At 34.1% G+C, this 56,892-nt stretch overlaps 3 protein-coding genes and 1 pseudogene across 4 annotated transcripts; 1 reads left to right on the top strand and 3 right to left on the bottom strand.

Moving 5' to 3' along the window:
* Positions 1 to 2,239: 2,239 nt before the first annotated feature.
* LOC143589894 (uncharacterized) lies at positions 2,240 to 5,439 on the bottom strand. Its single transcript, XM_077070523.1, has 4 exons — positions 4,353 to 5,439; positions 3,990 to 4,078; positions 3,755 to 3,833; positions 2,240 to 2,985 (listed from the first exon to the last, which is right to left on the bottom strand). Exons 1-4 carry the CDS (start codon positions 5,437 to 5,439, stop codon positions 2,240 to 2,242), a joined length of 2,001 nt encoding a protein of 666 aa, XP_076926638.1.
* Positions 5,440 to 6,994: 1,555 nt separating this feature from the next.
* On the bottom strand, positions 6,995 to 12,735 carry LOC143589890 (coniferyl alcohol acyltransferase-like). The gene is made up of 3 exons (XM_077070521.1): positions 12,273 to 12,735; positions 8,670 to 9,236; positions 6,995 to 7,502 (listed from the first exon to the last, which is right to left on the bottom strand). The coding sequence occupies exons 1-3, from the start codon at positions 12,687 to 12,689 to the stop codon at positions 7,089 to 7,091; spliced, it is 1,398 nt and encodes a 465-aa protein (XP_076926636.1). The 5' UTR covers positions 12,690 to 12,735; the 3' UTR covers positions 6,995 to 7,088.
* A 10,719-nt stretch (positions 12,736 to 23,454) lies between these two features.
* On the bottom strand, positions 23,455 to 30,318 carry LOC143589887 (RNA-dependent RNA polymerase 1-like; annotated as a pseudogene). Its single transcript, XR_013145369.1, has 4 exons — positions 30,212 to 30,318; positions 28,213 to 28,747; positions 25,570 to 27,607; positions 23,455 to 24,515 (listed from the first exon to the last, which is right to left on the bottom strand). The product of XR_013145369.1 is annotated as an RNA-dependent RNA polymerase 1-like (transcript).
* An 11,018-nt stretch (positions 30,319 to 41,336) lies between these two features.
* Positions 41,337 to 46,986, top strand: LOC143589886 (putative RNA-dependent RNA polymerase 1). Its single transcript, XM_077070518.1, has 4 exons — positions 41,337 to 42,065; positions 42,876 to 44,719; positions 44,807 to 44,957; positions 45,873 to 46,986. The coding sequence occupies exons 1-4, from the start codon at positions 41,550 to 41,552 to the stop codon at positions 46,683 to 46,685; spliced, it is 3,324 nt and encodes a 1,107-aa protein (XP_076926633.1). The 5' UTR covers positions 41,337 to 41,549; the 3' UTR covers positions 46,686 to 46,986.
* The last annotated feature ends 9,906 nt before the right edge of the window (positions 46,987 to 56,892 follow it).

Raw genomic sequence — 56,892 nt, 5'->3', positions numbered from 1 at the left:
TCCAAAAATTCTTCCGCGACCTCGTCCATGGCTTTTGAATGAGCCTCGACCTCTTCCTCGAGCAAACGGGCTTGTTGTTAGCCATGATAACCAAAAGAATGGATGAGAAATTGAAGTATTTTGTATTTCATTGTATCTTTGAACATGCCTTCATACAAGAATATAAATAGCCTAAACATAATACCAAATAAGGAAAATACAATAATTGCATTGAATATAATGGCTGGCAGTTTGCTAAGACCAGAAAAATAGCCTTAAATCATGGGATCTTGATCTTTAAGGTCAATGATCTATATTGGGAAATGATTGAGACTGATCCCCATTATTTTCAATCAAATATTTCAACATTCCCCCTCAAGTTGAGTAGTGGGCTTTTCAATACTCAACTTGCCAAGACATCAATCAATCAATCAATCATACCCAGTTAAGTCCCACCAACAGTAAAACTATAAGTAGGGTCCGGGGAGGGTGGAATGTAGGCACACCGTACCTCTATCCAACGGGATAGAGAGGTGGCTTTCAAAGAGACCCTCAGCTCTGTAATACATATGTATGAGGCAATATATAGTAAATGAGATAATAATAATAATAATCATAATAATAATACTAAATAATAATAGTAATAATAAAAAAAATACTAGTAATAATACTATATGGTATGTGACCAAAATAAGGTAAATAGAAGCCTTAAGGTGCTCCTTTCTCCCTAAAAATCTTTAACTTTAATCCTACTTCTCCAAGAATTCCTATCTCCAACCATGTCCTCGGAGAGGTTTAGATCTATCAAGTCACGCCTAATCCTCTCATCCCAAGTCAATTTAGGTCGTCCTCTACCCCTCCTCCCCTCTATAGTCATGTGTTCTACGGATCTAACAAGATTCGTCGAATGTCGGTCTACCTCAATATGTTAGTATATCTGCTAGTTGATCTTTTGAGCGGACAAACGAAAGTTCAATTATCCTTGTTTCCAGTTTTTCTTTAGTGAAGTGTCGGTCTACCTCAATATGTTTTGTGCGATCATGCTGGACTGGATTTTCTGAAATTTGAATAGCTGCTTTGTTGTCGCATAAAATTTTACTGTGTTGGGTTGGAGGATACCCGATTTCTGTCAAGAGTTTCTGTACCCATAAAATCTCTGCTAGACCTCGTGCTATTCCTCGAAATTCTGCTTCGGCACTTGAAAGAGCCACCACCTTTTGTTTCTTGTTTCTCCAAGTGACAAGATTCCCACCAACGAGGGTAAAGTAACCAGATGTTGATCTTCGATTTCCTTTATCTCCCGCCCAATCTGCATCGGTATACACTTGTGTTTCAAGGTATCCATTTGTCTTGAACAGAACTCCATGACCAGGTGTCCCTTTGAGGTATCTGATAATTCTCCATACGGCTTCCATATGGGCAACTTGAGGTTGATGCATGAATTGGCTCACAACTCCCACTGCGTAAGCAATGTCAAGTCGGGTGTGTGAGAGATAGATTAGTTTCCCTACTATTCGTTGATATTATCCCTTGTCGGCAAGCTTAGAATTTTTCTCCATATAGAGCTTCTGGTTTACCATCATAGGAGTATCCACAGGTTTGCAATCAATCATCCCCGTTTCTGCCGGCAAATCAAGGACATATTTCTTTTGACAGATGAAAATCCCATGTCTCGACCTCAAGACTTCAATTCCGAGGAAATATTTAAGCCTTCCCAGATCCTTCATTTCGAATTCTTTGAAAAGGTTTATTTTTAACTTTTTCATCTCTTCTACATCATTACCCGTGATTATCATATCATCAACATAAATAATTAGGCATGTTACGAGTCCATTCCTCCGTTTAAGGAACAAAGTATGATCTGAGTTACAGTGTTTGAAGCCATGTTTTTTCATGACTAAATAAAACTTGCCAAACCAAGCACGAGGAGACTGTTTTAATTCGTATAAGGATTTCTTCAACCGACACACTCCTCTAGGACTAGAATCTTCAGTAAATCCAGGAGGGGCTTCCATATAGATTTCTTCTTTGAGTTCTCCATTTAGGACGGCATTTTTTACGTCAAATTGAAGGAGAGGCCAATCTTTATTCGCAGCTATAGAGAATAGAACCCTGATTGTGTCAATTTTGGTCACGGGAGAAAACGTCTCGGAATAGTCAATTCCGTATGTTTGTGTGTACCCTTTTGCTACAAGTCGGGCTTTGTATCTTTCAATAGTTCCATCTGACTTGTACTTTATAGTGAAGACCCAACAACATCCTACTGGTTTTTTCCAGAAGGAAGGGTACATTTCTCCCATGTTTCATTTTTATTCAGTGCAGCCATTTCAATTTCCATTGCCTCCCTCCAGTTCTTAGACTCAAGGGCTTGTTCAACTGTAGTTGGAATTTCTTCAGAGCATAGAGATGTGGCAAAAGCTTGGGCTTTTTGAGATAAGTTTCCAACTGCCACGTGTGCCATTGGATATCTAGAACTTCGAGCTTCTTTCTCGGGAGAGTACCTTTTTGGAGGAACTCCTCTGTTGGATCTTTCGAGTAGAACATATCTGACTTGTTCATCCTGTGATAACTCTCGTTCTGCCTCATCATTAGGTAAGTCAAGAGTTTCAGCATGCTCATGATTTTCACAGTTAGTGGATGAATCAGAGATATTGGAAGAATTAACATACCCTTGAGGTTGAGAATTACTTACCTCTGACGCCAGGTTGGGAGGATCATTGTTAGTGATACTCTCTTCAGGACTAGTGGACTGTGACGAGGTTTGGACTCCGTGATTAATTTCTTCTGAGGATGGCATCCATTTTATCCAACTCAATGTGTCATCGTTCGCCTTTTCCCCCTGACCAGTGTGTTGGGTATTATAGAAGTATTCGGTTTCGAGAAAGTCACAGTTCATCGTGGCGTACATGTGACAAGTTTTCGGATTGTAACATCGATAACCGTGTTGATTGACTCCATAGCCGACAAACACACATTTCTCAGCACATGCATCAAGTTTGGAACGGTCTGTTTTTGGTAGGTGAACAAAAACAGAACAACCAAAGACACGAGGTTCAAGGGTAAGGGTAGGTGGGGGTTTGTGGAATTTAGAGAGGACTTGAAGAGGGGTTATTAAGTCAAGAACTCTTGTTGGGGGACGGTTCACAAGATAGATTGTTGTGACAAGAGCTTCAGGCCAAAAAGATTTCGGAACTTGGGATTCAATCATGAGTGAACGAGTTATCTCTAAAAGGAAGCGGTTTTTTCTTTCAGATACCCCGGTTTGTTCAGGGGTATGGGCGCAAGAGGTTTGATGAATTATTCCTTTTTCCTGACAAAACTGTTTCATGGAAGTATTTACAAATTCCCCTCCATTATCGGACCTAAGAATTTGGATTTAACTCTTGAATTGGGTTTTACCCATGGCACAAAAAATCGTGAATTTTGAGAAAACTTCGGATTTATTTTTCAAGAGATAAATCCAAGTCACGCAGGTGCAGTCGTCAATGAATATTACGAAATAACGGAAATTTTGCCCCCCCCCACTCCATGACTTTTGCTGCCCCCACACATCCGAATGAATTAATAAAAAAAGGACTGTCAACTTTAGTATCATTTGATATGAAAGTGTATCTATGACTCTTAGCCAAAAAACATGTTTCACAATTCAAGACTTTATTTTTTGGAAATAATTCAGGAAATAAACGATGCAAATAACCACTAGATGAGTGTCCCAATCTTCGATGCCATAACCAATCTTCCCTATCTGTAGATCCATGAGCTAGCATTACAGTACCTTGTAGAGTCACCTCATCCACATAGTATAGTCCTTGCCGCTCAGTACCACGCCCAATGATCTTTCCCGTCCTGATGTCCTGTAAGATGCAGAAGGTAGGATGCATTAGCACAACACAATTTAGTTCTTTTGTAACATGACTTATTGATAACAATTTATGAGATAAGAAGGGAACATAGAGACAATTTGAAAGTTTCATGTTTGGTGAAACTTGAATAGTTCCTCCTCCTTTTACTTGAAGAATTTCTCCATTTGCAGTATGAATTTTGGATCTTTGTGGTGTTGACATTGAGCACATGTCAGATATTTCATAGGTCATTGTATCTGTAGCACCACAATCAAATATCCATGAGTCTTTAATTTTTTTCATTTTTTGTTGCCATGTTAACTTTCCCAATATTGAAAGAAGTTTCTGACTCCAAGTTAAAATCGTGAGAGGTGTTGTTTGTAATTTTTGAAACTTGAAATTCATTTAATAAATCAAGAACTTTGGGGCTAAAGAATTGAGGGTTCAATACTGTCATATTGGAACTAATGGGTTTAAAATAAAAATGTTGTGAGAGTGAAGGGTTTGAGGTGTAATTCTCAAACCCTATACCTGTGCTACCCCTTGGTTCTTCCTCTTTGACTGCCGCAAAACAACAACTGCCTCCAAGGTTTCCCTTTTCCGATTTTTCTTGACTTCCGGCGGGTTTTGGATGGTCACCACTGCTACCGCCGCTGCTAGTGGTTCCTTGACTGCCCACGGCGGCAGCGGCCTTCCCTTTTTTGTGTCCGCCAGCCCACCATTCCGGGTACCCTACTAGTTTGAAACACTGTTCTTTCGTATGCTTGGCCATGCCACAATGATCGCATCTCAACTTGCTTTTATCAAGCCGGGATGATGACGGATTTGATTTATGGTCTGACCGGCGACCTCTAGAGATGAGCCCTAACCCATCGGAATCACCTGTTGAATTAAGATTGGATGCCACCCCTTGTTGTACGTTCCCGAAGATGCTTTGATGTGCGGTTTCCTTTCGGACAGCCGCATAAGCGGCTTCGGCAGACGGCAAGGGGTCCCACCGGAGGATTTCCCTTTTAAGGGTATCATACTTTCGGTCAAGGGCATTGAGAAATTGAAACAGTTTGTTTTCTGACCTGACTTTGTTGTAAGTGGCGATGTCGGTAGAACACGTCATTGGGTTTGGATCTTGTTGTTCAATTTCTCCCCATATACCCTGCATTACTATCCAGAATTCTTCCAACGGTACGCCATTTTCCTTGAACTCGTTTGCTTTGACGTGGAGATCGAAAGTTTGAAGTTTTTCTTTGCCGCTACTATACGTAACTGTAAGAGCGTCCCATAGCGTTTTCGCTGTTGGGAACTCTGTAAGGTTACTAGCAAGGCCAGGTTCGATATCTTGGATCAAACATGAAAAGACGATCAAATCATCATGTTCCCACTGTTCGTCAATGGGTTCCGGTGGGTCTTGGGTGAGATGGTTTAAGAGAACTTTCGATTTCCCCCCTATGGCGACTCGTATCATCCGAGCACATAGAGGGTAGTTTTGGCTTGTGAGATTGAGGCTAATTTTTAGGCTATCGGATGGACTTGTTTTTGGGTTCTGGGTTTGAGTTTGAACTCCATTTTTGAGGAGATTGGCTATTTGGATGGCTAAGTTATTGTTATCTTCTTCCGACATTGCTACTGGTACTGGTAGATGATGAGAAAAAAAAATAGATTATGGATCAAAAACACTGCTCTGATACCATGTTAGCCATGATAACCAGAGGAATGGATGAGAAATTGAAGTATTTTGTATTCCATTGTATCTTTGAACATGCCTTCGTATAATATTATAAATAGCCTAAACATAATACCAAATAAGGAAAATACAATAATTGCATTGAATATAATGGCTGGCAGTTTATGGTCTATATTGGGAAATGATGGAGACTGATCCCCAATATTTTCAATCAAATATTTCAACACTTGTTACATCTTCTCTTACTTGAAAGACTTGTTCTTCAACATGGGTTGAAACCCCTTTATTGACTCTTACTTCATGTACCAGTAAAGATCCCATCGGTTGATCATATGACAATTTGCTCAAATCTTTGGATTCTTCTATAGCAGCCACTACATGTTCCCATCTTGTCGGTAAACTTCAAGGTACTTTCTCAACAATAATCTGATTTGTCACTACCTCACCATATGTACGCTTCTGATTGACAATCTTCATCACTTTAGACAAAAAAAAATCAGCCACTGGTTCCCCTTTCTTCCTCTCTCTTCAAACAGCCACGGGTAAACTTCAAATCAGCCACTGGATTGTTTCAAGCTCTCTTCTGAGCCCCTCAACTTTACCCTTTGTACTTTTGAATCTCCCTGGTTTTGCATGAGTGTCCATGCTTGTTTAGACGTTGTTGCTCCTGCAGTTTGAGAGAATATCTCATCGTGCACAATTTATTGAATTAGTGAGAACGCCCTAGCATCTTTCTTCTTATTCTCATGCAGCCTAACTGTATCACCATTGGCCTCATTGAATACGGTACCCACATAGTCCCACAGATCTTGAGATATCATAATTGTCTTCATTCGAATCTATCATAATTCATAGCCTCTCCTCTTAAAGATTGGAAGGGGAGTCGAGGGAATACCACCAGAATTGTTGTTTTCCATGAGCATCAAAAAGGTTTTGTGAATAAGAGTTAGGATTTTTGATGATTTAGGAATTGTAGTTGTGATCGAATACAGAACCTGGATACGCTCTGATACCAATCTGTTGAAGCAGATTGATATAGATAAGAATATGGAAAACAAAGATGGATACTTTTCCATTAATCATAAACGCCTTAAATAGGCAGAGCTTACAACGGTAAAGAAAGACTTAATCAAATAAAAAACAAACTAAGAGAAATGCTTGGTAAACAAAACGTGCATAATAAAAACACCTAGACTCGCCACCAAACTAGGAGGCTTATTGACTCAGCTTGATCTTCTAACGGTCATTTCTTCAACATGTAACCTGAGTTTGAATTAGCTCCAACATCCTCTAGATAGAATTCAGTTGCAATTTTTGGAAATATATTTGTTATTGATAGATGATAATGGTTATAGTCAAACTTTATTTACCGTCGTGGACTGAATAACATAGGCAAAATAGTAAATTTTGGAACCTTAAAAGATAATAATGCCTTAATTACAGAGAAAGAGCATATAATATGTTTTTAATAACAAGAAAGAGAACAATTAAATAGAAATAAAGTACACACAAACTATTAACCATAACTTTTAAACAATATACCGTTAGATTCAAAAGCCTTAACTTTATACCAATATTAGTCAATCTTAAAGTTTAAGGTAAGCAGTAGTCAAGGGTTTAAACAGGTGACTCGCATGTGTCTCCACGTAGTTCAAATGCTTCCTAGGCAAATGCATGTAGACAACCCAATCATCGTCTTTGACAGGACTCGCCATCGTCATCACATAACAATCCCTTCGTGTCATCGGAACATAGCATGATCCGAACACTAGCTTCCCCCACCCAAAATCCATCTTGTCCATGATAGAAAACTGTTGACCAGATGACACCATGATTGAGACCGCCTTCTCGGTTCCAGCAAATGGCCGAGACATCAACGGTTTTGGCCTTTGATCCTCAACCCAATCTATTAAGTCCAAGAAGTGTTCCTTGTTAGCTGCACTTTTTAAGAACTTGTGAACCTTGTTTGCCACCGAACTCAATGGCATGTCCTTCAAATCCTGTGTATTATGTTTCAGAATCATAGATACAAAAAAAATATCATTATTTTCTACTAAATTAGCTTTGTTGGTATTTTTGAAAAATCAAAAATGGGCCATGATAACAGAAGTTAACAAAATAACCTTGACTTTTAAAATTATCAATGAACCAAGTTTTATATGTGTGCTTAGCATAGCAAATTTATATCCTAGCTTACACATTAGATTGTCATCCCGACGCACCAGATCTATATATCCATGACGCAACACATTTCCATCATGGCACAATAGATCTATACACTAAGCTTATAACGTGAATATATTTATTTTTTATAAAAATATCTTTATATTATATTGATATATAATTTAAATCTTAAAAAATTAATAAATCTTTTGAAAAAATGTTAAGTTCTCAAAAAGTATAATTTTAAAAAGAACATTATTTTATCCTTTTACAAACTTTTTGTGTAATTTTAAATATCATATTATTGGGGGTGTTTGGTATTTCTTATTTTCATTAACTTATAACTTATAAACTTTTTGAAAAGTTAATAAGGTGTATAAGGTGTTTGGTAACCATAAGGCCATATGGATTTAACTTAATGAGAAGGCAAAATAAAGGAATTTTGAAAAGTTAGGAATTTGTAACTTATTAACTTAATGAGTTTGATTTACCTATTACACACCTTCAACCCTCAAAACCCGTTACACTCATTTTAAAAAATAATGTCCTTTTTAGTCATTTTAGTTTTTTCCAACACATAAGCTAATCCAAACATGTTTTTAAAAACGTCTTTTAAAAAAATCATAAGTTAATAAGGTCTTTTAACAAAAAGTCATTTTTCACTTAAATAAACAATCCCAAACGCACCCTATATATATATAATTAAATTATATAAAAAATGGCAGTAAAACGAAACAAACAATATAAATTAAGTTGATTTGTAATTAAATAGAAAAATATTACAATCTGCCTAATTTTTTCCTAGCTATAAAGTGATGGTAATAATTTGGTAAATGAAAAATTCATCAACCACCTTGTCATGTCTAGTATCATGATTTTCCACTTTACTTCTTGGTTAGTTTTATTTATTTATTTATATTTTTTTGTATAACTTTTAGCAACTTCTAATGTTGGTATATATATTTAAGCTATGGCACAAGTGTGCATGAAATCGAAGTCTATACCTTTGATTGGATCCTTCCAAACGGGATAGACAAAACATTACCAAAGTGTGCATCCATAATATTTTCTTTCTCGACTCCTTCTCCCTCCGATAACCTTCTCCTTCCATCAACCGCAACAGCGATGTTACAAATATGATCAACATGGCCCGAGTCCTCCATGAACTTAGCCGTAATCCTCCACAAAAAGGAAGTAAACGACTCTAACTTCGAGCTTTGACATCCGTTTTCACTGGCTAACAACTGAAGTCTCTTAAGTTGGTCACCTTCCATATAGTACATTCGACTTATATTAAAGTCTTGATCTAGATCATTTGATTCACATTTTTTATCAGTTTGAAGCGATGGGAGATTAGAAAGCGAAAGAAACATGTTGGCTGTTGAAGGCGCATAGATGGTTGGGTGCCTAGCGTTGAGAACTGAACGACGAAAAGAAGGCAAGAATGATGGTGGTTGCGACCGAGTCATATTGGCCCATGAGGAGACAAACATGTTGGCTGAGTAGCCGTCAGTTACTCGATGATCAAACATGCATGCTATCACCATTCCACCGCATTTCAACGTTGTGACCTGCGATGATAAGTTGTCGTCAAGATCAAATTATGTCATAATTAATAAAATGGAACCGTTGAGAATTTTAATTTGAAAACCCACGGTTGTTAACTTTTGTCTAGTACTACATATTCCCTTAAAACATGTATAAATGTTGTTATTATCTTTTTAAAAAATTATACTATAAAATCGAACACATTTAACTACAATTTGCGCATGCGTACTTAATGCACGGGCGTACCCACATGTAATGGTGTGTGTATGTGTCATATAATTTTCAATTTGTAAAGGATGGACTACAACATTATTACACCATAATAACAAAAACCAATAATTTACTGACTAGACGTCACGTGTCACAATTCGTCTCAGTTTGTAGCCCCTCCACTACATGTAACCTTATATTGGTTTAGACCTTACTAGCCAATAACCATAAGCTTAGGTCCTTTAACTTTAGGTCTTAGCTCGTGATTTTAAAATTTTAAACCTTCCTAAAAAACAAAATTAACCAGTAATTGCAAAGAGAAAAACAGCTAATAGTGACAAACAACACCTATACCCAGGCAATCATGCTTCGTCACCACTAAATCCATTTGCTTGCCACATTCTTATTAGACTTCCTACTTTGGGTAAGTGATTAAGTGAATCACTCATTCGATAGTCAGTTTTATTGTTTTAATTTATTTAATTAAGGAGTAGGGACTATGGTTTGAAAAGTTATACAAGTTAGGACTTAGGAGTTTTAGATTAAAAACATTATTTATATAATTAGACAAGTTTAGATATGTTAGATTTTATATTTTTCATTATTCATTTGTAATCACAAATGCATTGCAATTTTGTTAATTATATAAATTTAGTTTAATTATCTATTTTATTTTGACCGTACCTGATCAGACTTAAACTAGACTAAAAAAATTATTATATAGTAATAGATAAACACCGTTATAAATTTTCATCAAAAATTTGATAGATCCACCAGTGATACAATGATAAGTTAAAATTGTGTAACTATCTAGAACAAATTCTACTTTTCCAATATAATAGTGAGTTATATGCTCACTCCTTTTTTTCTTGAAATCTTTTTAGAATTTCAATGCGTTATGCGTTCGACCATCAACCCTAATTAACGAATCCTTGTGGCATCTCATACTTTCAAATTATTAATGTTATGTTTAACGGTCTCATAAAAAATGTAAGAAGTGTTAACACGTCATTACAATAGGATAGGATTGCCTGAGCTTATTACACATATCCTAATCCTAACTAGACACTCACCTACTCCACTTTGAAGTACACGTACTTGAAAGTTGAAACTTGACCACTTATTTAATTTAGAGTTTAAACATAAAGGTTATGTATTATATGACCATAAGACAAAACATAGATCATAATATTTTTGTCATTTCTGGCCGCAATTAGATTAGATAAACATAGTATATATTTTTGTCATTTTGGCAGCATTTATATATAAACACAATCGTATTAGTTGATGCATACTTTTATAAATTTCAAAAGTTAAAAAAGGTTAGTGTACCATTTTAAAAAGTCTTAAAGTAACACTTCTAAAAAGATCTGTTGTGGATTAATGAAGTTTACATATAACTATTTTATTTTTTTAAACATTCAATATAACTTTCTTTTTTAATTCGAATTTATAATATGTGAACTTGGTGCTGTAATTAACTTTTTTTCAATATACAAAACAATAAGATTAAATTGAAATTATTGTATAATTAAAAAGATACTTTGGTCTAGTGATATCTAAGAGTTATGTGTATCAGTGACCCTTTCGAAAAGGTTGGGGAGATTGAGTTCCGGCTTGAACATAGGTGTTAGATTTCTGTTAAATAAATAGTTAAAATCACCATAGTAAAATTACATGTATTTAGTAAACTAAGTTTTTGTTTACCAATTGTTTTGGACAAACCACATGATCTTAGGGGTGACGTTCTTTGGGTTTGTTATTTGGATTTTGAGTTTTTTTAGTCGATTTCTTCATGTTTAAAGTTTTTAATCTAGACCCAAACCCGATCCAAATTTCTCACATATTTTATGGTTTGAATTGAGCTGATCGGGCTTCGAGTATCCTAGAAAACAAAGAGAATAGAAATAGAAATTTAAAAAATTACAATGCTAAAATTAAAGCAACATATTCTTAAGTCCGACCAATGGGCCACCGAAATCAAACAAAGGCTTTAGGCCCACATTTAATTATGACCTCCGAAAAAGAACATTAAATATAGATATATTATAATGGATAAAGTAAAATGAAATTTATTTGTTGGTTTGGTGGTATATTTGTGTGCTACTTAGTTGTAGGGCTTGAGTTTGAGACCGGTTTCAAGCGATCTTTTTTTATTTTTATTCACAATTGTCAAGAAAGGGTCACAAGAACTAATTTCAATTTAATCCTCCAAAATCGTTGAGCCGGCCCTGCATATTCTTCACTTGTAACATAACTAACCAAAAAATAAATCAACATAACCCGATAAAACAATCAAAAGGAGTAAAATTAAATAAAGTCCAACCATATATAATAAGAAACCAACATAATTGTCTTCAATCTGTCTTGTTTAAGGTGCTCGATTACGGTTGCTATCAGTCATAAATCGAAAGCAAAAATAAACCATAAACAGTCAATCCATAGCATGTGGAATGGAAACAGTCGATCTACGAGATATACAAATAAACTTAGCGGCTAAAGCTTAGCTTATTGTCAATTATCTATTAGTCTAGTGGTATAATGACCAATTTTACAAATGTGAGGTTGTGGGTTTAAATTCTTGTTGGTAGAATTTTGTTGTTAAAAAAACAGGCTTAGACTACTATACTTGATAATATATTTTGTTTTAAAACAAAAGGTATATTCGAGTTTTTTGGGTTGACGTGAAGCCCAGAAATCAGACACAATAGTCAACCCAAGTTACTTCAGTTCCGGTTTTTCGGGTCAATTAGTTCGGGTACATGATGAACTAAAACCTTAATTGCTTAGAAAATGATTTCGATATTATTGTATCATATTTAATGAATGAATTTAAATAGTTAATTAACCTGGATGGCTAGCACCCCATGAGACCTCTTGGGGACCATCTTTCCTTCAAAGCTTACATCAGGATTATGAAAGTTGAGTTCATGGAGCTTCACTTCAGCAGCAGCTACAATAAAATCGACACCTTTATTGTTGCAGTGAATCTCGGGCTCACCAGCACAGTTGCGAACAATCTCTCCGGCTAGCGGGTAGAACAAGGTGAGTGCCTGAGATAAAGAAGCCTTGAGGGCATCAACCATTGTGGTAACATCAGTTGACTCATGGGATTTTTTGTAACAAAAGACAGAACCAACATCAAAGGGTGGCACCAACAAGTCCAGGTTTGTAAATGGAAGCCAGTGATCATGCCATGGTTGGTTAGGTGCAACTGTTTCGGTCCTTATCACCTTCACTGAGAAATCTTCAGCTTCAACACCCATTTGGTTATTTTGTATGTATGTTTATCGAGAGAGAGAGAGAGAGAGAGAGAGAGAGAGAGAGATGAAGATACGAACGTACTAATGAGCAGTTTGATAGAAATCCATGAAACATGTTTGTATATATATACACACACTATATATAAACGAAATATTTAAAAGCTTTTCGGTTGCTCTTACTTTTTCTCAAGCCACGAGATTGGTTTATTTGTAAATGAAGGTTTTGTCATGCATTTGACCCGAATTCACGGGTATGGGTCTCACGGTCTCACCAAACCCAGATAGCCTTATGGGTTATTTCATCTCTTTTAATTAAAAATTAATCTCGCCAAATATTTGATATAAAAATTCCTATAAAATAGGGATATACTAAAAAATAATATCCTATTTTTTTAAAAAAAATATTTATAATTAAAAAACAATTTTATAGTTAAAAAAATAAGCGGGCCATGTGTTTCACCAAACGCAAATATATTAATATTGTCGTATGCTTGTTTTGTATATATATTAATATTATATTGTTTGTGAGTGTGATATATATATACATATATATATATATGACTACAACACCATTACACACCAAAAACAAAACCTACTCTTTGTTGACTGTGCGCCACATGATGCAAATCGTCACATTTTGTAACCCCTTCACTACAGATAGCCTAACAGGGTTGGCACATGTGATTTGACAGGAACAAATTTTCAAAATAGGAAATTTTTAAAGTGTGAAATGGTGAGAGAAAAGTTGTTGATGGTAATTACGAGATCCGCCATTTGAAATGGCGGAAGTTAAGCAACATGTAGACTATGTCAGATTTTTGTCTTGTGAATTTGACGATTACAAGATGTTCCGCCATTTCAGATGACGGATCGGATATATTTTATTCGTGTTCTGTCATTTCACATGTCAATTTATGTGATCCACCAGTTTGATTCAATTTGATTGGCTGTTCAAAATTCCAAATAAGCTACCCTATATGTCAAAATGTATTTTGATAGACATTCGTCATTTGAAATGGAAGATGTCAACAAGACATCCGCCATTTCAAATGGCAGATGTGAATACTGTACTTGACTAACAGATTTGGCAACATCGCTACCTTTACTTTTTTATTATATTTCTAAATAACATTATTTAAACAAAATAAAAAGTTTAATATTATTAAGAAAGATTTTTGTTATTAAAAACACTAATATATGTAATTTTAAAAATACATTTTTTCTTTTTATTATTTATTATTTTTCGAAATAACATTATATAAAAAAATAAAAAATTTAATACTAAAAAGATTTTTTTATAAAACACTAATATATGTAATTTTAAAAATACATTTTTTCTCGCATCCCTTTTTTTGAAATGGTAGATGTCTTCTTGACATCCGTCATTTCAAATGGCAGATGTGAATAGTAAATATAGTATTTGATTGACTGAATTGAAAACACCACTATCTTTCCTTTTTATTATTTATTATTTTCCTAAACAGCATTATTTTAAAAAAATACAAAATTTAATATTAACAAAGATTTTTAATATTAGAAAATACATATGCTTAATGGCTAACTATTTGTACATTGGCCTACTTGCAAATTAACGAAAGGTACCTGTCACTCGACCGTTCTATGAGTTTGGTCGTATTACTTATTGGCTAACTATTTGTCCAATAAGTAGTGATACAAATAATAATTGTATACAAAATCTTACAATATCGGTAGTACTCATCCCGTAAGTCAACAAAGACTTAATCATTGTAATGTAATCTGTCATGAGTTATACAAGTTAAAAATCTCAATGAAAGTGTTGAAATACTGGGTGTCTCACAAAAATGTGAGTTTTATAAAAACTTGAATGTCCCACCTTGCAAGTTTACAATTAATGAGTTCCTGGTATTAAGCACCTAGTTTAATACAAAGTAGTATGTATTAGTATAAACTGAAAAGCTTTCAACGATAAACACGAGATTGAAAACTTTTGGCACAAAGTCTCACCTTATTTAGGCAGAGATCTGGATTCGTGTATCAAAGGCTCGATCAATAGAACAGGGTATCGTTGCAACTACTAGTGTATTATACCAACACTCAAATATATAAGAAAACGAGAGAGAGAAGCGAGAGAACTGAACAACAGATAGTAGCCTTGATCAACACCCTTTTATAGCTGACTTTTAGGTCGCGTATCGAGACGACCTTAACATAATGCCATTGCGTAGCGCGACGACCTTATAGGCATGTCGAGCCAGCCCTAGCTATGTCATGTGGCTTGACACGTGGCATACAACGTGTCATGAATACTTAGACAGCACGTCGCGTAGTGCGACTGCCGCCAAAAATTTCAGATATTTACAAGGCTTAGCTTATCGGGACGGGTTTGGTAATACCTGACGCTTAGCGCGAAGGAATAAAAAATTTTATTTTCTTATATCGGATTTCATGGTACGCGTTCAGGGTTAGATTGGGAATATTTTCAAGAATTGTTACAAACGTATTTTTGGTTAACACCCATTTCTTCTTTCAATAACTCGAATTCATGGGTTTTTTTATAGTAGATAGATCAATTTGGGGCATAATTGGTGACGTCAAAGCTATGAGTTTCCTTTGTATTAAGGGGGGGGGGGGATATTGGATAAGTTTGGTTTGGGTTGCACCGGTTGGTTAGTTCTTATTTTGGTTTAGCGGTGTGTAGTGGTAATCCTCTTTATGGTGTATGTTTTTTGATGGTTTAATTTGGTGGTGTACATGGTGTTTTACTTTTGGGCTTAGACCATGTGTAATTTAACTTCTTATGGGGGTATTATACATCATGTGATATTCATGTCATCAAGGAGTTATGCCACTACTCTCATTCAATCATTACGTATTAATTAATTAATCTTGTAATTTAAATTAAATATAAATAACATAAACACTTGATTTATTAAAGTTTGTGGTGGAAAAACATGATTGGTTGGAGCGTGTTTAGTGGCGGATGTATAGTATAGTTATGGGTAGCCTCCGCTACTCCTTAACTTTTCGCCGAGAGTGTAAATTACATTCATTTTAGGTCGGTGTTTCTTATTTCGTTATCCCTGAAAAAATATTATGTTACCCCTATTTGTTTAAAGTTCCACCAATATAAAAGTTCAAATCAAATAAAGCCCAAACAAAGTTGATAGCCCAAAGCAAATAAAATCATTAATTTTTTTTTCGTTTGTTTGAACGAGAAACATTAAACATAAACATGCTCAAACAAAAATAGGCTCAATAGGGTTAACGCTTTTTAAAAGTTCAAATCAAATAAAGCTTAAACAAAGTTTATAGCCCGAAGCAAATAAAAACCATTAACCTTTTTTTCTTTTGTTTGAACGAGAAACATCAAATGAAAACAAGCTCAACAAAATCATCATTTTGATGTTGAAGTTTTTAATACGGTTTTGAATATGCAAATTCAAGAACTTGGAAATAGATTCAATAAGGTCTCAACTAATTTGTTGCCCGGTTTAAATCTATGATAAACGTTTTCCAAGTTTGACATATCTAAGATAGTGACATTCTCGAAAGTGTATCCGAATGATTTTAGTAATGAAGAAAGATGATGTATTTTAGGTGGTCAAACGACCTTTTATCACATTCTAAAGGAATATGATAAATTTGGAAGATTGGGTGGAATGTGTGACATTGATCGTGTAATGGTGGAAACCGGAAAGCACACCAATTTTCCTTTGGTTTATCGAATATTGAAGCGAGCGTTGGTTTTACCGATTGCAACCACAACTATTGAAATATGTTTTTTATTTTCTAAAATGAAGCTTACTAATCCGGGTTTGTGCAAGCAAATTAATGGGTAATGAGTATTTAAACAATGCTTTAGTTTGTGTGTTCGAAGGAGAAACGTTTGATAAAATAAAAGAAGAGTGTGTAATGGCTCAATTTCAAACATTCAAAAACCAAGGAGAAATTTGCACCCATGTATGTATATTTATAATCGTGTTTTTACTCTTGTTCATTTATATTGTATAAAATACGGTAAAAAAAATTAAACGTTACCTCTGATATTTATGTCTAGATCCGCCACAGAGCGTGTGGGTGAGGGAAGAGGCGCTATGTACATCACGCCCCGGCGGCCCAGCCCCATTACCCCCTTATAAAACCAACAAGGCAGTGTTGGGGGCGTTATACACACTTTATAACGTCACACTAAACATGATCTTAGCTTCTTACTTTTAATAAAAATTATTTAGTTGGCCGTTTAAAAATATTAATAAAGAAATAAACTCATTTCCATGCTAATATGTTTCCTACATCTTCTCTTGATAAAACTCCCTAATTTAAGTCGATGCCCATCATGCATGACCACCCATTTGTTACCACTTACCACATTAATAATAACAATAACAAAGGGGTCACATGCACGGGCCAAGTGGTAAATCCTCAGTAGCTCCATTGTTGACTCCAATGCTCTTCGGGGTCCAAAATTATCTGTTTTATCCCAATCCCACTAATATTATTTGCCACTATTGCTTGTCTCTGAACTTCAATATTATCTATATGATATTGGACCGGCAGTTTTCAAAATCTCATATCATTTAGAACACATGGCATTTAATATTGATTCAGTGCCGGCTCATTGGGGTGTTGGGGGTCGACGGTCACGGACCCGATACCCCGTTAGGCCTTAGTTTTTTTTAAATTATATTTATTTTTATTAAAAATAATATGTATATTTAATGTTTAAACTTAATTATATGACAACTAGCTTGGTATAGTGGCAAAAGGGTATTGCAAGGGCTGTAAACGAACCGATCGAACATGAACAAGGCCTTGTTCATGTTCGTTCGTTAAGAAAATATTGTGTTCACGAACGGTTCATGAACACTTACCGAACGAGATTTTATGTTCGTGTTCGTTCATTAAGGAAATTAATGTGTTCGCGAACGGTTCACGAACACAAGCAAACACAAATAAAATCGGTAGAGACTAGAGAATAAGATCGATGTATTCATCAATGTGAATATTGAAAGCCCGTAAACGAATCGAATGAACACGAACAAGGGCATACACGTGTTCATTCATTTAACTTTATAATTAATCGAACAAATATTTATGTTCATTTGCGTTTATTTAAAAATGGACATTTGTGTTCGTTTGTTTAAAATCTAAACAAACATAACTAAACAAAGATAAACGAACATAAATAAACATATATGAACCAATGTGAATGAACACAACAAACATAAATAAACTTAAATGAAAACACATAAACGAACACAAATTAACATATATAAAACATTTAAGTAGATGATATATACAGATAATATTTAATTATTTTCTATTAATACATAAACGAACGTTAATGAACATAAATGAATGAACGGAACATGTGTTCATGTTCGTTCGTTTATTAAATAAACGAACATAAAAGAACTTCCCGCCGAACGGTTCACGAACAGTTCACTGAACGTTCGGTTCGTTTACAGGCCTAGGTATTGCTCTCAACCAAAAGGTTATAGGTTTGAGTCTCATTTTAGACATGTTTAATCATTTTTTATACAAAAAATTTTTACACAACCCAAATTATAACTAAGTAAACCTATATAAATATTTAATACGGAGTAATTGTTTAAACCAACAAAATACTCCTTTTTAACTAAGGTTCAAAAAAAATTTTGTCTCTAACCAAAAAATTTTTTATTTTCTCAAAGTCGGGCCTGCATTGATTTATGACAGAAGACAGTGCGAGTTTCCATTCTCCACTGACTATACGACTTTTTATCTTTATTAAAGTACCTTAAAATTTTTCAAGCTTTTTATCACTTAACGTGGTTTGCTTCAAACACAATAATTTATATACATGTGCACCACCGCCACTATAAAACTCAACATATCAAACCTTAAAGTGTGTTAAGATGGAAGTAGTATTAGAAGGGTGACCTCATAGAAAGTGTCTATTAAGGTAACCAAAAACAAGGCCGTGAGTTTCTGGATAGGCCATCCAAAGGAGGCAAAGGAAAATTATTAGGGGTACGTAGGATCGGATATTACAAGTGGTATCAGAGCCACTCATGTGTCATTCGAGATGGTGGGCAAACCTCATCAAGAATGGAGAGTCTTCGGGGGTGTCGAGAGGTACGCCTTAATTTCACATCCTGGATTGGATGGTGGGCAAACCTCATCGAGGAGAATGAGTCCAAAGGGGGGTGTTTTTAACATCTCATACAAATCTCACATCGGCCGTGGACAAGAAAGATTATTGTTTTATGAGTAAATGCCCTGCTCTTAAATCATAAACGCGTTTTGGGCTTAATGCTAGTGGACGAGAGGAGAGCTACACAATTAAACGTGCTAAGGTGAAGTAGTACTAGGATGGGTGACCTCATAGGAAGTACCATGGAAACCAAAAACAAAGTGGCGAGTTCCTGGATGGGTCATCTATCGGGGGGAAAACGGACAATATTGGTGATACGGGAAGCCGAGATGTTACACATAACCCAATAAGCTCATTTTAAAGTTTACTTGTTTAAATCTAATAAAAAAAACTTTACTTAAGGCGCAAATTTTTCTCATCAGCCCAAAACTTTTTAACAACCCTTGAGGACGGCATTACGAACAACAATAGCCATATGTGAGAAGCCTACGAATCTTTGAGTCATTAAATCTGTTATTTTAGTCAATACTTTAATACAAAAGAGGTTGGGAAACCCGCGTGTTGCAACGTCTAGAATTTAATTCGCGATTGAACCCTAACAACTACGCTTGTTACTTCACCGGAAACCCGGAAGAATCCAAACCTTCTCTCTTTAACTGCGTTAAACAAGCGTGTTGCGGCGCGGACACAGTGGTAGCTCGGTCGTTACCTGTTTAGTTTGTCACGATATGTCCAAAAATATATTTTTTGGCTAAAAAGTGGAAAAGCGTTGAAGTTAAAACTGAAAACGTTTCATTTTTTTATTTACTAATTTGTAAAAATCTAAAAATTTTGTGATTAAAGTCGAAAGACTAAAAGTTTTATACAATTTATAAAGTGTGATAGTTTTATGACCAAAATTAAAGTGTCAAAAGTTAGGTGTTAAAAGTGTAAAGGTGTGACTTAAATGACAAAAGTTTGAAAACAAATCTATAATGGAAAAATATTAAATAATGAAAGTTTTTACGCTGTTTTTTTAATATAAACACAGTTAGAATGTTAGTCTATGACTTTTCCTTAAAATAATAAAATTGGATACTAAGATTTAAAAGTTGCAAGTGTGGGTACTAAGATTTTAATTTTATAGCAATATTAGGTACTAACTTTAACTTCCGTTAAAAGATTGCGGGATTTGCGTCAACTCGCCGTCGAAACGTGTGGATTTACCTATGTCGAGGCTTCAACGCTAGGATTTTAACAATGCCCGATTTTTACTAACCTAATAAACATTGTTTTAATATTTTAATTTGTTAAATGTTAATCTTTTTATATGTTAATTCAACAAATTTATATTTCAGGTTTTATTAAGGTACCATTACTAACGTAACCAATACCCACCGAATACGCATCAACTCGCTTCTGCAATTACCCGGGTATACCAGTCAACTAAATATTGTTTTATATATGGTAATTTTAAAAATAAATAGTTGTACCGGTACTAATCCTAAAAAATAAATTCATCATATTAACATACTTAAAAAATAGCGACGCTCGTATAATGTGTTATTTTTTAAATTACCATATTTAAAACAATATTTATTCGGCTGATAAAACCAGGCATTGTGATACAGCAGCGAGTTGACGCATATTCGATGGGTATTGGTTACGTTAGTAAAGGTATCTTTATAAAACCCGAAATATTATATTGTTGAATTAACATATCAAAAGATTAACATACAAAAAATATATACAATATTTACAACGATATTTATTCGGTTTGTGAAATTGAGGGTTGGTAAAGTCCAAGCGTTGAAGTCAGGGCATTGGTAAACCCGAGTGACATTACGGCGAGTTGACGCTAATTCCGTTAAAATCGTTAACTTTAACGGAAGTTAAAGTTAATACCTAAGATTGTTACAAAATTAAAACTTTGGTACTCATACTTGCAACCGTTAAACCTTAGTACCCAATTTTATTATTTTAAGAAAATGTCATTGACTAACTTCGTAATTGTGTCATTAACATATATATATATAATTTTATTAAAAAAAATTCAAAACGAGTTTTTAATGCAAATATAAACTTAGAAAGAGAAACTTACAAAGGAGAAAAAAGTAAGTATAGACCATCCTGAGGCATGCCCCCAGCTATACTCTACCTCTCAACGACAGCCTACAAGATGTGTACTAAACAATCGAGGGTAAACCCCCACCCCATCTAGCATCTAAACGTCTATATTTCCTATTAGGCTTGTTCTAATTCCAACTGTGAGAAGTGATGGACCTAGAATATAAATTTCTACCTGAGTAGGTTTTTCAATCTTGAATGTATCGGGTCGTGTCACAAAAATTGTCAATACAACCGGTAATACTAAGAGATGCAATAAGGATTTTGAGATAATCATGATTACGAAAAGTCGATGCTTCGTTTATTACTGTACCTAAAGAAATGATAGAAGTACGTAATCGAATCCGATACTCATTCTTTTGGCATTTCATTTTTTTTTTCCCAAATGTAAGCATGTAACACACATAGATTTTTTTCGAAGTAAGCATACAAACTACGAGGGTCGACATTCAAAAATCTCAGGATAGGTCGAAATCGCATAACATACCATAGGTCAGTAAATACAAACCAAGCTCCTTATACCATACTCCCAATACAACACATACATTCATTCAAGAAAGATAGCAGTCAAAATGACTTGTCCAAGTTTGAGCATTATCCCACCATCGATTTAACTAAAACTTTGGTCATTAATGATTTTGAGGCCCAATTTTCTTGATGTCCAATAGACAGCAAACCAAAGTTCCCTACAAGGCAACAAGTACAACCGTAAGACTTAGCCCAATATTTGACACATTGGCCAATCTTCCCTTTTCTTTTTTCACTCCATTTGGGTTTCTTTATGGCCCAAAGTCGACAATATCTAGTACCGGGATTTTATAGTAAAAGGAGTTTAGATTGTGCTTACGGCAAATTACCGGTTTTCAGTCTAGGTCCGAGATTTTGAAACAAGGGATATACTAGTATAGTAGTATACCCTTTGTTTTCGACAATGCATGTAACTTCCATTTTCTATCTTCTCTTCATTTGTCTTTATTTATGGCCCAAAGTCGACAATATCTATGCATAACACATTATACCCTAAGTCGCGTGCCTTTTTCTATGTCAATATCTTATTTATCCGACTCTGACCATTCTTCCATCTTTGACAACTTATGTTGACCTTTTGGTCAATGTTGACCAAAAAGTCAACTTAGACATATTGACCCTGCTCTTATAAATCATTATTTCCATCTGTCTTATTAAAGCCTTGTCGTATTTCATAATTATACCCTTTAGTAATTATAACTCTCTAGTTACCGAGCATGACTATTTGGGTAATCGGTATCTTTGCTTGTTAAGAGATACTTCACCAGTACTTGGTTCAATTCTTTATGTGCATAGATGGGCATCACGATTAGTTAATTACGGTATTTTATATATGTGGAATGATATCCATCGATCGTTTAAAAAAAAATTAATCGCGCTACATAATTATAATATTCATTTTCCTTTAAATTGACACATAAAATCATTCCTTTTCGTTTTGTAATTTGAAAAATATAGGAAGAATATCAAGAGGAATTCAAAATATATATAAATACAGCAAATATATCAAGAATGAACCCAAACATAGTCCATTCAACCCATTTACCAAAAAAAAGATTTAAAAAAGTATCTGTATATAATTAAGATTTAGTCTAGTAATTTGAATTTATTTACTTTTTTGAACAATTTTGAAAATCTTGAATATGAATTGGAAATTGCAAGTGTATCTTCAGGAAAACGGAAAGTAGGAAAACTAAAATCAAATTATAATTATAAAACTTTCTTTAAAAACTTAAACGAGTTCACGGGCCAACCTGTTTTCATACGGGTCAACCCAAATCTGACACGCTAAACAAGTCGTGTTAGTACCACAAAGCATTTTTGCTTCATGTGCATTTAATATAAAAAACATAATAATAATAACTAACTTTCATGTGCATTTACACAGATTTATTAAGTATATAACATTTGTATTTCTTCCATACTAATATAAATATAGTTTGGTTGGCTGGTTAGTGGATTATTCAACAATATTTTTAATCTCGGTCAAGCACCAGGGTTCGATTTTCTACGTCCACACTATTTTTATTAATTAAAATTTCAATATATATATTTTTTAAATTTTGAGAGTGAGACCGCCGGTAATTGCCTTTGGCATAGGTTATTCCCCACACCGCGTAGTTTATTTGAACACCATAATTAGTCTATTTAAGTTCAGAATATATCCAAAAAAATAACAAAATATGTGATATCAGTTGTATACTATAGATACACCTTAACATATCATAGTCTAAGGTTAAGGTAATCTATGTGTGTGTATATATATATCGTAGATGAATCGATCAAGGAGCCAGTGACGGATCTTGAACATCTAGTATGGACAGACCGAAATTCAAAATCTTTATAATTCTAATTTACACAAGCGCCCAATACTACGCACACTCACAACCCGCTTATAAGTATTAAAGTAAATTTACAATATTATTCTCAATACTAGTCATGTTTAAGTCCATGGATGCAGAAATTGCTAGACGCTAGTCGAGTAGTGGGGTACCGTGGTACCGACTTAAGTCTATGGATCCTTGTTTGTGAGCTAAACTTTTAGTTTACCAAATTATATATTTCAAACAGTGGCAATATATACACAATCAAACCTATGAACATAGAAAGTTACATAAGATTCAAATACTAAACACCAAAAATATTTACAATAATAATAAAGCAACCAAACCAGCTAATATTATCACACAAACAAAAACCAAGTTTAAACGTATCTCGTGGTAACTCAAAACAGTAGCATACTCACCAGATTAAACCGCAAACGCTGACCCGAACTGCCGTGTTAGCGAATCATAATCAACATGTCTTCTTACGCTCGCCTTATGTTTCTTGATCTCAATAAGTTTGTCATGAACGCACCATGCGAAACTCAGAAAATGCTGACGTGACGAATTATAACGACCGAAGTAATCCGGATGATACGTGACATGATACCACGCAGACGCTTTTGCATAAACATTATCATCTTCGGTATCCCAATCGCCTCCGCCTTTCTTAAACCAATTTCTAGTTTCCTTCCTTAACGACTTCACAGCTAAACCGACCGCTTCAGCGTCATTCCGTCGGTCGAAAGATCTCGACATTTTCATAATGCTACCCGTTAAAAGCTCGGCTTCGGTTTTGATCCCGTAATAATCCATCAAGTTACCCAATTTGTTATCGTAATCGGTTTTGAAATCATACGCTTCATCAATGTAATCATCAAAGCCCGGGACTTCCATGTCAGCATCATAAGTTTGTCTCGCCACGTCTTTTGAGAAGGGGGTGACCGGGCTGTCTTGCGGGGCGATGTGTTTGACTTCCCGGAACAGTTTCCCGATCACGTTTTGTGACTCGTATGTTGTTTTGTCGGGTTTTTCCATGAAGTCTGGGTACTCTTTGGGTCGGAGGTGCCCGGGTATTTCTGCTGGTACACCGGTTTTTGGAAAGTCGACAGCGATTGAGAAGAGCTTTGCAAGTTCTACACATGGGCGCACCATTGCTTTTAAGAATTCTCGATCTGCGAAGACCGTGTGGGCGTTTGCGATTATTCCTAGACTGTCGTTGACTATGTAGTTTGTGAAATACTCTTCCAGTTCCTGAAGTAGTTAAAACACAAACATTTTTAGTAAGGAAACTTGTAAACATTTTATTAACTCTTGCCTAATAATATGCAAAAGTTTTAACTTTATTCTATTATATACACAGATTTTTTTCTTTCAAAATTTATTGTTTCAGTAAAGACCCTTAGATTCAAGCTTCTTAACTGTGTACCGTATAGGATCATAGTTGATCCATATAGTTCTAGTACTGTAGTACAAATGATGATAACGGATGCTAAAACGTTTTAGAATATCAATGAACAAACAAAACCCGACTCATTTTAATCCAACTCCATTTTGACCCATACCAAATTAGTACTTTTTGGCTCGAGTAAACTGTGTTTTTCGTCCTTGTGGTTTGTCCAAATCTGCAGTTTTAGTCCAATAGTTTCAAATTTGTGATTTTCGTCTCTGTGGCTTCATTTCACTTGCAATTAAACCCGACCCCACTAACCCCGTTAAGTCTGGTCGTTAAACCCATCAGTGCGCCCCTCACGTGAGGGGCAGTTTTGTCCATTTTTTCCCCAAACAAACCTCAGTCCTAATTCGCAAGCCCCTTCACGTGAGGAGTTGGGGTGTATTTGGGGGGGGGAAGGACAAAACTGCCCCTCACGTGAATGGCACGCTGATGGAATTAACGACCATACTTAACGGGGTTAGAATTGCAAGTAAAATGAAACCACATGGACAAAAATCGCAAAATTGAAACTATTGGACTAAAACCGCAGATTTGGACAAACCACAGGGAAGAAAACCGCAGTTTACTCTTTTGGCTTTTTATAAAACGGCTCGTTTAGACCTGAACTCAATTTGTTCAAAACACATATTCACCCGAGCCCATTCTGACCCATCAAATGAACCTGCCCGCCCGCCAGCCCGCCCGAACATTATGAAAACTTTTTGGTTGACGTTAGTCAAGTTTGACGTGTGTTCTTTAATATTTTTTTTCCTTTTTACTCGTTCAACTCGTTAAGAACAATAAGGAATCCCAAATAGAGCTGTTCATGTGTGTGTGTGTGTGACATTTGTTAATGCTTCTATACGACTATACCTCAATAGTAACATCGTGATCTAGTTGCATAGTAGGCGCTGGGGTATAATCCATCGGCTCAAACTGCTGAGGTGGAATTAGATTAGGGTCCCAACAAACAAAGTAAATATCTACATCCAAATCGCTTCCTGAACATTCGTTCGGATGAGGCCTACAGAGTAACAAATATATATATGTGTTAGCACAAACAAATCTAGAATAATAATAAAAAAAAAAAATCTGCAATACATTTTACCTTCCTCCTTTTTGTGGAAAAACAACACAATCCACCATATGGTGTAATGCAGGAACATTAACAGCCTTCAAGACCCGTACATCACCAGGATGCAAACACGGGTTTTTAGCAACCACTACAGCCCCCCCTAACAATTTTGGACTTATACGAGCCGATTCCTGCACTTGAATATTGAACAAAAACTTCGCCATATTCAAGTGTTCGGGTTTCATCCAAGCATCCCATCATTGATCTTCCATTAGGAACAAAAATCCTCGTTTTCGTCCTCAATTCCAACAACTTTGATGCACGAAAAACTTGCAGCATCATTGACAGAAACGGTTCGGCATTCGGCTTATATCCACACGAAAGCATTCCCTTCATAACGTTCGTGTTTTCTCCCGGTGACATTAAATCCAACGCCTCTTGTGCCTACATTGGCTCCACTAAAATGGCATCTAGTAAGCGTACTGCTTCTCTTTGCTTCTTTTCAAAAACGTGATCATAAACCCCGAGGGTTGATAGAAGAGTGATGAGCTGGCGGTTCAAATGGCACGGTTGATATTTGCTAACCGCAAGAATATCTAACTTTGTGTTATCAGATTCAAATTTGCACATACTTTTCCTCAACGATAACTTCATGTATGAGGTGGGGTCCACAGCTACGACGCCTTTGTACCACCGTATCGAATTTGAAAAGCGGACGGAATGATATCGTAGCCACATTTTTTCAAAACTCTTTTAGCAAGTTCAGCAGATATTTTCCCGATTCCATCAGAGAAAACATATTTAGTACCCGACCTTACAGTTTCTATATCGGGAATTTCTTCAACATCATAATATGCAACGCTTAAACTTTCTTTTGATGAACCAAAAGATTTACCGAGTCTAGCAGCATATTTTGCAACGTTTTTAATGCTACTAAAATCACCCATCCATTTTCTTATTTCAGCTGCATTTAATCTTCCAGTTGATGCAAACATCCACACGACGGAATTATCACGCAACTGGCTCGATGAAAAAGCAAGAAACTCAAATTTCTTATCACCAATAACTATCCTGTCCTTAAGAACTGATAAAACTCTTCTATAAAATCGCGGTTCGGCCTACTTTTGTGGATAAATCGGTAGAATACAGTTTCTGCAATTCTTCATCAACAAACGAAACACGAAGAAAATTATCAATATAATCTGAATAGTGGCGTAAAACGCGATTGGACACGTTGACCTCGGGCCCACAAAAGTACACCTTTGTTGGTGTAACTTGAACTCGCCTCACGTATACAAGACCACTATCCAATGAGATAGCAGGCAACTTTAACCTTTTGTTTTGTTTATATTCTTCGGTTATCAACCTGACCGGATCATAACAGCATTCTTTTAAAAAATAGAGTTTCTCTAAAACATATTCAATTGATTCAGTGTGATGTCTTTGAGGATCCAATAACGCAAAGAACCTAGCATCAAGAACCGGTCCCGGGATGCAGCCATGTTGAAACAAGGAAGATATCTTAAAAACTATATTAAACGGAAGATAATAACCTCGGGTGGGACCCACGATCGGGACTAGATTCAAACTTTCAGAAAAACTATGACCAGTCACCAACTAAAGTGGGTGGTTACTTTCTTCATAATATTGAAAATAGTTTTCAAAATCCGGTAGTTCAACATAATGTGGAAGCTCTATGCATAAATGAGATGACTGTCCAATGGCAAAAGACGGAGTAAAGTCGGTTGCTCTAACCCACTGATCATCAGGAAGTTCTCTATAGAAGCTAAACGGACTGTCTTCGACTTTCTGAGATATTCGCGGAGCACCCCATAGCTGCAAATTAGAAACATAATGTTTTCAGTTACGCTGTGTTCCCGAGTTTATTATTCTACTGATAATGTTATTATTCTACTCGAGCTCGGATCGATAAAAAGCTCGAAACGATGGAACTTTTTCTAGCTAGAGCCCGATCTCGAGCCCTGTATGGGAAGCTCGTTTAGGACTTTAGGCTCGTCGAGCCTTAACGAGCCTAATGTATTTTTTACCTCTTTCAGACTTTAATGTATTAATTTCACACTGCATAATCGAGCTCAAACCGAGCTTTGGCTCCTTTAAGGTACTACACAAGCTCAAGCCGAGCTTAGGCTCATTTACGATTTTTCTCAAAATATTTAAAAATAATTAAAAATATGTATAAATCATAAATTAATTAAAATAATAACGAGCCGAGACCAAATTAATTATAAATTATAAATTAATTAATTATAAAATAATAAACATGTATAATTTATAATTTATAATTATAAATTAATTATAAATTAGAAACATAATTAAAAACATGTTTAATATAATAAACAAGCTCGAGTTCAAGCTCTCATAATTCAAAATGAGCTGAGTCGACAATGTAGCTGAATATGCCAAGAACCCTGAATAACAACCTGAATAACGAGAAACCTTGAAGCAACGCCACGTGGACAATGCAGCCGAATTTGTCAAATATTTTCATACGCGAGTTGCAGCTTCTAACTCTCAGACAACCACGAAACGCCAAAGTATAACTTTCTTAATCCAAATCCAAACTTCACCGACGCGTCTTCCAATTCACAGAGCACCGACAAACTCATTTGTGACACTTGGCACCCGAAATGAAGAGTTGCACCATCTATTTCAAATGCAAACTGCCTAGGCTTCTGAACAAGATCAATATCCTTTTTATAAGCCTTCAAATAAGACGTGCCGTTCCATAATTTCCTTTGGTTAGCCAAATCTACTATGTTCTCTACATGTCTTTTTGCTGTAAATTGGACTCGAGCATACGCTCTTGCCACTGCGTTTTTTTGTTTGACCTCTAAAGCCTCAATAGTTCCTGCACCGGTGTATTTCTCCAAAGCCGCCTTAATAACATCTGCAGATACTAAAGTGGGAAATCCAGAAACATCAACTGTCTTACCCATTCAACCGAGCTGCTTTCAACTGCAGTTTCACATTATACAGCATATGATCAGCAACATTGAAATCACATATTACATAAAAATGATAAAATGCTAAGCAATTTAAGTGAAAATTTCAATATTCAGTGAAGTCGCATATCTTATGCAAATAGGGGTTAATGGTCATGTAATAGCATACCGGAAAATGGAATTTTGATATTCCAAACTATGATCTATTGGTCGATAATAATGCATATTTACATTTTGACCGACAGTAATCCTAACCTTCACTTTCCTAGAGTATTATTTCATATTACCATATTTTGACTAGGGGTGTTAAACGAGCGGTTTTGACTTACGAAAGCTTGAACTTGAGCTCGAGCTCGGCTCGTTTATTATTTATTTATCAATTAATGTATTTTTACGTGTTTTTGAGAAATATCTCAAAAGAACCTAAGCTCGGCTAGAGCTCGTGTAATATCTTAAACGAGCCAAGAAGAGCCGAGCCCGAGCTCGACTAGGCTCGAGCTTGGCTCGTTTAACTTACATAGAGCTCGAGCTCGGCTCGTTTCGAGTTCTATTTCCAAAGCTCGAGCTCGGCTCGTGAATGGATTTTGAAGCTCGAGCTCGACTCGTTTACTATTTATCAATTAATTTTTATATAATTATAATAATTTTATATATTTTTTTCTGTTATAATTTCATGTATAAGATAATATATATTATTTAGTTATTTTTTTATAACATTATATATATTAATAAATAACTATTAAATATAAATATTTTAAAAATACTATATAACGGGCAGGCTCGTTTAGGCTCGCGAGCTGGCTCAAGCTCGATAAGTGAAGCTTAGACTCAGGCTCGTTTATTAACGAGCTTACTTTTAGGCTCGAGCTCAGGCTCAATTAAGCTCGGCTCTATCGAGCTTTTCAACGAGCCGATCTCAAGTAGCTCGCAAGCAGCTCGGCTCATTTGCACCCTTAGGAAGAGATAAAACTTAAAAATACAAAAGGCCCGTTAAGGCTCAACGAGCCTAAACAAGCTTCTCATACCGTGCTCAGGCTCGATAACTAAACGAGTTTTAGCTGAGTCTCGGACTCGACTCAAGCTCGAAAAAGCTCGGCTAGTTCCGAGTTTTTTAAACACTAAATTTGATTACTAAAGTATTTAATATGTGAAGATAACTAAAAGTCTAATATCATATCAAAACCAAAAATAGATAAAAAGCAGCTTTGTTTCCCTAGGTACCTAACATTATACCAAACCTGTTACCTTCCTCATTTATCTACTTTCCCAATTTTGCATATAAATCCATGCATATTTTTTACTAAAAAAAATTTAGAAATTAGCTGCTATTACAAACTATAACAAGGAGGTAATATGTATTATATTGATCAAAAATTAGAATAAAAAAAAACTTTTAAAAAATATGAATGGTAGCATGAAGGCTTGTGCAACAGGAAGTAGGTTAATTGATTTGATATGAAATGTGTGAGAGATTTACCAGACAATGAAGATGATTTAGTTAGATGATGATCAGTGAAGTGATGATGGTGAACTCAACAGCTTGTACTATGTTTATGGGGAGACTATATCTATAGTCAACAGCAACTCAATAATGCGTGGCCCGAGTCCGTTCGTTCAACTTTTAATATTTAGATCACCATCGGGCCATTGACTAACCTGATCATCTCAACCGGGGATCATTAGCAGTTGAGTTGGGCTTGTAAGTAGAGGTGCATAAATTGGGTATTTTAAATACCCGGTCTGGATATGGAACCGGTTTCGGATATAACCGGGAATTAGAAAATCGGGTATGGCAATACGCGGGGTCTGGTCTGACAACTGTCTCTAAAAACCATACCCTATGCATCGGCTTCGGGTCTGGTATAGAACCAGGTATTCTAAACGGGGTATTTGAATACCCTATTTTCGGGTATTGAAAAAAAGCCTATTTTTGGGTTTCTTCTTGCTTTTTTTTCGGGTATTTTTCGGGTCTATATTGAATTTTTTAAGGGGTTGCACTTTTTATGAATATTTTTATGTATTTTTCAGGTATAGATCAGGTATTTGAAAAACCCGGTTTCGGTGATTAGAGAAACCCAGTTCCGGGTATAGAGCCGGTTCCGGTTTTCGGGTATTACCGGGTATAAATCGGGTTCGGTTCCTGATACGGTGTTTGGTGCTAAAATGCATACCTTATCAGTACCCTACGGGTACGGTTGGGTACGGGTTCGGGTATTAAAAACCTTGGCATAAGAAAACGGGTTCCAGGTATTTTTTCGGGTCAGGTTCTGGATTTTTTGTTCACCTCTACTTGTAAGTAGTTTTTTAAGGCTAAATTGTTATATATTAAGGATTTGAATACATTTAAAAAGTTTTATATAAAATTGTAATTATAATTTTTATGCATAACCCCTGATATTTATTTAGTTGCTTTATTATAGTTTTACAAATAATAATTAACTATATATAAAAAAACAAGTTTGTTTAGGCTTGCAAGCCTAATAAAAAAGTTTGGGTTCGAACTCATTTAACTACGACTCAATTCAAGGTTTAATGAACTTATTATAAGTAACCTACGAGCAATGCTATGACAACCATGACAATTAGTTTAATATCAATCGATATAAAACACTTGAGATTTGAGTTAATATCTTGTTATTAAAAGTTTAATATAAGAAACACCTAATTGTAAATAAATTTTTTAAATTATATTATTTGTTTTTAATATTTTTACTTTTTAGTACGCTTCGATTCTTCTTGAAAGCACATCCAAAACTTAGTGGAGACGACTCAACACTATGTTTTGTAGGTTTTTTTAAGGTCGGGTATATTAACTTCTTGATCGAGCGTTTCTGTTGTTGAAAATCAAGTCATTCCTCATATTCCAAATCGACCGATATGTCACCCGTGTAATAACTTGAATCCTTTCACATCTCACCTTGTTTATCTTTTGCTTGAGCGCATATTCCAATATGTCTTGGATTGATAGCCAGGCCACTCGCCACTCATATTGTTTTTTACTGTTGAAATAACTAAATAATTGGGAACGGCTGAACTTCAGTCAACATGTAGACTCAGAAAAAACGTTGTTGAAAAAGCATATCAACTATCATTATCTATAACTAAAAAGAGCTAATTATGGACTTTTAATACGATGAGCTTAGTTATAGGCCTAGGGAAGGTTACTAGTATAAATATCTCTTAAACCCTTGAAAAATGTAAATCATCTTTAAAGGAATACACTATCTCTCCCTCTTAAAATGGCCTAAGCAATATCGGCAAATTCACATTGGATTCAAAGATTGGTATTACCATCATGTAGATCTCAGCATTTCAAAATATAACATCAAATATTCGAGCCTTAGCAAAAGCAAGATCATCCGGATCTTGTTCGTATTCTTCAAAGTTACGTGTTATCATGTTTGAAAATGGATGAAAACTTATAGGGGTATAGATCAGACCTTGTATAAGTGTAAAATAGCAAACTTGGTCTTAAGAAAACTAGGTTCGCAAAGTGTCTAGAATTGCAAAGTTAGTTCGCAAGTTGAGTTCACAAGGAGGTTCAGAAACCTGTTGGTGTTCGCAGATAGTAGCTCACAATCGAGTGAAAATCAAATATTAATCTATGAAAATTAAGATGTCTGGATTGTTCTTGGCAACAAAATTGAAAGTTAGAATTATCATTGGTCAAATAGTAAGTATGGATTGTTATTCGCTAATATGTGATAGTATGGACTAATAAAATCCATTTCCTAGAATTTTATTTTATATTAACATGATTTGAATGGGGTAAATGAGCTGAGCATAAGCTCGACTAGGCTTGAGCTCGGCTTGTTTCAAATACCCGGGTTCGGCTCATTTATTATTATTAATTAATTTATATATGTTTTTAATTAGTTTTATATATTTTGAGAAAGATCTTAAACAAATCTAAGTTGGGCTTCAGCTCGTGTAGTACCTTAAACACGTTCGACTCAAGCTTGATTGTGTAGTGCAAACTTAATACACATAAGTCCCACAAAGGTAAAACTTAAAAATTATACAAGACTTGTTAAGAATCATTGAGCCTAAACCAACTTCTCGTATAAGGCTCAAGCTCAGACTCGATAACTAACGAACTTTATTTAAGGATTGGACCCGGGTCGAGATCGAAAATGCTCAGTTTGTTTCGAGCTTTTTAAACCCCTAAATTTGACTAGTAAAATGTTTAGTATGTGAAGATAAGTAGATAACTAAAATCACATCAAAACCAAAAATAGATAAAGGTTGCTTATTTCCCTAGGTACCTAACATTATACCTTCCTCATTTATCTAATTTCCCAATTTTGCATATAAATCCATGCACATATTTTGTTTAAAAAAACTATCAAATTAACAGCTATTACAAACTGTAACAACAAGGTAATATGTATTACATTGAATATTGATCATGTTAAAAAAAAAACAAAAAATCTTCTAAAATGATGAAGACAGATTTACCAGCTACTGAAAGATGATTGAGATGAAGAGAGACTATCGTCAACAGCAACTCCATTCGTCACTAGATTCCATGTGCTTTGTTGTAAATCAAGTACCTCAATAATGAGTGTGACCTAGTGGTGTAAATTAATTCGAGTTTTGTTAAAAAACTTGAGTTGGGCTTGTAAAGTAGTTTTTTTTTACTTAAAACAATTTAAATACATTAATAAATAGGGTAAAGTTAAAATTCAAAAGAAGACAAAAATTATAATAGTAATTGTGACTACACAAACACCTCTTAAAAATAAATTTTAAAAAATAATAATAAAAAAGTCATAACTCAAAATATAAATAAAAATTGAAAAATTTTAAAAACAAAAACATTTCCCACATCATTCTCGTTCAAAAAAAATTGAAGAGAATACACAATGTCGAGATCAAAGACACAATTATAATAAAAATATACACAATATATAGCAAAATATAAAACAATAAATGTCGAATAATATATAGCACAATGTTGAGTAATATAATATAATATAATATAAAGAAAAAAACACAATCAATAACGACAATACACATAAAACATAATAACAAACAAAAGACACAATGATCTTTTTCACTTATTATTATGTCTTTTTTTTAGAACGAGAAAAACGGTGAAAACATTATTGTGTTTTTACTCTTTTCGTTTTTTTATTAAATTTTGAGTTGTGATTTTTTTTATTTTTTTTTATAGATTTTTTTGTTTAGGCTCGCAAGCCCAATAAAAAAGCTTGGGTACGAACTCGTTTAACCAACACTTGATTTAAGGTTTAACAAGCTGATCATATACTTATTTGGGTGTTTTTCTCTCTCTTATTTAATTTTTACCTAAATTACATTTTTCTTTCATTTTATTACAATACAAATCCAAACTATAATTATAGGGCACATGATTAAACAAAAGTATTGTTTAATTTATTTTTTTCAGAATCAAAAGTTAACCAAAAACTTAAAAAAAAAACAATATGCAATAGTTAAAAAAAATAATAATAAATCAAAAGGTTCTGCAAGAAAAAATAAAGCTATAAATCTACAAAAATTAAAACTAAAATTATGCAAAAATCGACAAAAGCTCAAAAAATATATGCAAAAATTCAATAACAATCCACAATGGAAAATAGAAACTTACCAATACAAAAAAAAAAAAAAAAACTAAATGAAATTCAAAGTGCATAGTGCACATGTCGTACACAAAACGAATCCCGTCGTTCGAATTGACGTCTGAAATCGCCGTTATCTAAAACCGTCGTCTTAAAACATTGTCTGAAACCACCGTTCGTATCACGTTCTTGCCGGAGAAGAAAGGAAGTCACCGGAATTCGTCACCGGTGAAGAAAGGAAGCCACCGGAGAAGAAAGAGATCATTGGCGGATCCAGCATACAAACGGGTGGTTCCCCGGAACCACCCGAGTTTCGAAATAATAGTGTACGGATATATAGAAGACGCGTAGAAACCACCTTATAAATTAAGAGGGAACCACCTAAAAAAAATTCCTGGATCCGCCATACCACGGTTTCACCCTAACAACCGCCGTCATAAAATTCGAATTGCATGAAATCAAGTCATCTGATATTTGAAAGAAGGAAAATCAAGGAGCAAAATTGAATGAAACCGTAGTGGGAAAAATAATTGAATATGATGTTTTTTTTATTAAAACTAAAAGAGTATTGAAACTATCCGAAAAGATAAATATTTTTCAAAGTACATCAAATAGGTAAACACTTTTTGTAACTACAGTTGTTTAGTAATAAATTCTAGTATAACTTAAAAGCAGCTAATTATAAATAAGTTCTTTAAACAAGACTATTTGTTTTTAAATATTTGCAGTACACTTTAATTATTCTTGAAAGCACATGCAAAACTTAGTGGAGAAGACTCAACACTGAGATTGGTAGTTTTTTTTTTATTGGAAAGGCCTGCAATATTAAAAACAAAAATGAAGCAACCTAGTAAGAAACTATGCAACCAAAGTCAATTACATAAGGGTAAATCACAACACAAAAGATAAAGATATGTCGTTTCTTTGTACATCAAATGCCGGTACTACGTGAAAACTGAATTACATAAAATATCACAATTTATACTATAACTGTGTGTCTCTCACTCTCTAAAACTTTAATTTATTATATTTGAAAGAATATTATCTAGTAATAAAAAATAAGCGTCTAGTCATGCATGACGATGCTCATAGTCGTTTACTATGACTCATGTACTTTTTATATTCATATATGATGATGATTCTCGGTCATGTCACTATTTTACTTTTGTTAAGGCAATGGTTATTCACACACTCTTTTTGGATATTCACACATCCTCTTAACACACATATTATCTCTATATACACCCTGTAAAGGGTGTATGAATAACACATCCCTCTGTTAAAGCTATGCCAATTATTTATCTTGGTAAAATTTAAAGGTGGCAAAACAAATCTAAATGGGCTGCTAGTGACTTTTGTAAGAAAGTCAATATGGGTGGGAAAAACGTTAGTAATTTTTTGTTATGGGTTAGAATGGATTTGCTTATGGGTTAGAATTGACTAAATTAAACAAACTTCATCCAAATTTATTTCGAACCATGAAACCGAATCGAAAGCGAATAGATACCAAAAACGAGCGAAACGAAAAAAAAGTCAAACCGAACCTAAACCAAGACAAAACCGAGGTTTTTTTATGAACGGGGACGATGGGGGAAACAATTTGTTATTTTACTTTTTGAGTTTTTGATTTATATTTTGAGTTATTAATTTTTTTTTATTGATTTTTTGGATTTTTAAGAGGTTTTTAAAACCCTTAATTTGTAGTTTAACCTTTACTTGGGTTAAGATGGGTCAACTTTACCCATCTTGACCCATACCCATCCTAAACCGAATAAAACCAAGAAATCGAAGCCGAAAACACTGAATTAACCGAAACGAAAAAAAAGCAAAACAGAATCGAAAAAAAACGAAAATCACGAACCTAAACTGAGACGAAACCGTTTTAATTTTTTATGAACGAGGACAACGGGGGATACATTTTAGTTATTTTACTTTTTGCGTTTTTGATTTATATTTTGAGTTATTATGTTTTTATTAGTTTTTTGAATATTGTTTTGAGATGTTTTTGAAACCCTTTGTATTTTAGCCTCTACTTTGATCAAAATGGGTAAACTTTACTCATCTTTATCCATACTCATCCTAACTCTCTATTTTAAATACCTATCCTGACTCATACCCATCTAACCCATATTGCCACCTCTACTAAAATCCATCTACAAAATCGTTTAACATTCAGTACCGTACTAAAAACTGAATGCAAAATTCGGAAAATACCTATTTGAAGGCAAGATTCGGGAATACTGATATCGTACTGAAAACTTGATACCGATTTCGGTGTACCAGTACAAAATCAGCACCAGTACCCGTTTTACTCGTCCTTAAAGAAAACCCATAATTGAGAAAAACCATCGGCTCAACTCAAAACAAAATGCTCATGACAAGACTTGAAAATACCACCACCCATAAGGTAAGACACTGCTTACATATTAAGAATGATTAATTATATATGCTTTAATTAGAACTAAGTAAACTTCAAAATAAAATTAATAATAAGAGTACTATTAAAGACAATTTATTCTAGATTAACTCACAAGACAAAGGTGCAAGCCTCTTAATTCAGAATACTAAAGACAAGAAACTAGTGATTAAAAAAAGTAAAGAAATATTTGGAAAACACAAAAGGGTTTCGCCGTTTTGGTAACTGGTTTCGTGGAATCTCAAGGGATCGACCTTAAATTCTTAATAACTGATTTCATTTACTTGTCATAGAAAAATTCTATAAATACATTGTAATGTGGCATTCATAATTCATACCAATTTCCTATCAAATAAGTTTACAAGTATTCATAAAAATTAGCAAACTAAGCATGGGTGGCGGCAAAAGTGGTGGTGGCGGAGGTGGAGGCAAAGGTAGTGGAGGTGGTGGCTCCGGGGGCAAATGTGGTGGTGGAATGGGTGGAAAAAGCGTTGGTGGGGCACTCGGGTCAACTAAAGGAGGTTGCCGTGGTGGTAAAGGTGGCGGAGGGTCAGCCTACATGAAGGCTCCGGGTGGTACAGTAATTAGTTAGCAAAGTAATGATATGGCAATAGTTATAGTTAAATATATGTATTAGTTAATCTCACACTTAGATTAAAAAAAGACAAAATATACTCTTTTGTTAAATTTGAAAAATGATAAGTGCTCACAAAAGTTAAAGAACAGTTTTTAATATAAATTTGTTTGTATCTAACGAAGTTAGAACTTAGAAGTGAGGAAAGAGTTGAAAACATGATGCTTTGATATATATTTTTCAAACCATCCATCTGCAATTTTTCTATTAACAGTCTTTTGAAAAAAAAAAATAGCTTGCTACTTTAATATCACCACATAATGTGTAATTTGTATTAGATAAACTAGATAAATGTATATGAGAAGAATTATGACAACCAAGTAATGGAGTAACTCTTCAACATAAAGATAAAATGATGAAGATTTTTTTAGTTAATGAATTTTCTAAATTATGTATTAGGCTGTATGTTTTTCTATATTTTTGGATCTAAGAAACACAAGAACACATAACGATCCATACATAATTTAGAAAATTAATCATTAACCAAATGTTTGTACTTTTCGATTGGTACTTTTTGATTGGCATGTACTTTGGTGTGTTTGTTCTTGTCTAGAATTTTGCTAGTCAAGTTTATTGTTAGTTTCTAATAAAATCAGCCGTTAAACAAAAACAAAAATATTTATTCTCGTGTTTATTATAAAAATTAGAAAGTATTATTAATTTGCCATGTTAAACAATGGGTACGAAAAGATCTATGCCAAACGTCATGTGTATAATAATCCATGGATAATGACATAAAGATCTATGCCAATCGTCATGTGTATACAAAAGAGTGACATCACCCATAATTTTATATGGATAATATTCATATTCGTGTAGACAAAGTATCGCAAACTGAGCCCACCAATCAAACTGTTGTCTATTGAATCTTCTCCGTTAAGCTTTGGGTGTGCTTTAAAAAAGAATATTAAAACGTACTATAAATTATTAAAAGAAAAGACAAATTAACTTATATAAAAAGTTAAGTTATAATTATCTAATTTTATATTCAACTGATTGTCCTTGTTACACATTATTGTAGGGATGAGATTCTTTCCTCAAATATCCGTATCATATCCTTTTTAAACCAATATACGCGATACAATATTCAGTACAAGTAGTTTTACTGTATTTCGTTATTTGGTATCGATTGAAAAATGTAAGTTTTTCTTGGATAACGGTAGGTAACTAGGTATCACTAATGGGTACATTTCATTGGTTCGTTTTTTGGGACATTTTATATGCTTTAGCCTTGGTATTATTGTTTCTTGATTACGAACGAGTTTGATACGATTTTTGGTTTCTTTATTACTTTTATTACCCTTGGGCACAAATATACTTGATACAATCGATTAAGATTAGGGGAAAAACAAAAGCAAGGCATCATAACGAAATATTTGTTTCATACAATTACTGAACCAATACATGCTCTAAGCTACCTCGGTACCCATTTTATTTAAATTCGCTATTGATATTAGGGATGTTATTTAGGTTTTCCTTTCCTGCTTTCTCGGGTCGGGTTTTTCGGGTTACAAAGTTTTAACTTTAGACCCGGAACCTAACCCAAATCTCGCACACTTTTTTCGGGTTAGGTTAATCGAATTTCGAGTATCTAAGAAAACAAAAAGAAAATAAAAAAGTAAAGAAAAGCCACAACGCAAAACTAAAGCAACATATTCTTTATTTACTCGTTACGTAAATAATCAAATTATAAATAAACGTAAACCGGTAAAGCAACAGTTTCTTTTATTACAATTGTTATTAAAAATATATATAAACAATAAATAGTCGATCAACCACAATAGGTAAAATTAGAACGTGTAGAGTAGTCTTATACGATGTACATACCTAATAATAATATCATATTTTTAAAGCAATAGTTTATTCGGGTTTTTTGGGTCGACCTGAAACCTAGAAATCTACCCAAGAACCAACCAGAATTACTTCGGTTCAGGTTTGGGTTGGCCTTTTCTCGGTTTCAAGTTTTTCAGATCCACTTAGTTTGGGTTTGGGTTTTCTCAGTTTCGGGTAAAATTGATTTGAATACCGTACAAATGTGGTCCCCAGGTTTATATGATTTGGCTAAAGCAAAAGCATTTTGGAGTGTTGTGACGGCTTGACTCGCCATTGACGATAAAAGTCACCGTAAATATTATTATTAATATTAATACCACACACACACTCTCCCGCTCTTCACCGATCATCATCATCTCCGGTATCTGGTAAATCTCTCTTACATTTCGCATTATTAATATTATTATTACTGAAATTAGGGTAAGTTTTGTTGTTATATGTGTATTTAATGTGGACGTTTGAACAATATTTCGTTGTGTATAAATATAATACGCGATCGACGTATTATTACTGTCGAAAATGTCGAAACATGAAATTTCATGAATCTGACCTGATCCATGACGATGTTCCTCGGTGTTCGAGATAAACGAACCACGACTTCAATCTTCTTCTCCGGTTGGCTTGAGATCTGCAATGGCTTTTGGGGGTGTGGAGGTGACTGCTAAGAAATCTCGAGGATCTCTTGTTTACAGACACAAAAATATGGTGGTGGCTCTTATCGAGAACAACAACCCCCTTAATAAGGAGGTGGAGACCTCCTTATACAGGGAGCCTCATGGCCACCATCATGGTACCCTAATGGGCCTAGCCCAGTTAGGGTTACCTCCACAAAACCCCCAATAATATTGTATTAGTCCATATAATAAAATAAGTCAGAATTAAGGTCGTAAGCCGGGTTTAGTACCATACCCCTACGCAGATATTTCATGCGCTTGCGCTGTGTGCATATGCGCGCTGTGTGCATATGCGGTATGCGCCACGCGCTGTGTGCACATGGGCTTTGCTGAGTTGTCCACCCTTCATTGACAGTTGTCGACATCAGCACATTCTTTATTAAGGCGGGTACATACCCCTACAATTACAACTATAATTAGTAAAATCTATGATTTAGTTTAACACATTATATATATATTTGTTAGAATACATGATCAATGTATGTATGTATCTAACACATTATACCATTTTACCTCCTTGTGATATTTTAATAGTTTGTAAGAACTAGGTAATTGCTAATTTACGGGTGTAAATGAGCCTAGTCCGAGTTCGTCTAGGCTCAACTTTGGCTCGTGAGTAGTTTTTTCAAGCTCAAACTTAGCTTGTTTCGAGTTCTATTCATAAAGCTGGCTCGTGAATAGTTTTTTCAAGCTTGGGCTCCGCCAATTTATCATTTATTAATTAATCATTTTACTTGTATTTATGCTTGTTTTTTTATATATATATTTTATTTGTAATTTTTACATATAACATATTACATATTAATTTCATTTAAAATATTATATGGATATATTAAATAAAAATAATAGGCTTGTTTACGCATTTAAGCTGGCTCGAGCTCGACAAGTGACGCTTGGCAGGGCCGGCCCTAAGGTAGTGCGAGCCGGAAACTGGCCAAGGCCCGTAATTTTTGGGGGCCAATTTTTTTTATAAATATGTATGTGTCCAAAACTTGTTTTTTATTATCCATAATCCATTTTAGCTATTGGGCCCAAACTAAATATAAAAACTAAAAAAAAGTAAGAAAAATTAAATAACTCGTTAAGGCCAGGCTTTTTATTGCACTCCTAATTTGATATTAAAGTTTTTATCAAAATATACACATGGAATTATACAAATTGGGAAATATCTAAATGAGTGAGGTTGTTTATTTATGTTTATGTGATATACAATGTTAGATATCTAGAAACACAAACCACTTCTATTTTTGTTTGTGATAAGTGCTTAAAGTTTTTACCAAATGTTACCATTGATTTATATGCAAAATTGTGAATACAGATTAATGAAGGATTTAGCGCGTTTTATATATCGTTAGGTTCATAGCAAAATAAGCTATTTTTATCTGTAGTTTGCTTGCACTTTGCAGTGATTATAGTAGTGAAATAATATTAATGTTAACAACATTCTATTACATTACCATTAAATCAATATTTGCCTATTACAGTGAAGTACATTTGCAGTAACTTGTTACATTAATGAAATATTTTATTTCACTGGAAATTGATAGAATGATAGATATGTAGACATTTTTGCTTGACTTAATTAGCATTTATCTTTTCTCATGTAATATGTGATTTTTTTGTTGCTGATTATAAGCTGTATAATGTAAAATTGCAGCTGAAAACAGTTTAGTTGGATGGGTAGGACAGTTAATGTTTCCGGATTCCCGACTTTAGAATCCGCAGATGTGGTTAAGACAACTTTGGAAAGATATACCGGTGTAGGGACTATTGAAGCAGTAGAGGTTAAACAACAAAAAAAGAGTGATAAAGCGTATGCCAGAGTCCAATTTACAGTCAAAAGTAAAGCAGAACACATAATAAATCTGGCTAAGAGTAAGCGGTTGTGGTACGGTAGATCTTATTTGAGCGCTTATGAACAGGATGCTGATCTTGTACAAAAGCCGAGGCAATTTGCACTCGAAATGAATGGTGTAACTATTCATTTTGGTTGTCAGGTTTCAGAAGAGAGTTTGCCAGTGCTCTGTGAAATGAAACGGGTGTCAGCGAAATTTGGTTTTGGTTTAAGGAAGTTTTACTTCGGTGTTCCGTGGTTCAGAACGAGTTACAAGCTGCAACTTGCATATGAAAATATATGGCAAGTTCAGTTGCATAGTCCACGTGGCGGTGTTGCAAGGTTTCTTGTTATTCAGGTTAGTGTTATTTTGCTAATAAAATAATAATGTGTTCCAATATAGGTGACTTCTGTATGTTATCTTAATTATCTTGATTGAAATGTGTTTCTGTTATTTTTGTTCTTTACTAAAATATGAGGGTGGTAAACGGGTCGAGTTCACAGGCTGGCGGGTCCAACCTGATACGAACCCGAACACGAAAGTCATGTCAGACTTATGCACCCGACATGAGATGAATATTCACGGTTTGATACGAACACGACTCGTTTAACCCAAATATGTTTTTAAAAGTATATATTTTAGAATTACAATTTACAACAAAAGATACAAATGTATATAAGAGAGTTACATTTAGTTATAAATCGTATGTCAAATTCTTTATTAAGTTTTGAATATTGGCATAAAATACCAAATCTGTTTAAATTATATTATAAAACACAAGTAAAAGAATACAATATAAAATAAATGGGTTAGACGGGTCAATCCGCGAACCCGCCAGATTGACACGAACACGACCTGTTTAACTAAACGGGTTCAAGTATTCGACCGAAACTAGCCCGAACCCGTTTGTACTAAAACCCTGCAAATTTTGTGTTCGGTTTGTGTCATGTCAGAATTTTACACCCCTACCGAAACTAACCCGAACCCGTTTGTACTAAAACCCCGCAAATTTTGTGTTCGGTTTGTGTCATGTCAGAATTTTACACCCCTACCAAGAAAGCCTGCTATAAAGTTTTCTTGAAGGTTATATCAAACAAGTTTCATGATCAATGCAATAAATGCACAAAGTTTATTTTGAACTAAATCGGAACATATTTTGTTTTGCAGCTATATGGTGCTCCGCGAATTTTTCAGAAAGTTGAAGACAACCCTTATAACTTTTATAAGGAACTACCTGATGACCAGTGGGTTAGAACAACCGACTTTACTCCATCTTTAGCCGTTGGCCAATCGTCTCATTTATGTATAGAACTTTCAGATGATATTGAATCCTCGGAAATTTGTCGCTATTTTCCCGATTGTGAAGAAAGCACGCTTCCATTCATGTTGGTCCCCGGTCGTAGCTTTTCTCAAAGTCTGCGTCTAGTCCCGGTTGTGGGTCCCACCCGACCGTATTCTCTGCCATTCAAAATAGTTTTTAAGATTTGCGCCTTGGTCCAACATGGCTGCATCCCGGGACCTGTCCTTGATGCTAGGTTCTTTGCATTGTTGGATCCTCAACAACATGACATGGAGTCAATCGAATATGTTTTGGACAAACTTTATTTTTCCAAAGAATGCTGTTATGATCCGGTTAGGTTGATAACCGAAGAATATAGAAATAACAGAAGGTTAAGGTCACCTGTTATTTCATTGGATAGTGGTCTTGTATATGTGAGGCGAGTTCAGATTACACCATCAAAGGTGTACTTCTGTGGGCCCGAGGTCAATGTGTCCAACCGGGTACTACGCCATTATTCAGATTATATCGATAATTTTATTCGTGTGTCGTTTCTTGATGAGGAGTTGGAGAAACTTTATTCAACAGATTTAGCCCCCAAAGTAGGTCGAAATGGGGAAACCAGAACCGAGATTTATAGGAGAGTTTTATCCATTCTTAGAAATGGGATAGTTATTGGTGATAAGAAATTTGAATTTCTTGCGTTTTCGTCGAGCCAGTTACGAGAGAGTTCTGCATGGATGTTTGCATCAACTGGAAGATTAAATGCTGCTGATATAAGAAACTGGATGGGCGATTTTAGTAGCATTAAAAACGTTGCAAAATATGCTGCTAGACTCGGCCAATCTTTTGGTTCATCAAAAGAAAGCTTAAGCGTTGCACGATATGAAGTTGAAGAAATACCTGATATAGAAATTGTAAGATCGGGTACTAAATATGTTTTCTCTGACGGAATCGGAAAAATATCTTCTGACCTTGCTAAAAGAGTTTCTAAAAAATGCGGCTTTGATTTCGTCCCATCCGCTTTTCAAATTCGGTACGGCGGGTACAAAGGTGTCGTAGCGGTGGACCCCACATCTTACATGAATTTATCAGTGAGGAAAAGTATGTGCAAGTTTGAGTCTGACAACACGAAGTTGGATATTCTCGCAGTTAGTAAATATCAAGCGTGCTATTTGAACCGCCAGCTCATCACTCTTCTATCAACCCTCGGGGTTTACGATCACGTGTTTGAAAAGAAGCAAAAAGAAGCAGTACGCTTACTAGATGCCATTTTGGTGGAGCCAATGAAGGCACAAGAGGCGTTAGATTTGATGTCACCAGGAGAAAACACGAACGTTATGAAGGAAATGATTTCGTGTGGATATAAACCGAACGCTGAACCGTTTCTGTCAATGATGCTGCAAGTATTTCGTGCATCAAAGTTGTTGGAATTAAGGACTAAAGCGAGGATTTTTGTTCCTAAAGGAAGAATGATGATGGGATGTTTGGATGAAACTCAAACACTTGAATATGGTGAAGTTTTTGTTCAATATTCAAGTGCTGGAAGAAGGCAATTGGGTGATGGTTATAATGGAATCGACTCGTGCAAGTCCAGAATTGTTAAGGGGGAAGTGGTGGTTGCTAGAAGCCCGTGTTTGCATCCTGGTGATGTGCGCGTTTTGAAAGCTGTTGATGTTCCAGCATTACACCATATGGTGGATTGTGTTGTTTTTCCACAGAAAGGAGAAAGGTATAATATATTGCAGATATCTTTGTTATTATTTCTATGATTATTTTAGATTTGTTTGTGCTAACATATATATTTGTTACGCTTTAGGCCTCATCCATATGAATGCTCAGGAGGCGATTTGGATGGCGATATTTACTTTGTCTGCTGGGACCCAGAACTGATTCCACCTGAGCAATTTGAGCCGATGGATTATACCCCAGTGCCAGCTATGCAACTAGATCATGATGTTACTATTGAGGTATTGATGATTTGGTGCATTAGTAAATGCCACACACACACACACATCATCATCATCATCATCATCATCATCATCGTACTCAGTATATCCCACCAATAGCAAAGCTATGGTAAGGTCTGAAGAGGATAAGATGTAGACAGTCTTACCTCTATCTTTAGGAATAGAGAGGCTGCATCTGGTGAGACCCCCGACTCGATAGTAGTTTTGCATCAAGCCTTGGACATAAGGCACATAATACTCAACCATCGGGACACCGCCGATTGGTGCGTGTACCCTTGTCTTTCGGCTATCAACGCCACCACATGATGCCTGATTAACCTTCCGCCACTTTTAACGTTATTTTCACGAGATTAGTAAAATAATGTCAAAATTAGTGCAATTTAACTTTTGCCCACCCGAGGGTTCACACATATATACATTATATGTGTGCACTGCATATAGGGCGTAACACACACACACACACATATATATAGATATACACACACACACACACACACATATATATATATGAACCGATCGATTTGTGATATGTATTCTTAATGCCTAAAATGAAAGCGGGTCAAACCGCACGAACATCACCCAATGAGTCTTCATAATGTTTTAAAAGTAGGCATGACAAACTGGGCGGGTCGGGCGGGTTTAAGTGACGGGTCAGAACGGGCTCTGGTCAATACGGATATTGATCAAAACATGTTTGTGTCTAAATGGGCCGTTTTAAAAAAATATCAACGTGGTTCGGGTCAAAACGGGCCGTTTCATAAAAAGTACTAATTTGGTTATGTGTCAAAACGGATTCTTGCCAAAGTGGAGTTGGGTTGAAATAATTCGTTCATAGGAAAAAAAAAACTAAAATGGGTCCTGGCTCGTCCGTTTTTTAATCTTATTGGAATGTTATTTCTGTTTTATCTACTTCAGGAAGTGGAAGAGTACTTCACCAACTACATAGTCAACGACAGTTTAGGAATAATTTCAAACGCTCACACGGTCTTCGCAGACCGAGAACCCGAAAAAGCAATGGCGAGCCCGTGTGTAGAGCTAGCAAAGCTCTTCTCGATCGCTGTTGACTTTCCAAAAACCGGAGTTCCCGCAGAAATACCCGCAAACCTCCGGCCCAAAGAGTACCCAGACTTCATGGAAAAACCCGACAAAACAACGTACGAATCCAAAAATGTGATCGGGAAACTGTTCCGTGAAGTAAAACACATCGCCCCACAAGACAGCCCGGTCACCCCCTTCACCAAAGACGTGGCTAAAGAGACTTACGATACCGACATGGTAGTCCCCGGGTTTGAGGATTACACTGATGAAGCGTTTGATTTTAAAACCGATTACGATAACAAATTGGGTAATTTGATGGATTATTATGGGATCAAAACCGAAGCCGAGCTTTTAACGGGTAGTATTATGAAGGTGTCAAGATCTTTTGACCGAAGGGATGATGCTGAAGTGGTCATTTTAGCGGTGAAGTCATTAAGGAAGGAAGCTAGAAACTGGTTTAAAAAAGGCGGAGGCGATAGAGATACTGAAGACGATAATGTTTATGCAAAAGCGTCTGCGTGGTATCATGTCACGTATCATCCGGATTACTGGGGTTGTTATGATTCGACACGCCAGCATTTTCTGAGTTTCGCGTGGTGTGTTCATGACAAACTTATTGATATCAAGAAACGCAAAATGAGCATTGGTTCGTTAACTCAGCAGTTCGGCAGTGCAGTTAGTCTGGCATGAGTGTAATGATAATAATATCGTTTTGTGATCGCGAGGTGCTTTTGGACTCGGTCTAATATGTGTACATTATGTTTTTGATTTGCTTCGGTTTGGTTTGTTATTGTAAATATTGGCATTGTTGCTTGCTGTTTGAATTTGATGTAATTTTGGACTTGGTTTAATCTAGTGTGACATATTGCTACTGTTTGAAGTAGATATCATTTTTGACTTTAATCTAGCACATAGATCAGTAGTAGGTGTGTAGGTGGTGATGATGAAAGTGAATTGATACTTAAGATAAAGTCAACAATTTTGAGGAAAAAAAAGATAATAGAAGACAAATTTGAGGAAGAAAATATTATACATTGTCTAATGTCTATGTGACTTTCATGTTAATATATATATTTTATAGAAATAAAGTAGTTTTTAGTTTGGTTTAATATATATATATATATATATATGTGTATGTATATATATATATATATATATATATATATATTACATATTTAATGGTAAGTTAAAATGTTTAATGTATATTGGTAAGATCAGGCTAAACATTTGGGTTTGAGTCCGGATGGGGTCAAATTCAGGAAGAGTTTGTGTACCACTTAATGGTATCATTCAGATGTTGATATCTGAATCGCACAAACATAAGAGAGTTTGACTCTTTCAAAAACTATATCTGAATGGAACTTTAGAGCTCTGATTCAGTCAATTAAAAATGGAGTCTGAATGAGAAATATGATCAAAATAACCCCTTAATGGACTAACCCAACCCTCTATTGTTCATCTGCTTTGAGCATCCCTATTTAAGTCTCCATATTAAGCCCATCTCTAAAATTTGTTGGTTTTTTTTGGACTTTTCATTTCATCCCATCCCCCAAATAATGACCGCTTTAGAGAGTCACTTCCCATATTCATTCTTTATCTATCAAACTTCACATTTTGTTAGATAAACAAAAGGTAAAGTAAATTAAATAACAATATATAAAGTATTATTTAATTGAATAAGATGAATGTAAAGTGCGTCAACAATATCAACAAAATTTTTGAAAAAAAAAGATCGATCTTAGTTAAATTATCCGAATAAATAACACAATGCGAACACTCCTACATAACTCCTTCAAGTCTTGATCTCCAAGAATCTCTCTATGTTAATCTTCCCTCTATTTGAGGGAGAGAGACGTCTCAGCCTGATTAGCCAAATAAACATGAAATTATATGTGTGTGTGCGCATATACGTATGTATGTTTTTTTTAAAATTTATCTTGTTAATGTTTAAACCAAATTATCCAATTCATTTAAGCAATTTTTTATAACTTGTTTTGTACAACCCAACACATAACATAATAAGCCTATTTAGAAGTTGAGTGTGTAAACCCAATTAAAAAAATGCTTAAATTTTCCTCCTTGCATTCGGCCAAAAAACTTTATCGATTCTCAGGGACGCCTTGGTTACATGACTATATTGTTTATGAATAAGGTACATATTTAACCGTCAAAAGATGTCTCGATGCTACAACCTCACAACTTTGACCATCTATCTTATTGTTGCACCTTCGCTTTAGACCCCTGTGTGTGTGTTCGGGTGGGGGTTAAAATTTAATACTTTTTTTCCCTTTCAATTTAAAAATTTCCTGATAATATCATTTTCTTCTATGTTTTTACAGTATATGAGCATTTTTAGTTGTTACAACCGAAGACCTTAATAAATAATAGTATGATTAGTTTAACAAAACATCAACCTTAATATATTGTCCCAACTTTAACATTTTGTGCCACTTGTAGGGTTACACTATAATATTACTTTAACCATACAGTACAATCCAATGAAACATATTAGTCAAGAAAGTACCATTAAGTAACATAGGAACATAATCTAGTTCTCATTAAAGTAAATTCCAACTTAACTATACAAATTTGATGATTGTGACAAAATCCATCATGATACATCTTATTCTTTTGTCAATATAGAAAAGGATAAATTAGACATGACCAAAGACATTTGAAATATTCAAAGTCCAATAATAAAGTATCTGAACCAGGCCAATACGTTACCAGCGTTCAATTATTTTGTTTAGGTTTCAGTTTGTTCACACATAAGCAGAATGTTTACACAATGTGAATGCGTTTGTATTTATGAGTTGTTGGTCACACTAGTGTGAGTAGATCTGGTCCACCTTTGTCTAGATTTTGATTGGCCAGAATTTGATTATCCATGTAAGAATTAGGACCGCAAGTGAACTCGAACCCGACAAACTTGAAGGCGGGAAAATCCAAGACGGGTGATTGGACGTATAGGACGAGTATGATATTATGTGGTACATATTATCAGACTATTTGAGACACGCATACATGATACATGTTTTTTCATGTTTTGAAGTAATAAAAAGATATATTAATTCACAAACTTTTAGTTTATATATATATATATATATATATATATATATATATATATTATTTTTTTGCCTAGTAACGTTAAATAAAATATAAAATAGTAAGAAATATATTTAAATATCATAATTCATAAGTGATATCTTTAACAAACAGATGACAAAATTTGATACACAAGAAGTAATTACTCACATGTAGGGGTGTGTATGAAACCGAAAAAACTGATTTAAAACCGAAAAACCGAATTAGAAACCGACGGTTTGGTTTTGAGTTTTATTAAAAACCGCAAGTATTGGTTTTGGTGCGGTTTTGTGTTTTGTGAATAACCGAAAAACCGAACCGAACCAAAATAACCAAAAAAACTGAAAAAAACCGTAATAACTGAACCAAACCAAACCAAACCGTAATCATTAAAACCGAACCAACCTATAACTATTTGTTTAATTTTTCATGTGATTAATAATAATAATAATAATAATAACAAATAATATAAATCTATTAAATGTGCATCGTTTATGTTGAATTTCTTTTTGGTTGAATCGTTTATGTTTCATCCACTTGAATATTTTTTTATATTTAACGTTTGCTATTGAATTTATGACATTTTATTTATAATTTTGAATGTAGACATCTTTTTTAGCTCTTAATATTCTATACACAAATAAACAATATTTTGTTAATCACAATTTTAAAAATAAAATATCATGCCCAATTCAATATATTGGGTCAAACTTTTTTGGCCCAAAATACGAGTAGAAAAACAGAAAAAAACCGAATTAAACCCGAAAACCGAAAACCAAAAACCAAAAAAACCTAAACCAACCGGTTTTGAAATATTAAAAAACCAAAAGTTTGGTTTTCGGTTCAGCTTTAGCTTAAAACCGTACCGAACCACGCCATGCACACTCCTACAGTCACATGTATTGATCCAAATATGGACATGGTTATATAGACGTTGGATTTGAATTACTAATAGCTGCCTCGGACATGTCTCATTGACATTCCTAATAGTAGCAATAAGCACAAAGTTGTTTTAGGAGATATTTGAAGCCGATAATCACGAGTCATACATTTAATACATTTAAGCAAATATATATATAGCCAACACATGTCCGAGGCAAACACGTTTTATTTGACACCACCTTTATATTTTAGAAATGTGGGATGAAGGTGTAATGGCTGTTTGTTTACAACTAAATGGAACCATTCAGATGAAAACATCTGATTCATTCAGACTTTAGACTGTTTGGTTCAAGACAGAAAAACATCTGAATAGTTAAAATTGGGTCTGAATCATTCAGACTCAGACATGTTGCTGAATGGGACAGAGGCTTATTCAGATCTGGCTCATTCAGATCTGAATGAACCAAACAGCCCCAAGTTTAAATACATTTTTTATACACCACTTTCTAAAATTCTTTAAAAACTATTAATTTTACCGAGCGAAGCAATCCCATTGGTCAACTTCAATTTTTATATTCTTTTGATTTATTTTTCGTTAGTTCGATCTGGTACTATAACGCACGTAATCGAATCCCACCAAATCTGTGTCAACTTACCACCTCAACGCCCGAGACCACCAATGTTTAGGTTTTACCGACCTGTCTCAGTACAACGCGCCGGAAAGACGTTATTTATTTGTAGTGACAAAAAGTAGGACGCTAATTTTTATAATATTTAATTAATTAAAAAGAAATGATTATGAAGTTGTTAATTTTATGTAGGAAAAGGTCTAGAATTAAAACTTGTACCTTAGAATTAATTAAATCATATTCACTGAACTTGCCACCCGGTGCATTAGTTTTTTCAAGTATGGAACCACAAAAAAGAAAATGCATTAGCTTATTTGTTTTCTTTCTAGCAAATTTATTCATATACGATTTTGATTTTTGACTCTTATTAACTAAAGAAGTTTAAATTAAATAAGTCAAAATTCCCCGGCTTGGAGAAGGAACATTTAGAAATCTAAGTCAATATATGAGGGTCATTTAATGGAATGGACATATTAGAAGTATATACGTTTTGTTTTGTATATAATTTAAAAATACTTACAAATATCGAAAAGTAATTTGCAACCTACAAGCAAATTACTAATGATCTTGTAGTAGTAGTATACATCTCATTTAAAACATTATGAAAACTTTCAAAGTTTGGTTATGTGGCACATTTTACCATTCCCTCCCCCCCCCCCCCTCTCCAATCTTAGTTTAACATCATTTTTTTACTCCCCAATTTTTTAATAAAATTTTTACTTTTTCTAATTACGTCTTACTTTTTGTTCACTCAACTTTGATAATAATTATTTTTCACTTTACAACTTTTACAAAAATAATTTTAGCTTTAAAACTTTGACCACAAAACTTTTATTCTTACAAACTTGTGATTAGTTCGATATTATTTTATCCTTGTTTTCTAGAAATAATTTCTTGAAATTCCGCACATTGTGATAAATATTTCCTATATCTGTTAAGAGTGGCCAGATGTTATGTATCACATGTTCAAATTGACTCTTTTGTCATGGTTTTGTGCCCCTTCCGCAACGCGGAGAGGTCTGAATACTAATTATTTTTATGATTGAGGTGATATAATCAAAATCGTTTGGATATCAAATGTTGATTATATTCTTTAGGCATAGGTTAGAATAAGAACCCTAATTATGTAGAATCAATTATGAACATGAACTTAGACATCATATTAATCATGCTTACTTGTTGGAATGATATCTTTGAAAAATAGTATGAAAGCACGGCCTCGTTATGTAGCTTGTGATGTTGGATAAGAGCATATGTAACGGGCTCCACTGCCCTAGGTCCGGTCTAGATGGCATGGTGGTGGACAACAAGCATCCGAACTCCATTGACGTGGGCATTGAGTTTGTGAGTCAGGTTAGGGGCTGCAGATCAGTGATTAGTCAGACACAATGGGTGAACCCAACCCTTTTTAAAAAAAGTTAATACAATTTTTAAACAATATATATATTACTAATTTAAAAGTATACATTACCTTTTAAATAAATTTATAACTAGTATAAAATATCATTAATTTAATTAAAAAAAACACATTACACTATACATATAATAACTACATAATTTAAATAAATTTAAACATTACAATCCTAAAATAAAATCAACATAATTAAATAAATTTAAAAATTACACTCCTAATTACACTCCTATTCAAAGTTTATAATTATTTAATATTAGTTTTCAATTTTAATGTTATGTTTATTTTAAAATTATATTATAATATTTAAATATACACAAAATAGTTTTGTTTTAAAAGTAATTTTATTAAATATAAATTAATTGTATGAGTAAGTGATGATGTTACAGTTTGAAGAGATTTGTTGTGAAAAAATTTAAAATTTTTTTAAGAAAAGTCTGAAATCTAATTAAAAATTAATATGACAGTTTGTAAAAATTTGTTGTTGTGGGTGCCCAAACTTAGAGAGCATAGTGAATGGTGTTCTTAAGAAGTTTTCTACTCTTATTAATTATCAATACATACGATCAATGATAATGATAATGGTAAGTTATGAAAACTCTTTAAATATATTCTCTATAAAAGTACATAACGGGAAATCTTAAGAAGTTTTCTACCATCAAGTACTTTTTAGGGACTAGTAATGCTATACGGTTAGGTTACTTAAATGATCCATAAGTCCGCAATAACAGGATATTTACAACCTTTCTCGCTTACTCTAGCTGGGGAAGCCGTGTTTTAATGCTTCCCGCCCGACTCACTATGAAGTACAACCTATTGTCCTTCCAACAAATCATAAACATTATTAGTTTTCAAACAAACCTAATTAAAAGGTATTTATTGTAAAACAACAACCTAAACCCACAATTTGTAGGGTCACAATATTAATACAACATTAATGGTAATGTGGGGTTAGAATATGGATAGTCATCAAATCATAATTGTTCATAACACTCCCCCTTGACTATCCATGTGATAAAGCAAATACACGCTTTTGGATGTTGCCTCGTTAAAAACCTTGCTAGGAAAACCCATTGGGAAAAAACCATAGCTAAGGGAAAAAGAGTGCAACGCATATAACACTCCCCCTCATTTATACATCCTTTAAGTGGCGGATTCTGATCTTCTGGGAAAGTTTGTTTAAGACTTTTGTAATTAAAACTCCTCCGCTTAATCTTGTAATGTACACTTCCTATTTGGAGGAATGATGTACTGTCTTCGTGTATGACTTGCAGTGTCTCATCTTGTAAACAAGTGACTTGTAGTGTCTCATCTTGTAAATAAGTACCATAAGATCCATGACTTTGTTATATTACATTCCCTGCATCAATATGACTAACCAAACCTTTTTTTTACGGGTTAGTAAAATATAAACTTATATATTTCATACCTTGCATGTATAAAATATTTATGTTTAGCTTATTTTGTTGTCTATTCACTTGAAACAAATTATATCTTGTCAATAAATTTAAATAAATAATATACATAGTTGTGTATAACTATAAAGAAATATTGCATCAATTGCGATAAATTACGTTTCTCCTTGACCAAGAATTTCTACTGATATAAAGGATAATTTGTTCAATATGAAATGAACTTTATCCATATTAAAATGTTTTAACATCTTCTAGATGAAATGATTGATATAAAAAATATCAATACTCAAATGCTCAACTCGCATACCATCTCTTTATGAGATACAATGCAATCATCATATGATATTGTTGATTTAATATTAAAATATTCGACACATGGATTGAATATATCATATTCATATCTCTTTTTCAAGAGATAATCACCGAGTTGATTATATCATTTCTGACTCGGTTTTTAGAGATCACGTATAGAACTTGTTAATTTCATATAATAAATTTCTTGAGCTTTTGGCTTAAATGCTTCATGCATGTATAATTTGTCATGATTTTCCTTCTATGTTAATCAATCATGTATACAATATACAACTCAAAAGTTTTTGCAATCCATCATGAATTTTTTTCCATGTTAACCAATCATGTATACAATTTTACCCTTCAAGAGTTTGGCACATAAACTTCATCTGGTTAGCATATTCTTTTCTATGTTATATTAAAGATGTCATCAAGAATTATTTTAATTTAATTCCATATTGTACCATTCTTGTACATAGTATATTCAATATCACTATATGCTTATTAATGCATAGGAATTACGTCCTTAAGATGCTTACTTTTAACCAATAAATCATGTTATGTAACTCACAAGAAGTTCCATATATATTCCATTCATCAATGTATATAAGAATAATATGTACTCGGATCCAAATTTATATAATACAATCATATCGTTCTCGAGAACTTATTATATATGATTTTGGCAATTTAAATCCTTCAGGGATAAATTTCATTACCATAATATTTATCAGATGCATATCATTTTTCTCTTCTATTACCAGATTAAATTGTGTTGCATCCACCACTAGAGAATATATCTCCTAATTGTTGTGCCATTAATTATGCCTTACCTTGCATAATTTTATTTTTCTTATCATGCTTTCGCATTAAAGACTCTCTTATATCCAATATACATCACAACAATTAGTTGTATGGACCACTTGTTCAACTAGAAGATTCGTGAGAGAATTCAGTTCTGAACCATTTGCATCTGTTCATTTTGGCCAATCATTTTAATATCTCATTTATCGGCAGAACTTAGTTCTTGATCCTCAACGTTTTCATTATTTCAAGCGCTATACAAAATAATCAACGACGTCGATTTTTATTCGATTCCATATATATCTAGACATGATATAGTTTGTTGAGATCTCTTTTATTTTCAGGTACCTGAGGTTCTCTTCTATAACCATCATGTCTATCGTCTCTTAAAGAGAATATTTCATTATACCTCGACTTGACCATTTTCATTACTTGCTCCATTTTCAAGGATTTTTATTCTTTGAACCGAATAACCTATCACGCTTCAAGCGTGCCATAGACTCATCACCAATGTAAGGTTGTCCTTTCAATAATATTAATTAGAGCACTAGCAGTTGTTATATGTGACTTAGCTAGTCACTCTATTTAGGTCAGTGAATGCATCTGGTAGTTAATTCGTTAATTATTGTAAATGAATTATCTTTTTAACTTCTTGTATACACTTTATAACTTGAGAATCAACACAATGATAATTCATTACAACTTTTTAATTTTCCAACTGCTTCTTATTTCCCCCTCATGTTGGAATATTTTGTTTAAGTAAAAAATCAATATCAAGTCGTGAACGAATCCCACGTTGATGACTCTAGATACATGGTTATTAATACCTTTTCATATCCAACATATATTTTCAACCTTCTTCGAGGTCCCATATTTGTGCATTGTGGTGGATTAATTGCAATGTATACCTCACTTTCAAAAAAATATGCATGGGATGTATTTGGTTCCATACCGAAACCAACTGTAATGGGGAGTAAGTATGACTTATTGGCTTGATGTGAATTATCATTATATAATGTAAAAACATATGTTCCAACATACAAATAGAAACTTTTGCTCTCATGATTATTGAATTTGCAATCAATCGTAGACATTTGTTCATTGTCTTCGACAAAAGCAATTTTTGTGACAACATTCGTCACATGTAATTTAACACTTGTTTCAATAATCATTATTAAAATGAGAATTAAGATCACCTCATTTATCAAAATAGTATGTGTTTGCTATTAGCTAAGTCACAAGTCGCGCAAACTTCTGGTTGTGAATTTGATAACCATTTAGACGATGCATCGATTTTAAAACACTAGATGACATCATGTCGGGATACACATATCCATTTGTCATTTCGATAGTATATTAGAGATTTACACCCAAATTAGTTGGGTAATAATTAAGTTATGGTGAGAGCAAACATTGTGTGTTTAATTACCATGAAGAATCTTCTGGTTCTTCAATATTTTCACATCATCCATGACTCGGAATGGTCTAACCTGTCAAGCCAATATAATAAATAGTCATGATTGATAAATTTCCAGCTTATGATCATATATGCTTTAGTTTCACTCATGTTTGTTTAATACACAAAAGAATATACAAGGCGATAATGTATTATCATTTCAAGCATTCGTGTTAAAACACGCACCATGTATCTTATTCTCGACTTCTCATAAAATCACTCCCTTAGTGTGCCACTTCTTGTGGTTATGGTTGATCTCATTATCAATGCGAGGGTCATTAAAATATGCCCATTTACCATGATCATGACCATTATAATGATCATTATATTTATCACATAATTAATCTCATTCTTGTCATGGGCAACATGACAATTTCTTTAATTTCCATGATCATGGACTTTACGGTGATCATTATATCACATCACATTCACTTCAAGGAATGGATTAAAATGTTAACAATTCCTCAATCAATTACATGATCACAACTTTTACAATGCTTATTATATCATTAAATTCACAATAACTTTCTTATAAATAATCTTCTCATCACATAGTATCAATTGAGAAGTAATTGTGATGAAGTTATGCTCCATTATCTTTCCAAAATATTTTAACTTTTTGTAATGAGCTTTAGGGAGTGTGACACATGGAATGCCATTTCTTAAAATTAAATTATTCTAATAACTAGTGGATCTTTTATATAAGCATAATCATTCACAATATTGATTTTAAAACACAAACTACGTTTTAATAAATAATCTATAACATATAAAATACATAATATGTATTAAAATCATGTAACTCCATACCATCAGATACACAAGTTATATTCATGCATCATGCCGAGAATACCAACTATTAAGTCACACGTTTTACCATCATATAACATGTTCAAGATAATCATTAAATATGTCAACTATAAAA

This window comes from Bidens hawaiensis, unplaced genomic scaffold (genome assembly GCF_021521415.1).
Source record: "Bidens hawaiensis isolate Kalapana, Puna unplaced genomic scaffold, B.hawaiensis_p1.1 tig00038007_1, whole genome shotgun sequence".
Classification (NCBI taxonomy): Eukaryota; Viridiplantae; Streptophyta; class Magnoliopsida; order Asterales; family Asteraceae; genus Bidens; species Bidens hawaiensis.
This window is presented reverse-complemented; position numbering and strand designations above follow the sequence as displayed.

Excerpts from the sequence above, each read along its gene's own strand:
- LOC143589894 (XM_077070523.1), bottom strand. The coding sequence starts at position 5,439 with ATGTCGGAAGAAGATAACAATAACTTAGCCATCCAAATAGCCAATCTC. Across the intron at positions 3,834-3,989 it reads CAAATGGAGAAATTCTTCAA|GACATCAGGACGGGAAAGAT; the intron begins GTAAAAGGAGGA and ends TGCATCTTACAG. Across the intron at positions 2,986-3,754 it reads GGATGAGGTGACTCTACAAG|ACCGTTCCAAACTTGATGCA; the intron begins GTACTGTAATGC and ends TACCAAAAACAG.
- LOC143589890 (XM_077070521.1), bottom strand. The coding sequence starts at position 12,689 with ATGGGTGTTGAAGCTGAAGATTTCTCAGTGAAGGTGATAAGGACCGAA. Across the intron at positions 9,237-12,272 it reads ATGGGGTGCTAGCCATCCAG|GTCACAACGTTGAAATGCGG; the intron begins GTTAATTAACTA and ends TTATCATCGCAG. Across the intron at positions 7,503-8,669 it reads TTGGAAGGATCCAATCAAAG|GATTTGAAGGACATGCCATT; the intron begins GTATAGACTTCG and ends CATAATACACAG.
- LOC143589886 (XM_077070518.1), top strand. The coding sequence starts at position 41,550 with ATGGGTAGGACAGTTAATGTTTCCGGATTCCCGACTTTAGAATCCGCA. Across the intron at positions 42,066-42,875 it reads CAAGGTTTCTTGTTATTCAG|CTATATGGTGCTCCGCGAAT; the intron begins GTTAGTGTTATT and ends TTTGTTTTGCAG. Across the intron at positions 44,720-44,806 it reads TTTCCACAGAAAGGAGAAAG|GCCTCATCCATATGAATGCT; the intron begins GTATAATATATT and ends GTTACGCTTTAG.